We start from the raw sequence: 72,089 nt of genomic DNA on the forward strand, positions 1-72,089 counted from the left end.
AAAAAAAACTTCTATTAACCTATATTGGAGCACCTCATGTATTTTAATTCCTTTCAGATTTTCTGTTTTAATTCATTGTGATGAAATTCTAAGAGATCTTATGTATTTCCTTATTCATTAATTCTCTCTTCAACTCTGTCCAATCTATAATTTGCACCAGTTTTTTATTTTAGTGCTATATTTTTCAGTTTAAAGATATATATTATGGGGGTTTTTTTGTATTTGCAAGTTTCTTGCTCCCTATAGCCTGTTTTTCTTTTGTAGATGCTACTCCACGTTTTATTTTCTTTGGGATTTCAAACATGAATGTTTCAAAGGTTTTATTTTTAGATTACTTTGTTATTTCTGTCTCTCAGGTGTGATTATTCTAATTGGTTGTTTATGATGACTGTATCATAGCTGGTTTTTCTTAAGTTCTTTTTTTAAAGATTTTATTTATTTATTTTTAGAGAGAAGGGAAGGGAAGGAGAAAGAGAAGGAGAGAAACATCTATGTTTCTCTTATTTGTCTTATGCACTCCCTACTGGGGACCTGGCCTGCAACCCAGGCATGTGCCCTAACTGGGAATTGAATCAGCAACCCTTTGGTTTGCAGGTGGGCACTCAATCCACTGAGCCACACCAGCCAGGACTCTTTAAGTTCTTTATTAAGAATTATGAGCTTATGCCCTGGTTGGGTGGCTCATTTGGCTAGGGCCTTTTCCCATACACCAAAAGGTTATGGGTCCAATTCTCAGTTGGGGCATATATGTGAAGCAACTGACCGATGTTGCTCATTTTCTCCTTCTCTATCCCTCTGTCTGTCAAACCAATAAACATATTCTGGTCAAGGATTAAAAGAAAAGAATTTTGAGTTTGTCTTCTATGACATTTAAAAAAACCTTTTTATTGTCATTTAATTACAGTTGTCCCCATTCCCCACCCCCATTGCTCTTCCCTGCCCTGCCCACCCCCATCTCCCACATTCAATCCTCCACCCCCTCCACTGTTGTCCTTATCCATGGGTCCTTTATATACATGTTCCTTGACTTGACCCTTCCCCTTCTTCCCCATGTTATTCTCCTCCCCACTTCCCTCTGGCCACTGTCAGTTTGCTCTTTATTTCCAGGTCTCTGGTTCTATTTTGCTCACTTGTTTGTTTTGTTGATTAAGTTCCATTTATAGGTGCAATCATATGGTATTTGTCTTTCATCACCTGGCTGATTTCACTTAACATAATACTCCCCAGTTCCATCCATGCTGTTGTGAAGGGTAGGAGTTCCTTCTTTCTTTCTGCTGTGTAGTATTCCATTGTGCAAATGTACCACAGTTTGTTTATCCACTCACTTACTGATGGGTATTTAGGCTCTTTCCAGTGCTTGGCTATTGTAAATAATACTGTTATGAACATTGGGGTGCATAGGTTCTTTTGAATTGGTGTTTCAGGATTCTCAGGGTATAATCCCAGCAGTGGAATTTTGCCAGGTCAAAAAGCAGTTCTACTTTTAGTTTTCTGAGGAAATTCCATACTATTTTCCACAGTGGTTTCACACAGTCTGTATTCTCACCAACAGTGTATCAGTGTTTCCTTTCCTCACAACTTTGCCAACATTTCTTTGTTGATTTGTTTATGATGGACATTCTGATTTGTGTGAAGTGGTATCTCATTGTGGTTTTAATTTGCATCTCTCTGATGGCTAGTGATATTGAATATCCTTTCATATGTCTCTGGGCCCTCTGTATGTCTTCCTTGGAGAAATATCTGTTCAGGTCCTTTGACCATTTTTAAATTGGATTGTTTGTCTTCCTGGAGTGGAGTTGTGTGAGTTCTTTATATATTTTGGAGATCAAACCCTTGATCTGAGGTATCATTTGGAAATATATTTTCCCCTATGGTTGGTTCCTTTTTTATTTTGATGATTTTTTTTAGCTGTGTAGAAGCTTTTTAACTTGATGGGGTCCTATTTATTTATTCCTTCCTTTATATCTTTTGCTCTAAGGGACATATTGGTGAAAATATTGCTGTGTGGGATAACTGAAATATTCCTGCCTATGTTCTCCTCTAGGACTTTTATGGTGTCTATGACTTATATTTAAATCTTTTATCCATCTTGAATTTATTTTTGTGTATGTTGTAAGTTGGTGGTTGAGTTTCTTTTTTTTTTTTTTTGCATGTATCTGTCCAGATCTTCCAACACCACTTGTTGAAGGGGCTATTTTTACTTCATTTTATGCTCCTGCCCCCTGTGTCATTTTCAACAGCTTTATTGAGATATAAATCATCTACCACATAATTCACCTGTCAGGATGGGTGGGGTAACACAAAAGGGTGGCTGGACTACAGTCAAAATGGCGGCTGGACTACAATTAATCATGGCAGCTGAACTATAACCCGGAAGAGATGGCTGACCAGGACCGAAGAGAACTACCAATGATATGTTGCCGCTTTGTTCACAAGGGACCAATCCCCAGCTCCCACAGAGAGCCAACCCAAAATAAAACCCTGCGATTTTCCCTGCTCAGCATGGTTTTTTTCCACCCCCTGCTGTGTGGACAGGCGGGGTAGGGGGAGTCACCCAGGCATGTAAACTCCAGATAAAGTTCTATACTGCCCAATTTTATGGCTTATTAGCATTTATTTCCTTGGAGGAGCCTAAGAAAACCTTTCATTTGGTGCCGAAACCCGGGAGGAGTTGCTATCTGCTGAAGACCACTCCTATCCCTACTCCCTGAGGAGGCCTCGCGGCTATCCCACCAGTCCAAGCACTGAACCAGGGTAAGTGCCACTGTCCCTCAACACCTTGGTCCTTGGACTTCGACTCCAGGTCCCCGTCCACCAGAGAGGCTGCTCTCTTACCAAAAATCGTAGCGCTACGTCGGGGGTAGCCCTCCTGGGAGAAACTGTTCTCCCTCCGGGATTCAAGAATGGGTAGAGACGTCCTCCGGCCTTGAACTCCATTTCTGTCCGAATTGGTCGGTGACTTGAGTTTGCAGGACGCCAATTCTCAGTCACCTATCTTCCGTCCTTGGGATGGGCAGGGGTCCAAGCCAGATCCTAAGTCACTTCTAGGGTGCCTTCTGAAAAATTTGCCAGCAATCGACCCTGGCCTCAAGCGAAAACAGCTGATTTTTCTATCCACTATGGCTTGGCCGTTATATCAGCTCAATAATCGTGAAACCTGGCCTCCTGAAGGCACTTTCGATTTCGCTACCCTTACTGACCTAAATAATTTTTGCAGACAGACTGGCAAATGACCTGAGGTCCCTTACATTCAGGGCTTTTGGGCCTTGCGAACCTGCTCCAAGCTGTGTACCCGGTGCCCCACGGCTCAGGTTCTCCTGGCCCGGGGAAACTCTGAGCCCACATGGCCTCCTAAGCCTACTGCCCCAGAACCTTCCTAGTCCTTTTCTGATTCCCCTAAAAATCTTGCTTTCCCCCTCCTTATCAGCTCCTGCCAACAGCTACTCCAGCCCCAGCCCTCCCCTCAACCAGGTTCTCCCCTTCCCTCTAAAAACCTGTCTTGTCAGTTAGCTCACATACTCACTCCTGCCTAAATCTAGAGTCCTTATGTTACAGGGTGCAGCCAAGAGGGGGGCCCCAAATAGGCATTTGGAATGGGGTCCAGAACTTAAGGTGTCCAGGAGATTTTAAGATGTCTCCATCCCCCACCCCAGGGTGTGGGTTGGGGGAAGGGACAAATGGAGCCGGGCCATTGAGAGCTGTTTTGCATAGAAACAGCCGTGCAGCTAACCTCTGGGTTGGTCATTTAACATATCTATAGCCTTTGGCTGGTTGCATAGATATGTTAAGTAGCTGTGATCAGCTCTAAGACAGGGGAACAGAAGTAACTTCCCCACCCAGAAGTAACTTCCCCACCTAGATGTAACTGGGGGGTGGGGCAGGTCCCCTGCGTTACAGCGCCTGTGTGGGAGCTCAGAGAGGATTGGCTCCAGGACATGGGGCCACACCTGCCCAGACTCATGATGGCAGCCCAGTAAAGCTGGAAGGGTACGAGTTCTGGCATGTGAAGCCGAGTGTGGGAGGAGTCGGAAATGGGGCTGCAAAGGAAGATTGGCCTCGGGGATTTAAAACCCATATTTGGCGGCCATTGAGAGGAAGCATGCGGACCTGAGGGAGTGTAGACTCCTGCAGCCCTGAGAGAGGAAGAGAACCATGCGCAGCCCAGAGGAGAAGAGCCATGCGCAGCCCTGGAGAAGAGAACCACGCGGCCTGGCAGAGTGGGGACCCCCACAGCTTTAGAAGGGGGAACCACCACCTGGTTTTAGCAGAGATCCTGGTGACTCAGCCGAGGGTGCCGGAATCCAGGGAGGTCTCCCAGTCGAGATGGAGTACTAACTGGGAATTACCAGAGGACTGCCTAAGCCATGGACTTCTATTTCCTTTCCTGAGATACGGTACTCTGGACTGGGCAAAGGGGGAAGGAAGGAAGGACTGTGTCTGTTTGTGGGTGTTTTTAGGGACTTTGGGATTTTGGTGAAGACATTAGGTCACTACTTTAAGTTGGTATAGCATTAAATAAACGTTTCCTTTCCTTTTCACAAATCTCTGGCATTGAGAGACGTCTTTCCTCTGGCAGCGGACATAATGGACCCAGGGCCTTCTTTCAGTAATAGTATATCATCCCAGGCCCCCCTTGTTGTGTTCTGTAACACTTAGACTCCTGTATTTGCCACCCCACTCCAGGAAGTGGCGGGGGCAAATGGTGTTGTTTGGGTACACATGCCTTTCTCAATAGCTGACCAGCAGCAGTGCAAGGAAAGGCTAGGAAACTTTTCTGAAAATCCCTCGCAATTCATAAGTAACTTCCATATTTTAACCCTTGCCTTTAATATGGCCTGGAGAGACCTTTAAATAGTTCTAACTACATGTTGCTCTCCAGAAGAAAAGCAACTAATTTGGGAAGGGGCCTGCAAACATGTAGATCAATTGCATACTGAAAACCCTGGTAATGCGAGGCCTGCAGCTGAGGCTGTCCCAGATCATGAGCCCAGCTGGGACTATAATACACCAGGAGGAAACAGAAGTAAATTTGCCATGATACAGTGTTTATTGGCTGGAATGAGGCCTGTGTCAAAAAGCCAGTGAATTATGATAAGGTTAAGGAAATAACACAAGGAAGGGAAGAGAACCCTGCACTCTTCCACAACAGACTGTTAGAGGCCTTTTAGAAATACACTAATATAGACCCATCATCTCCAGAGGGACAGGTATTAATAGGGCAACACTTTATAACCCAGTCAGCCCCTGATATTTGTAAAAAAATTCAGAAATTACAAATGGGACCCCAAACCTCTTTGGCACAACTGATGGATGTTGCCTTCTCAGTCTTTATCAATCAAGACTTAGAGGAGAGACAGGCCAAGCTAATTGCATTAGCTCTTAGTGGCAACATTGGCTATAGCCAGCCACCTCAAGGTAACCTGGGAAAGCCACAAAGGCATGGAGGGCACAATGAACAAATGTGCTTTAAGTGCAAATGCCCTGGACACCGGGCAAAGGAATGCATTAAGCTACCCCCCAGGGCCATGTCCCAAGTGCAAAGGAACAAACCTTAATTCCTGGCACTAGAAGGTAGACTGCCCCCATTCTCAGAGTGGAAAGGGGTCATCTCCTATGGCCATGGCAGCACTTGAGAACTGAGGGTGCCCGAGAAAGAGGTTGGCCCCCGCCTATACCAGCATCTTGATCTCCAGTGAAGAACCGCGGGTGACTCTTGACATGGCAGGTAAGAAAGTTAATTTTCTTGTTGATACTGGGGCCACTTACTCTGTCCTTAATTCATATCCTGATTCTCTCTCTTCTAGCTCAAGAAGCATTATGGGGGTCAAAGGAAAATCTAAGACTTGTTTTTACATGCCCCCTATCACTTGTTAGTTTGAAAGCCAAATTTTTAAGCATTCTTTTCTGATTATTCCACAATGCCCTATACAGTTGGTAGGACAAAACCTCTTGGCCAGACTGGGAGCTATTTTAAAGTTTCAGGAGGTCCCAGATAAAGTCCTTATAATTATGCTAGCTTGTGAAGACAAGAAGGAAAATAATATCCCAGAGCAGATTTTACAAGAACTAAATCCCCTAGTTTGGGACTCTGGGGTTCCTGGCACGGCCAGCACTGCCCAACCAGTCCAAATCCACCTAAAGTCTGGGGTAGTTTATCCCCACAAGAAACAATATCCCATCAAGCAGGAGGCTCTAGAGGGTCTGCAGCCCATCATAGAGAAGTTTATTACACATGGGCAGCTAGTACCCTGTCAATCCCCCTGCAATACTCCCATCCTCCATTCTTAAGCCCACAGGGGAGTACTGGTTGGCCCAAGATTTAAGGTTAATTAATGAGGCTGTCGTCCCCTTACACCCCCTTGTGGCCAATGCATATACTATCCTCACCCAGGTACCGGACTATATTCAATGGTATAACAGTATTAGACTTAAAAGATGCAACCCTGGCTGGCGTAGCTCAGTGGATTGAGTGCAGGCTGGGAACCAAAGTGTCCCAGGTTCGACTCCCAGCCAGGGTACATTCCTGGGTTGCAGGCCATAACCCCCAGCAACCGCACATTGATGCCTCTCCCTCCCTCCCTCCCTCCCTTCCCTCTCTAAAAATAAATAAATAAAATCCTTAAAAAAAAAAAACAACTCTAAAAAAAAAAAAAGAGGCATTCTTTTGTATCCCTGTCCACCCAGATTCCTAATACCTGTTTGCATCTGAGTGGACAGACCCCAAAACAATAGCCCATCAAAAGTATACCTGGACAGTGTTACCGCAAGGTTTTAGAGACAGCCCCCCCCATCTATTCGCCAGAGTGTTAGAAAAGTATCTAAAAGATTTACAGCTGTAAGGAGGAGCAGTCTTACAGTATGTAGATGATATCTTAATCTATAGCCCCTTAAAGGAAGCCTCAGATTGCAACACTATCCTAACCCTAAACTTCCTTAGGGGCTGAGGTGAGTCTCTAAGAAAAAGGCCCAAATTTCTAAGCAGAGAGTAAACTATTTAGAATACATCTTAACTCCAGGATCTAAGCAGCTGTCACCAGAAAGAATAAAGGCAATTGCCAAGCTAACACCACCTGCTACCAAATGGCAGCTCCACTCTTTCCTGGGAATGGATGGGTTCTGCAGGATTTGGATTCCAAACTTTGGGCTAATTGCAAAACCTCTATACGAGGCTACTAAGGGTCCAGACATTGAACCCATTACATGGGAAAAGCAACAAGATCGAGCTTTTAAAAAACTCAAGCAGGCTCTAGTCGAGGCCCCAGCCCTAGGCATCCCTGACTTAAGCAAACCTTTTTCCTCATACATAGCAGACAAACAGGGAATAGCATTGGGAGTCTTAGTCCAGCGACTAGGAAATGAACCATGACCTGTTGCATATTTCTCTAAAAAGCTGGACAGTGTTGAAATGGGGTGGCCTCCATGTCTTAGAGCAGTAGCAGCCACAGCCACATTAACTGAGGAGGCTGCAAAGCTGACGCTTGGACAAAAGTTAGAAGTTCTAGCTCCACATCAAGTCCAAGGTGTATTAGAAATGAAAGGGCATCTCTGGTTAACAGGAAGTAGATTGATCAGATATCAGGCCCTTCTCCTAGACAATCCTGAATTAACTATAAAAACTTGTAATACCTTAAATCCAGCCTCCTTAATGCCTATAGGATCATCTCCAGATTTAGTTCATTCCTGCTCAGACATTATTAACCTCACCTATTCTGGCAGGGCTGATTTATTAGACCGGCCCCTAGACAACCCTGATGAAAGCAGTTTTGTACAGAGTGGGAAGCAAAAAGCAGGATATGCAGTGGTTAGTTTACATGACATTGTTAAGGCACAACCTTTTCCACCCTCAACCTCAGCCCAAGAGACAGAGATTATAGCTCTTACCCAAGCTCTCATCCTAGGGCAAGGGAAAAAGATTAATATCTATATGGATTCCAAAATATGCCTTCCTTGTTCTACACATTCATGCTGCCATCTGGAAAGAAAGGGGACTCCTTACTGCAAGGAATTCCCCCATTAAGCACCAGCAAGAAATCCTAAATCTGCTGGAAGCAGTTAGATTCCCTAAACAGGTAGCAGTAATACACTGCAGGGATCACCAGAAGGATATGTCCCCTATTACCAAGGGAAACAGAAGAGCAGATCAAGAAGCTAAAAGGGCAGCTCAGAGGCCAATCACAAAATTGGCATTGTTCCCTTCCATAGACAATGCTGACCTAGAGCCCAATTACACGTCAGAGGAGAAATCACGGGCTATAGAGCAAGGGGCCATTCAGGAAGGGCCCTGGATTTGCATTAACCAGAAACTTCTCCTTCCCCAGGCCTCTCAATGGAAGGTTTTAAAGGCCTTGCATGACTCCTTCCACATAGGAAGAGATGCTACTACAGCATTAGTTAATAAATTATTTACAGGGAAAGGGCTGATGACTACTATAAAGAATATCTGTCAATCCTGTTCACTATGCACCTACAATAACCCTGGGAAAAGGCCATCCCTCCCCCCACTGCTAGAACCTGTTCAGCGGAGGGGAACGTATCCAGGAGAGGACTGGCAGATTGATTTTACCAAGATGCCCCCCTGTAAAGGATACAAGTGTCTACTAGTTTTAATAGACACCTTCACTGGATGGATAGAAGCCTTTCCTACCAGGATGGAGAAGGCCACAGAAGTAGCCAAAACTCTCCTTAGGGAAATAATACCCCGATTTGGTCTCCCATGCTCCCTGCAGAGTGATAACGGGCCTTCCTTCACCTCTAAGATCACTCAATCAGTCTCTGAGGCCCTAGGCATAAAATATTACCTCCATTCTTCTTGGAGACCTCAGTCCTCAGGAAAAGTAGAACGAGTTAACGAAACTTGAAAAAGAACATTAACAAATCTCTGTCAAGAAACTTCTGAGAACTGGGTTAAATTACTGCCTATAGCCCTCATGAGAATAAGGGGCTCCCCTAAGGCTAATACTAGGCTCAGCCCTTTTGAAATGCAATATGGCAGGCCATTCTTAACACTGGATTTAATATTTGGTAGCACAACCCATCAAGCTGTGAAGCATAAATAAACTTGGGACAAGTACAGAAAGCATTGCAGGAATATGGGAATAAAGTCTTGCCTTCTCCTAAAGGTAAGCCCTGGCCATTTTCTCTCTGGGAGACTGGGTACTTTTTAAAACCTGGAAAGAAGGATCCCCTGCAGATCAACTTGACCCCAAATGGAAGAGACCCTACCAGGTTGTCCTGAGTGCCCCCATGGCTATAAAGCTATTAAGGATTGATAGTTGGGTTCATATTTCTAGGATAAAGCCTGCTCCTGTCTATCCAGATCATGCCTCAGACCAGCAAAGAAATCCAGACTCCACATACACCTGTGAGCTGGTAGAAGACCTCAAGTTCCTATTCAGAAAGAAGATAACTCAGACAGCAGGATGACACCACCTGCTCTGGTGCACAGGCAGAGGACCCCAGGCTCCTCTTCCACAGGACTACTCCTAAGTCTGATAAGTAGCTTTCTATTTTACCCCTTAATCCCTTTCGCTTATGCTAACTAACCACCTAATACCGCCTATGAATTAGTTAATCATATAGCCCAATCATTAAAATTAAATTATTCCTGCTGGCCCCTCCTACTGTCCGGTCACTTACCTCTCCACACAGCTGGATCCAACCTTACGGGGGTGGTAGCCATGTCTCCGTGCCCTGGGTAGTGCCGCAGAGTTAGGCAAGAAAGCCCTCAAGCTGATTCTCTGCCAGCCAGTAATGGTTTTCTCACCCCACCCCTTACTGATCTGCTCTCACACCAGGCCCTCTCACTACTGAGCCCTTCACGCCTCCAAGAGCTGCACCTTCTATTTATAGAAAGTACTGCTTTATCCCTTCACCTCTCCCCTTGGCTCAACCCGGTCAACCTCTTACCAGTGCCTACCATCGACCCTGAACCCACTCACTCTTGTCCCGAAGCTCTTGATTTTCTCAGGCAGCCCCTAGACAGGCTGTCTGACATTCCACTCCCCAATGCTGATCTCACTCTGTTCATTGATGGCAGTTCTGTGGTGAGGGCTGATGGAAGGCTGAGGGTGGCCTACATGGTGGTCACCCTTGCTTCCACCCTAGAAGCACAACTGCTGCCTGAAGGTACCACCTCAGAAGAAAACAAACTCATCGCTTTCACCCAAGCTCTCTCTGGCAAAAAAAAAAACAACCAAATAACCATCTACACAGACTCCAAATACACCTTTCTCATTGTTCAGTCACTCTACCCTCTGAAAGGAGCGTGGGTTTCTCACATCTAAAGGCTCTCCCATCATTAATGCATCTCTAATCTCTGAACTCCTCCAAGCTTTAAAATTACCTGCAGAAGTAACTGTTGTCCACCGCAAGGGGCATCAAACCTCATGAAACCCCATCTCCCAGATCAATGCCCGGGATAATGCCACAGCACAAAAACTGACCACTGGAGCTTATCCCTCCCAAATACTCTTCCCTGTATGCCCAGGGTGGCCACATTGGCAGCAGAAGTTAAATCTTCCTCAATGGAAAAATTGCCATTCCCAAAAACAGGCTGTTCCCCTCCTCTCAGAAATCCCCCAGTCACTGCACATTGGCCCCAAGGCTCTGTTCAAGTTCCTAGATCCCCTCTTCTCCTTGCCAAATCTTCTCCAGTCCATCAAGCAGGTGCATGCTAAATGCTTGGTCTGCTCTAAAACATCAACCCAGGGAAACCTTAAACCCCGGTTTCCAACTCACCACGTAAAAGGACATCTCCCTGGCCAGGACTGGCAAATTAACTTCACCACATACCTCCCCACAAAAAATTCCACTACCTTTTATCTTGTTGACATGTTTTCAGGTTGGATTGAGGCCCAAACCTACTTGTCCCTCCCAGATGAACCAAAAATGGCCAACCTCTAGCTCCTCCCCTCTACGCTCCCCTGACAGAAAGAAGTAGCCGGATCAAACACAGTGCCCCTTATCCTATCAAAGAGGTCAGAATGTCAGAATGGGTGGGGTAGGACAAAACGGTGGCTGGACTACAGTCAAAATGGTGGCTGGACTATAATTAATCATGGTGGCTGAACTATAACCCGGAAGAGATGGCTAACAGCAAACCAGGGTGCGAAGAGAACCTCCAATAATATGTTGCCGCTTTGTTCAGAAGGGACCAATCCCCAGCTCCCATGGAGAGCCAACCCAAAATAAAACCCTGCCATTTTCCCTGCTCGGCACAGCTTTCTTTGGGCCCTGCTCACCCTGCCCCCACCCCCATGGTGCGGACTGGGGGTGGGCGGGGGGGTGGACATCGCCCGAGCACGTAAATTCCAAATAAAGCTCTATACTGCCCAACTTTATGGCTGATTAGCATTTATTTCCTAGGAGGAGCCTAAGAAAACCTTTCATCACCCATTTAAAGCATATAATTCAATGGCTTTTAGAACAATCACCTGTATATTCATCATCACAGTCAATGTTTTTCATTGCCCAATTTATGATATTTTGTCCCACATTCACTCCTGGATTATGGTGTCCTCCCTGTGGAGCAGCTTTACAATTTCAGTGCACTACACCGATATAGGTCTTCTTTTTGAGACTTGGCTCAAGACTCATGCTCTGAGAAACTAGAATACTACTGAGCCCTGACCTCATAATAAAGATTTATGCCTGAATATTATGAGTGTGACTTTTCTTTCTCAGTCATTGGTAGGCATCTCCAGGAGACAACGTAAAGTTATTTCAACTTTCTATTTTCAGTATCAGTTTGCTCATAGATTCTGTTTCAGACCCCTTGTCAATAACGGAGCTCCTGCCCCAGCTGTTGTAGCTCAGTGGATTGAGCACAGACCTGTGAACCAAAAGGTCACCATTCAATTCCCAATCAGGGTACATACATGCCTAGGCTGTGAGCTGAGTCCCCCATAGGAGGTGCTCAAAAAGCAACCACACAAGCCCTGGCTGGCGTAGCTCAGTGGATTGAGCACGGGCTGGGAACCAAAGTGTCCCAGGTTCGATTCCCAGCCAGGGTATATTCCTGGGTTGCAGGCCATAACCCCCAGCAACTGCACATTGATGTTTCTCTCTCTCTCTCTCTCTCTCTCCCTCTCCCTCCTTCCCCCTCCCTTCCTTCCCTAAAAATAAATAAAATCTTAAAAAAAAGCAACCACACATTGATGTTTCCCTCTCTTCCTCCCTTCCTTCCCTATCTCTAAAAATAAATAAATAAAATCTTTTTTAAATTATATAAAAAAATAATGGAGCTCCTAGAAAGAGCTCTGGTGGTCTCTGTCCTTGCTTGGGCATTGAAAATGAGGCATTGATGATATTTACATACTTCCTTCAGCTGTGAATCATGAAGCTCTAATCTTTTTCTATGACTGTAGGTATGCTCTGTATACCTACAGGGTAGCAGTTTTATTTCTGGTCCACAAAGACTTCTTTTTCTATTGTTTTATGTATGAACAAAATTGTAAATGTTCTATTTATTACATCTGATGTGTAATGAAAGTGTGAGATTCAGACTGTGTTCAGTCAACCTCATTGACATAAAATTGGTAAATTCCTGTTAAAATAACTTTCTAGCAATTCTCTTAGGTGCTCAGAGTGCTCATCCTGTCCTTGGGCCCCTAGGATGCTACCACTTGGGTACCCCATGCTTTGGATCATCCCTACGGAATAGGTTCTCTGAAAGCAAAATGTGCTTACAGATTTTGATGCAAGACTCCCTATAGAGCTGAAGGACCAACCTTGTCTCTCCAATACACTGGCAGGTCAGAACTATTCCTATCCTTTAACCAATTCCTTAGCATGAGAATATATGAGCAGGGGAGATGGGCAGCATTTCATAGCACTCTGCTATCTATCTTCATCTACAAATACCTCCTCTGATCTGCTAAGGAAGGAAAAAAGAGAGACTCATTAAAGCCAGACTGTAATGTGACAGAGCACCAAACTAGAGAAGACACATGTAGTTGTAAATAGTCTCTTACTAACTAGCTCTCAGGCTAATGAATGTCACTTTTTTTTGCCTTAGCTTCTAAAATGTAACTAGTGATAACAGCAGTTTGTTGGAGTCCACCCTGCCTGGTCTCAGGAAACTGTAACCCCCTGTGACTTAGGCTGAGTGAGAGACCTCTGAACCAGGAGCCACTAACGAGACGAAACTTATTTCCCTGGCATGAACGCTGCCTGTTCTGTGCCTGGCCTCCTATGCTTGATCAGTTAGCCAATGAACGGGTAAGATTTCCCATGGGGGGAATCGCTTAAGACAGGCATGGTCACGAGGAGGCCTCAGGGGAGAGACTCCAGGCTGTGGAAATGAAGGGGTGATGGACATCAACCCTGCCCCCTCGGCCTTGTTGAAGCCTGAGTCCTTGTTTTTAGCTGTGAGAAATCCAAGTCTTCCGGCTGCCTTTGTCTCCTCTGCCCGACTCAGGCCTGTGGAAATAACAGGGGCGGTGCAGTCCAGACCAGAGTCAGCAGACCCCCAGGGTAATCAGGCTGGGACATAGAATATACAAGATCCTGTAAGATCTGCTTGCTGGAGGACACTATTGAATTAGAATTTGAAGGCACAAGCAGGAAACGAGACTAGCCTTTTAGGTCCTGTAGTGATAAAACCCCAAACTTTGCCCAGAATCCCTGCGAGAGTTCTGTCAGCACCTTTGAAAGTTATTTATTCCTTTTGATCTTTGCTGCCAGACTGAATCCACAAACTGAGTCTGTATTCTTAATAAAAAGCCTTCTCAGGCGGGGGCTCGGCATACTCTCCACTAGAGAGAGTGGCCATTTCGTTCCTATTTCCCCACAGGACCCGGTTGTCTCTGAGTATGTTTTTCTCGAGTTTCAACGAGCATCCACAGCAGGGATGGACACTGCTGGCCAGTATCTGCCACAGAAGTTTATTTTGGTAGATTGGTTACCTTTTCATTTGTGCAGCACTTATTTCAGAGATGTCTGGCTGTGGAGAGATCTGCCACTAATTCTAAGTCACTGGGTGAATTTTTGGACAATTCATACAAACTCTAGGAATGAAGGTTTCAACTAAAAGAAAGCTAAAATTTTCTAACAGAGCTATCTGAAGACAACCTGGGCTCTTTTGGGAAATGGCATAATAATAGTTAACATTTACTAAGTAATCACTTAATACTAGGCATTGTTTACTTAATTTACTCTTCATAGAACTCCAATGAGTTAGATATTACTATACCATTTTGCAGATGAGAAACAAGAACTCAAAGAAGTTATGTTAATAGAAAGCTGGGCTCTGAGCCTCAGTCTGTGAAACCAGGAGGAATAAACCCAACCACTCTACTGCTTTGTCAATGGAAGTGCTCAGGAGCAGCTGATGACCACTGGCAGGCAGTGGATAGAAGGTCAATTAGGAGGTTGGGCTGGATGCATGCTCAGCACTGAGAACCCTTGATTCTCAGTTTCTTGAAAAATAATAGTTATATTTGATTGCTAAGATCTCCTTCCCATTCTAAAATCCTTTGAGCCACGTGCTAGGGATGGAGGATGACAGAAAAGAAATGTCAGATATATTCTACAGTGTCCCAGGGTTTAGTTGGGAAGACGGTTACAAGCATGTGAACTCAGTTGCCCATGACCCAGTGCTCTGCTGGGTGGCAAGGGAAAGTCAGCAGAGTGGATAGAAAGTATTGGAAGGTGTGAGCAGAGGGCTTGGAATGGCAGGGTCTAAGTGGATGCCAGGAAAAGGGAGCAGAAAGTGTGTGTTTAAAAAGCCAGAGGTGTTTCTTATGCAAAGCTTAGCTGCCATCTGAGCAGCTCTATTCATGCCCTGACAGCTTCCAACTCCAGCTGTTGGAGGACACCTTTCACTGCTTCAATCCATGTGAAGTGCCCCTGCTGTCCTGAACTCAACACTTCTACACACACCATCTCCACCTAAACCTGACACAGGAGTCCAAGAAAGGCCACAATTACTCTGGCTGCTTCCCACTCCCAGAGAGCCCTTAGGGTTAAGGGTTGCTACAAATATTAAAATAGAGGCCCAATGTATGTGTGCATGTGTGTGTGTGTGTGTACTAGCTTTTTATTTTCCCACACCCAAAACTATTTTAGGGATGGGGAAGAAGAGAGACAAGTTGGTGACAATGAAGTCCTCGATCAACTGGGGAGGAGAGAATAATTTCTTTCTGAACTTTTAAACCATTTCCCACTAAAAATTTGAACAAAACTGGGGAGGAGGACTGTCATGGTTTGTTGGTGGTTGGAGGGGGAATGGGAGAACAGGGATGTCCTGGAGAGCAGGACATAGGAGCATGATAGCAGCAACCAGCCTGGCTATTTCCTAGGTAGAACTGCACTCCTTGGGGGAGGGGAGCTCTTTGCATATATCCTTGTAAAATCATACAGTATTTGTTGGAGTATGGTCACATTCATGCTCATTGGGAGTTTCCATCTGTGCTATTTCACCATGAATAAGCAATATGATGAGGAAAGGAAGGAAATGCCCATTTGGAAATTAGTTTGTAGATAAAGTGAGACAGCAGAAGACAATGTGGAATCCAGGGAAATAAAAGAGAACAACTTCAGTCCAACTTTCTGTTTTCCAGCATTTTCTGCCTGCTCAACATTATTCTAAATGCCATGAGTTCCAGGGTCTTGGAGGTAAAGATCTATCCAGGCAGACAAGACTAACATGAGAAACTGGAATCCCTATAAATGCTGAAGAGAAACTATCAAATATCAGAATTTTTTACTACACTCCTATACTTGTTCCATAGGGAAGTATTGCTATTAACCTTGACATTCCAGGTTTGGTTTGAATGCTATATAATTCTGAGTAGAGTGAGGACAGCTAGATTACAAAATGAATCATTGGTTCAGCCTGTATTCTTCAAAAAGCAGACCTGAGGAAAAGGCTGATGTGCTAATATTTTGTGTGTACTGTTTCAGAGGCAAGAGCGGGGAGTAAGGGGAGAGAGGCAGAGAAGGAGACAGAGCCCATAGGAGGGTGTGTTATCAAGCTCGATACTGCTAAGTGCACCCTGGAGAAGCCCTATCAACCATGTCTTGGAACCACAAGGGTAGTGGGGTAGGGGAGGAGCAAGGGCTTCTGTCCCCCACTGGTCAGATATTTGTCCTAAGTTGCATTGATTACCCCACACTTCTAGGTTGTTCATGTATTGGTATAGGAGCTAAAGAGTGTTCCACCACTGAGTCCATAAGGAAACCCTGAAGGGAGGTCAGATACACCTTGTGTGAAGTTGGTCCACAACCACAGGCAGCTGGAACAAGAGGCAGGTAAGGCTTAGAGTATGTAAAGTGATGCATGAAAGGGATCTAATATGCCTATTACCTCTCTACTGCATAATAATCAATGTCTTACCACAGAATTCTCTGAATTCCCAGGTCCTGGCACTATGCAAGGCAAAGAGCAGGTCCACACAATTTTTTTTTATTAAATAAATGTATGAAATCAATTTTGTTGAATAAATGAATGGTCACAGAGACTTGAAACTTCTTAATTGTCCCTGACTTAATTTTCTTAACACATTCCTTCCCCATACCTAACCAGTCAATCACCAAGTCACAATACATGAAGCCCTGTGTATGTTCCCTCACTTTATCCCTAGTTCAAAATGGAGCCTCATAGCCTCTCAGCCTCCATGGTCTTCCCTCTGCATTGACTGCTGCTGCCTTTAGTCAGCTTCAAGTGTAGCATTGGGCACCCCACTCCCCAGGTGCCTGAAGACACTCAAAAGTTCCTTACCACCTATGGAGGGAAAGGCACACTTCCAAGAATCCTTCAAATGTGTGCTTCCCACCTCTATGCCTCATCTCCCCTTCAGGATTCCCCTCTAGTTTCCTCCCAGCTCCTGAACATACAATGGAGTCCTATTACTAGTGTTTGTTTGTTGGAATCCATGCTATTTCCTCTCATTAGAAAGTCTTCTCTCTACATAATAAAATATAATTCATCTTTCACAGCCAATTTCAGATGGCACCTACTCTACAAAGTTTTTCCTGAGCTTTCCCCATCCCTGGGTCCTTGATCTGAAAACCTTAGCATTGTTTTTCTCTCCCTTACCACACTGAGCTTCTCCCTTGTAATATGGCATTGTTCTCCTCTCCTACCAAATCTGAGCATCTAAGGGCAGGCTTCTTTCTTACTGATATCCTCCCATACCATCTAGTGCCTGGCCCATGGTTCTGACCTGACATGGACTGGATACCCTCCACCCTTACCACTCCGAGGGTGCACAAGAGCTTATGGGTGAGGGTTGTGCCTACCACACTCACTCCAGTGCTCAGTCATTTCCTGGGCACAGCTGGCAGACCATCTGCAGTTATACAGTCAACACCCCAGCGTGGGTGCCTCTTGCTAATCTTATTCCATTTAAGGGTGGCAGTCAAAGCCCAAACAAAGAAAAATTTTCCCAGGCATGAGTACTGTGGAAATGAAGAGAGGCAGCTCCTGGCAGCCACCCCAGAGGAACAACAAATTTAGCCCAAAGGTTGAATATAAATATATTTTTAAATGTTTAATTACAACAAAACATTAAAATAGTTTTAAAAGTAAGGAGAAATAAAGCATTCCCAAAGATCCACAATACTGACACAACTGTTTTTATTTTTATTTGTTCCTTTCAGGTCTCTGTTCTTGTAATACCTATTTTTACACATTGTCATTATGGTGTACATACAATTTTGCATCTTGCCTTTTAAAAGTATATGAAAAGCACCTAAGAGAATCTTGCTATGGACAGTGATATTGTGTTTGAATCCTAGTTCTATCACCTAGTAGTTGTGCAGGTTACTGAATCTTTTGTTTCCTTTTCTATAAATTGGGATGGCATGTCATCATAGGATTACTGAGAGTATGAAATCTCTTTACAAAATAAATAAAATCTCTTAGTAAAACACCTAGAAAACAGCACTTAACAAATGAAAGTGTGTTCCATAATTATTACCAAAACATGAGGGCTCTTAAAATTCACTTTTCCCCAGCCAACAGCACCCTATACAGGTTCTTAAGTTGATTTCCATATGTGTAATTTTACCTCAAGCATTTGTAAGTCTAAACCCCTCCAAGTTATATTTCAACCCATTTAAACAAGGGTCCCAGGAAGACATGAAACACCTTTTTACCGTGCCCTGAATGCCTGTTATTGGTTGAACAGCAGCCTGAGGGGATTTAGTGTTGACCAGGCTGCAGTGCCTAGGGCTACAAGCTCTCCTAACCAGGTTCACGCTGGGCCTTCAGTTTCTCTCTGAGGAAGCCCTTGTTAGAAAGTAAATGTTCCCCATCCAATTGAATCAGAGTAATGGAAAAGTCTGTCAGGTTGAAGGGACAGAGGGGACTTAAGCCTTGTTTCCAAGCCATGACCTCCCAGGGTTACATGTAGGTGAAGGAGGTGTGTGGTAACTGGGGTGATTTCAAAGCAGTATCAGGTTCCACACCAAAAATCATCTTCCTACTCACCACCATGCTTGATGAGGTGCCTGGAAGTCTCCCAATTGGTCATTCCTTTGGTTTAGAGCTTTGATGGCATCTATTAACATCATATACAGAGTCCAGCAGAAGTAATGCCTTTGAGTGTGGTTGGTAGGGTATGCGAATGTCATGCACAAAATGGACAGCAATTTGAACATTTCCTCTAAAATGCCATATGGTGTGCTTGAGTGTGATATTGTTATGTTGCAGAATTATATGCTTATGATTTTGTAATAAAAGATTTTTATGTAATAAAAAGGGGAGTTATTTATGCCTGACCCTGTATATTACTGGCAATAATTCATCAGCACCTCACTATAATTCTGATAATGGGTTCTCCACTTTGCACTCTGTCTAAGACTTCATCCTGGAACGCTGGCTAGTAACCCAGCCCTAGGGCAAAGTTCTGCTTTGTCCATGTCAGACTCCCTCTTCTGAATCTGGAGGTCTTGCTCCAAAAACAGATCAGTGGCTGTGGCCCTATCTCCAGCTGAGAGATATCTTTTACAGTGCCTGCCTACATGTGTCTTGCACAACTTCTGTGGCCCAGCTTCCCTGCTGATGTGCTCCCCTTACCCTTCTTTCTCCTTTCTCTGTGCTCTTGACTTCTTGCTGTTTTGGCCCCTCTGATGCCAAGGGTCTCTTGAACCACACCCTGCTGGCTCTTTCCCAGCTCATTTGGATATAGCCTTCTGCTTATCAGCCTGTTCTCCAGGGAACAGGCCTAGTTTAGAAAGCCCCAGGCATGTTACAAGAGTACATACTAGTGAAAAGAGTAGTTACAACATCAAAGAAGGCTTTTTAGAATCTTAACATATAATGTTAACTAATGTGTACTATTTTAAATTAAGACCTTTTATATGCTCCTTTTGCTTCTTAGAATAAAAATATTTCTCTATCCCTTAAGGCTTTGGCTGAAAGAAGTATGTGTGTTTTGTAACAGTTGGTGACAAGCAGTGTTGTTTTAGGTGCTGCTTGAATTTTGTGTCTTTCAAAAATGTTGGGCCAGACTGAGATCAGGGACAACTGTATTCTGGGGTTTTCTGGAAGGAATTTGAGTTCTCCCACCTGGTTTCTTCTACTCATCAGTGCCTGATTTCTTCTCAGCAATCAGATCTCAGCATCAATGTTACCTCCTCAGGAAGGACTTTCCACCCACCCTACCAGAAGAAGTTTCCTCCCTTGCCTTTGCTGCCCCTTCACCTGTTTCCTTCTCGACACTTACCACAATGTGTAATTATCCTGTTTATTTAATTGGGGTAGTGTGTCTTCCCCACAATACTTAAGCTCCAGAAGTCAGGAACCATATCATTTTATATAGGGAACCTATCCGAGTGGCATGGCGAATGTAGCCCAGCCCCTGACTTGGAAAACCAGTGGGGAGTGAGCCTACACACAGGAACCGAACCCACAGATCAGTTTTCCATCAGGAATCAGGCCTGCATTGTACCTAGGCTGCTATGAAGCTTGCTTTTTGCTAAAACTCCCTCACCCTGAATGGAGGCAGAAAATGTTTACTGCATTATCTTTAAAGTAACTTCCTAAAATCTGTGCTAAACCTCCAAAGTATGGAGTGTAACCAGTTCAACCATTTCCCCCCTTGATTTGCAATATCCTTCTCTTTGAAGTAATTAGCAACATTCTTTCCTTTGTTATCTGTAAAAGGTATCACCTATAGTAAACCTATGCATAGTAAATGAGGACCATCCTCTATGTAATGTACCGAGAAAAGCAATAAAAACCTGTCCAGGCAGTGGTTGGGGCCCTCTCTCTCACTTAGAGAGTGGCCATGCTGTCCCTTTTTCTCCACAGGACTTCTGTAGTCTGTGTAAATTTGTTTGTAGCAGCCATAACACACTGACCCCACAGGCCAGAGTTGTATTCCTAAAGCCTAATATAGTCCCTAGCCTGAAGTAGTGCTCAATAAATGTTTGTCAAATGAAACTTTTTCTCTTTTCCCATTGAAACAATAATAAAAAAAAACTATAGACCATACCCATTTCTGTTGACTGTCAAGTGACCAGCAAAAGTAAAAACTACTGATCTTTTTCTATTTACTTATTATTTATAAATTATGCTATTGTTAGGGACCAATATGTGGACCAACTGTTCAGGCTTCCAGCATCTACTGAAGATTAGGAAGTGGGCAACTTATCTTTAACAGCTCCCTCCAGCCTCGCTGTTTTCTTCATCTCCACATCCATGAAAATAGTCCCCCAAGATACCTGCAAGATGCCTAGTGCCTTTGCTCTTTTGTTTTTTTTTTCTCTGTTATCAAGATTTGCTATTAAAAAGAAATATGAAACTCACTCATATTATGATTCTTTATAGAAGTGTTATTAGTATTTTAACCACTTCAACAGTTTAATCATAGGAATGAAACACCAGCATAGAAATTCTGGTCTTATCTGGCACTGAAGGAAGGAAATTAAGAAAAAGGGTCTGTAGGAGTCTACAACTTAGAGATTGCTCACTATGTTAGTATCCAACTTACTGTCTTTGGTGGTGAACCTATAGAGGGGAAAAGGAAGAGAAAATGAGAGTAGATACATGAGACTGAGCTCTTACTATAAAAGGAGTCTCTTAGCTTCTACAGTCTGGGTGTAACATAAACTGTTAAATGTTGATAGCTGTGTTTATTAAACCATGAGATACACTTCTTTTTTTCCAGGGGAAAAATGGATCCCAGATGCTTTTTCCAGTTGGACTCCTCAGGCACCTCTGGGCTGAGCACCTTACACTTGAACAGATGCCACATGTACCCCTGAGTCTCAACACAGGTGTCGCAGTTGTGTTCTATGATCTCTCCACAAGCTCTCTAAAAAACCTTTCCTGCCCTGATAAACAAGACTGATTGATAGTTCTGACAATACTTCCATTTGTTTTTCCCAGCCTTTATATATTTCTCTAGGAAATGGCTCCCATTTGTTGGTTAAGGGCAGGGTGGTCCCTTGACCTTTTGTTTGGAGCAAGAATCACTTCTCCTCTTTCAGAAAGATGTGATTACAATCAGAGAGACCAGTGAAAAGCTGCCCTACTCAAATCTTAAACCTCAGTTTCCATGTCTATAAAATGGGGATACCAAGACCTATTTCACAGAGTCATCCTTGAGGTCTCTACTTTTCTAAAGCCTTAGCTACTCTTTAAGGCCCAGCTAAGTTCTCTTCTCTTCTATGTACTTTTTTCATATGTATCATTTATGGAGACATATGGTTCTTAGAATTAATAACATTATAAATAAATTTCCATTTAATTCTATCCTAATTATTTTCTCTATGTGAGTTAATTTGATCACCTTAGGTAGATTGTGAGCTCCACAAAGAGAAGTTCTGGAATCATCCCTCAATATACTAGATTTGCAAGTACTATATATTCAACATAATAACAAAAATGTTAAAGATAATAATAGCAACAACAATTACCATTTAATGACAAAGTTATTACCCAGGCACTTCACTGAATTTTTATATCTTTCATTTAACAACCTCATGAGGTAATCTTACTAGGTTTAGTTTACAGATGGGAAAACCAAGGCTCAGAGATTAAAGAACTTGCTGGAATCCAGCTGTAAATCAGCATCTGGAATTTTAACACTTGCATGTCTGATTCTAAAGTTCTTTGCCTTACTGACTGACTGATGAGAAGGTCCATGTGCTTCCCTCCCCAACCAAGTCTTCCATCCTTCTCTTGTAGTCACAGTAGGGAAGACACACAAGGAGAGATAAAGGTACAGCCAGACTTTATTAAGAAAAAACTACACATAATTCTTTTTTCCTTCCTGAAAGCCTCAGTATCAAAACTGAACTCATAGCATTTCTCATTCAAGAACACTCGTTTTATGAAACAGATTTCAGAGATGGAAGACAGTCTCTTTTGTTTTGTTTTAGAGAGTCTTAGTGCTGGTGATAGACAATAGATAAAATGGTGTCCCCTCTGGGATCTGGCATGACCCATCACTCTTCCCTAGATGGCATCCCAGTCAGTTCCTTCCACCTCTCTACACTCATCCTTCTCTCTTCCCATCAGTACCATCCAAATATTAGCAGAGGGACCAGGAGATGGGCAGGTGGGCTAGAGGCTCAGCCTCCTTCTGAGCCTTCACCTTCCTTTGTCCCAACCTCTTATGCCTATCCCTTTAAGTTGATGACACAAAACAGTGAGCTCAGTCCCTCTGTAAAGCATCTGGAGGGGAGGGCAGAAAGACACAAGTTTCTCTAAGGTTTCCTTTCCTTATTTCAGATCACCTTTCCCCTTCACCCACCCTACCAGTGGGCACACACACACATTTTAAAAAGTAATTATTTCCCTATATATCTCAGTATCTAATTCTGAGCATCCTTTACTTTCACCCAAAATTGCAACCCATTATAGATGCACTGACTAGAGAAACAAGGTCAGTCCCTGGGAAAAGCAGGGCTTTTCTGAAGTTTCCATCTGACAGTCTCATTAGGAGCACCAGGGAGACACAGGAACCTCTGTGCTCTTAAATAAGAACCCTGTTGAGAAAGCTGGAGATTCCCCAGTTCTTCTGTGCCCCCACCAAATCTTCCAGGGAGAGAGAGATCTGGGGGCTTCCATAGCTGTTATTATACCTATTGGTTTTCTAAGTTGGCAATTGTAGGAAACAATTCTGCATGGCATGGGTCCAGTTCCCACTCAGAGATGCACAGAACCCATTATGCCCATAGATAGGTTCTCCCATTGGGAATAAGGCCTGCAATGTACCTAGGCTGCTTTGGGTCTTGCTTTTGCTAAAAACTTCCTCACTCTGATTTGCAACAAACATTTACTGCAAAGAAACTTCCTAAAGTCTGTGATAAACCTTCCAAGGACAAGTGTAACCTAACCGGTTCAACTACTTTTCCCTTTTCATTTGCAAATATCCCTCTTCTGTGATGAGATTAGCGGCATTGGCTCTTTTGTTTTCTGTAAAAGGTAACCACCTAAGGTATGCCAACCTGTGCATAGTAAATGAGGAGAAAACAAAATAAAGGACTATCATGTAATGTGTGGAGAAAAAGAAATAAAGGACTATCACGGTGGAGGCCGCAGCTTTTGATCCCCTTGAAAGCGAAGCCACCTGCCCTTTTCCTCCACAGGACTCGGCAGTCTATATGAATGTCTCTTCCCCATCCACAATGTCGCAGACCCCACAAGCCAGGGTCTGCATCAGGCAATCAGCAAGGGAAATAAATAAGAGGTAAAAATCATTTTCCAGTATTTTACCTCCCTTTAATTTTCATCTTCACAGCACAATTATTTTTTCCCAAGGGGCTTCTGAGAAACACAATGTCCTTTTTGTTTTAATAAGGCCTGAGGAAATTCCACTGGCCTCTCTGGCTGGCGATCTGGTCCAGATCTGAGAGAAGACAACAGCTTCTTGGGTATCCTGGTCAATAAGGTCTTTGGGGGAGTACTGGGTAAATAGTCCCCCTTTGGCGGAGTACTGGGTAAAGGTAGGAAGGGAAGGAATGGTTTCTATCTCCAGGTTGAACTATAAAAAGCTACAGGTTGACAGGTCATGGCAGGAATTTCAGTGGAGTCTGTGTACAATGGCTCCCTAGGGGAGCTTGTACCTCCCTAGACTGGTTTGTATACCAGGGCAGAAGGATATGTTGCAGCGTCACCAAGGTGGAACATTTCCCAGACGTACATACCAAGGCACTTGTAAAGTTAAGGCTGCCGGTCAAGTACCAAGGACATGTTTTTAAGTAAGACTGGGTAGAAGGAGAGGCAGCCAAGGGGAGCCCAAGTCAATCTCACCACCTTTTCAAGGTTTGGCCCATGGAGACAACAGATTCAAGAGCACATCTCATGCAAGTTCCTTGATTCATACTCTTTACTGACTAGGAAGCTTGGGGTCTTCCTTGCAGGAAGAAGGGTAATCAGGTCAAGAAAGTCATAGGGACTCAGAGAATCCATATGGTATGTGGTATATAGAGAATTATCCTATCCTTCCCAGGCCAGATATTTCCATGGTTCCCATCTTTTACTCCACCCTGCTCAATGAGTAATCTGAAAGTCTTCACTAAGTATACTGGGTAGAGGATGGAGAAGAGACAGCAGCCTTGGTGGGTAGACAAGTCTCTGACTCACAGAGCCCTGCTTATACCTTGTGTAATAAATGAGCAATGCCAAAAGGAGCAGAACAGTGATGAGAATGAGAGAGGTGGGGTCAGAAGGGACACAGCTTCCCTTTCTGAGCTGTCTTCATTCCCAACTGGTCCTGGTTCCCTCACATTGGAGGGTCACACTGATAGGTCGTCTGACCTGGCCTTGCTGCTGGTCTTGCTGCTGGCCTTGCTGAGTCGACGCTTGTCTCTCTGGTAGCCTTTGGGGAGGTGGTGACCTGGGGAGATTCCATTGGGTACCTCAGGCTTCTGGGCATACTGGATGTGAATGAAACCTTCCCCAGGAATCTGATCCTGGCGTCGTACCTGCTCAGTGGCCAGGTTGTCTGTGTTTTGCTGGGAGGCCATCTTGTTATTGAAAGGATTGAAGAATTTCTCCCCAGGACCATTCTCTAGGCATTGACTGAAGTCAGGGGGAGGTGTACAGCTCTGGACTATGCCAGTAGAAGGACCAGGAAGCTGACATTCAGCAGTGCCCTGCCGTGACTTGGAAAATTGCGGTCTGATCTTCTTCCAGCCCAGGTGGTAGAGTTCAGCCAGACTGAGGAAGAGGGACAGTACGGCTACAGCCAGCATAAAGACAATGAAGACATTCTTCTCTGTGGGCCGGGATACATAACAGTTGACAGGGTGGGGGCATGGACTCCTGCGGCAGACGTGCAGGGTGTCCAGGAAGATCCCGTATAGGAGGTACTGGCCCACGATGAAGGCCACCTCCATTGTGGTACGGATCAGGATGCTGCAAACATATGTGTTGAGCAGAGTGCCCTGGAGGATAATCTTGCCATTCACTTCCTCCCAGCAGGACAACTCTGTCTTCTCCACCACTGGGTACCCATAAGAGCCAGGGCTCTGTACCTCTTTAGCCCCCTTAGCCTCCTGTAACCTCCGCTTCTCCTCCATCCGCACATGGTGCGCGGCATGGCCCATGTACACCAGCGACGGTGTGGAGACGAAGATGATCTGCAGCACCCAATAGCGAATGTGGGATATGGGGAAGGCTTGGTCATAGCAGACATTCTCACAACCAGGCTGAATCGTGTCACACTGGAAGTCAGCCTGCTCATCCCCCCAGGAAGACTCTGCAGCCGCACCCAGCACCAGCATGCGGAAGATGAAGAGTACGGAGAGCCAGACTTTGCCGATCACTGTGGAGTGCTTGTGTACTTCTTCCAGGAACTCTCCCAGGAAACTCCAGTCCCCCATCTTGGCTCGGCAGAAGTCAGGCACCAGGACTCCTGCAAATAGGGAAGTTAGAAAGAGAAGGATGCTTCTGCAAAAGTCTGGAAGATCCAGTCCTGCTCTGGGATTCCACTGATTCATACCAATATGTTAAGAAAATGCAACTAAGTCACCTAAAAGGCAGGCCAAGATAGAGGCATAGATAGAAATGCTTCACTTCCTTACATAACCAAAACAAGGATAACAACAAATTTAAAAACAAAAAGTTCCAGAAAATTTAGCCCTGGCTGGCGTAGCTCAGTGGGTTGAGCGCGGACTGGGAACCAAAGTGTCCCAGGTTCGACTCCCAGCCAGGGTATATTCCTGGGTTGCAGGCCATAACCCCCAGCAACTGCACATTGATGTTTCTTTCTCTCTCTCTTTCTCTCTCTCTCCCTCCCTTCCCTCCCGAAAAATAAATAAATAAAATCTTAAAAAAAAAATTTCCAGAAAATCAAACAGCATGGAAGTCTGACAACCAAGGAGTTAATGAAACATTCACCCAGACTGGTAGTAGGGGCAGAGAGGGGAAGCTAAGGTAGCTAGGATGCTGGCAAGGTGGCAGATGGTGCAGGTGAGACAGAGACTGGTAGGCTGCCAGTCCCACATTTGTCTGCAGATAACTCAGGAGGAACAATTGGGGAGCAAAACAGACCATGAAACCCAGGGTTTGAGCAAGGGAAACTAAGGGCTCAAAACTCCTGGCTGTAAAAACCTGTGGGGGTTGCAGTGGCAGGAGAAACTCCCAGTCTGATCTCTCCCCCACAGACAGTGCCCAACCCAGTAAAGAAGGTTGCCCTGCCCTGGCAAATACCTAAGGCTCCACCCCTTACAACATAACAAGTGCACTACTGAGAGAAAGAAATATGGTCCAAATAAAAGAACACATCAAAACTCTAGAGAAAGAACTAAGCAATGAGGAAATAGACAACCTATCAGATACAGAGTTCAAAACACTTGTAATCAGGTTGCTCACAGAAATGATTGAATTCAGTCACAAAATGAAGGAAGAAATAAAAGCTGAACGAAGTGTAAAAAAGGAAAATATACAGGGACCAAACAGTGAAGGGAAGGAAACCAGGACTCAAATCAATGATTTGGAGCAGAAGGAAGAAATAAATATTCAACCAGAATGGAATGAAAAAACAAGAATTCAAAAAAATGAGCAGAGGATTAGAAACCTCTGGAACAACTTTAACTGTTCCAACATCCGAATCATATAGATGCTAGAAGAAGAGAAAGAGCAAGACATTGAAAACATATTTGAACAAATAATGAAGGAAATTTTCCCAATCTGGTGAAGGAAATAGACTTCCAGGAAGTCCAGGAAGCTCAGAGAGTCCCAAAGAAATTGGATCCAAGAAGAAATATACCACAACATATCATAATTAAGTTACCCAAGATTAAAGATAAGGAGAGAAGCTTAAAAGCAGCAAGAGAAAAGGAGATAGTTACCTACAAAGGAGTTCCCATAAGACTATCAGCTGATTGCTCAAGAGTAACTTCACAGGCAAGAAGGGACTGGAAAGAAGTATTCAAAGTCCTGAAAGGCAGAGACCTACATCCAAGCTTACTCTATCCAGCAAAACGATCATTTAGACTGGAAGGGCAGATAAAGTGCTTCCCAGATAAGGTCAAGTTAAAGGAGTTCATCATCACCAAATCCTTATATGAAATGTTAAAGGGACTTATCTACGAAATAGAAGAAGATGAAAAACTATGAACAGTAAAATGAGAACAAACTCACAACAATCAACTGAATCTAAACCCCCCCCCCCAAAACTAAGCAAACAACTAGAACAAGAACAGTCATAGAAATGTAGATCACATGGAGGGTTATCAATGGGGAAGGGCAGTGGGGAGAATGGGGGGAAAAGGTACAGGGAATAATGAGCATAATTTGTAGGCACAAAATAGTCAGGGTGAGGTTGAGAATAGTATAGGAAATGGAGAAGCCAAGACCTTATACGTACTACCCACGGACATGAGCTAAGGTGGGGGGAATGCAGGAAGGGGGTACAGGTTGGAGGGGTATGAAGGAGAGAAAAATATTGGGACCACTGTAATATCATAATCAATAAAATATACTTTAAAAAATTGTTTTAAATTCACCTAAAAAGCTTTCTTACCCTCTCATCGCCTCTCAGTAAAAATACAAAGAAAGAAGATTGAAAGTGGTTATATTAGCAAGATTAGATCATAATTCTCACACTTTAATGGATCTGGAAGTGAACTGAGATATGTGTTACAATGTGGATTCTATGCTCTTTTTTTTTTTTTTAGAATTAAAAATTAGATACTTTTGTGAATTTGTTGATTTTATTTTATTTTTTTTATTATTTTTTTAAAATATATTTTATTGATTATGCTATTACAGTTGTCCCATTTCCCCCCTTCTCTCCCCTCCACCCTGTATCCCCTCCCACCCACATTTCCCCCTTTAGTTCATGTCCATGTGTCATATTTATGAGTTCTTTAGTTTCTACATTTCCCGTACTATTCTCGCCCTCCCCCTATCTATTTTCAACCTACATTCTATGCTACTTATTCTCTATACCTTTTCCCCCTCTCTCCTCCTCCCACCCCCCTGCTGCTAACCCTCCATGTGCCCTCCATTTCTGTGGTTCTGTTCCTGTTCTAATTGTTTACTTAGTTTCTTTTGGTTTTGCTTTAGGTGTGGTTGTTGATATTTGTGAGTTTGCTGTCCTTTTACTATACATGTCTTTTCTTTATCTTCTTTTTTTAGATAAATCCCTTTAGCATTTCATAAAATAAGGGCTTGGTAATGATGAACTCCTTTAACTTGACCTTATCTGAGAAGCACTGTATCTGCCCTTCCATTCTAAATGAGAGCTTTGCTGGATAGAGCAATCTGGGATGTAGGTCCTTGTCTTTCATGACTTGGAATATTTCTTTCCAGCCCCTTCTTGCTTGTAAGGTCTCTTTGGAGAAATCAGCTGACAGTCTGATGGGAACTCCTTTGTAGGTGACTGTCCCCTTATCTCTTGCTGCTTCTAGGATTCTCTCCTTCGTTTTTACCTTGGCTAATGTAATTATGATGTGCCTTGGTGTGTTTCTTCTTGGGTCCAACTTCTTTGGGGCTCTCTGAGCTTCTTGGATTTCTTGGAAGACTGTTCCCTTTGCCAGACTGGGGAAGTTCTCCTTTATTATTTGTTCAAATACGTGCTCAATCTGTTGCTTTTCCCCTTCCGATTCTGGTACCCCTATAATTCGGATATTGGAACGTTTAAAGGTGTCTTGGATGCTCTTAATCTTTTCCTCAATTTTTTGAATTCTTATTTCATCATGCTTTCCTGCTTGGTTGATTCTATCTTCCTTCTGGTCCACTGTATTGTTTTGAGACTCATATTCCTTCCTTTCACTATTGGCTCTCCTCCGCGTGTCTTCCTGCATCTGTTTTATGGTACTCTGCATTCTTTCATCTAAATATCGTCCAAAATCCACCAGTTCCGTGAGCTTTCTGATCACCAGTGTTTTGAACTGCGCATCTGATAGATTGGCTAATTCTTGGTCGCTCAAAAGGATGAGTCCTGGGGGACTGATTTGCTCTGTTGAAAACATGGTTTTTTGTTTTTGTTTTTTTGTTGTTTTTTTTCCCCCTGTCTCTCCTTTTTTTTTTTCGGTCTGGTTGCTCTTGTTACGGTGGGGGGCGGAGCCTTAGGTGCTCACCGGGGCTGGGCACCCCAGTCGCTAGATTGTGACGTTATAAGTGGGGGCGGGGCGGGAGCGGGAGCGGGAGCGGGGCGGGAGAAAACAATGGCGGTAGTTCCGTTCCCCTGGACTCAGACCCTTGTCTGGGCTTCCGGGCCATGAGTTCTGCCCTGGTCCACAGTCGCTGCCCCTCTGGGTCTGCCAGCTGCAGCTTGCATACTCAGGGATCACCGCTGCCTTCTTGCACGCCGGATGGCTTTTGCGCCGATTTCGCGCCAAACCTTCCCCCGACCTCCGCGCGCCGCCGACCCGACCCAGCCCCGCGCCCGCGGCTCGTCTCCTCCTACCAGTCCGGATGAACGCGTCTACTTCAGCTTCTTGGCTGCCCGACTTCCATTCAGATAAATCCTCTGCCGGATCTGGGTGTTATTCTGATAGTAAGTTATTGTTGTAAATTATTGGTTTTCTCATCTTGGTTGTATGAGGAGGTACGGTGCGACCACCTATTCCTCCATCTTGCCGGAAGTCTCTCGATTCTATGCTCTTAATCCCAGAGGTTCTGCTTCAGTGGGTCTGGGGTACCCTTCCCCCGGGAATCTAGATTTGAAATAAACAACCCAGATGATTCTAACACAGGCTGGCCAAGCACCACAACTGGAGAAACTCCGAAGTTGTGGAAAGAACACAGCGTTGGAGTCTGCAAATCTGCAAATGTGATTCTGGGCAAAAACTCACTGTCTGTTTCCGTGTCTGTAAAACGAGGATGGGAATAGCTGCATCAAAGGATCTCAAGGTTTAAATGAAAGAGTATGTGATGTGTTGAAAATCATACCACAAATATCCTATGCTTTGGGATGGCTGTTAGTGGAAAATAAAAATTTTATGGCTCTAGAGGGCAGAACTAGGTGGAGGAGAAAAGAGTGACAAATTTGACCCCTCAAGAAGCATTCCCTAACTCTCAGAACCATCCCATATATACCAGCTGTATTGGGAGGTAACAAACAAAAGGTCTTCAGTTACATTAGTTAAAGGTATCACAGATGAGTGCTCAGGTTCCCCCGGCTGGTAAGCAGCTGGAAATTTGAATCTCCTGTACCTCAGTGCCATTGTAACTGTACAACTTGGTTTGTCCTTCTGCGTACAAAAAGAGATATCCTGCACAGACCTGTTACCCTCACATCTAGAATAAATGCCCCAACCATTTATGTCCCATACAAAACCTTCCCTCATAAGGCCCTTGCCTGCTTCTTCAGCCTCATTTTCTGCCTGATATCTTTAGTTTCCTTTATCTAGCCATGCCAAGTCTGGAAGATTCCCAGATGTCCTCCTCTCTACTACCTCCTACAAGCCCCTTACCCCTAGCTGAATTCCGTTTACCCTTCAAATTAACCTAGTCATGTCTTCTTCCAGCCCTCTCTGGTCTCCCAAACTGAGCCTCTTCAGCTCTTGTGATGGCCCTGGGCATACTCACTCCTCTCCTTGCACTTGCCGTCTTGTTTTATAATCCTTTGCCTCTCTATGTTCTTTTTCTTACCACCTGGCCCAGAGCCTGACCTAGAGTGGGTGCTTAGTAAATCTTAGTTGAGTGAGTTAAGTAGGGGATGTCAGGCACTGGTGTTTTCTACCTGGTAGTAAACTGGCCTAGATCCCCTTAGCAGGGTGAAAGGCCAAATATCTCTTTTTCAGTCTTCACATTAGTTAATTCAGGTCAGTGAGGAATAGGGGGAGTCTGATGTGGAGGGAGTGCTCTAGGAAATGTTTTTCCATCCCTTAGTACACAGAGGGAGCCTCACTTGAAGTCATCCCCACCCCCACTCCTTCCTGCCTGTAGAAAGGGTTGTGTGAGCCAAGATGTCTCAAGTTTCCCAGAGAATCTTGGAAATGCCAGCTAGTGCCCTGAGGCCTCTGAAACTCTTGAATATCCTACCTCCAAAATTCTTACTTAATGAGCAATAAATGTCCTAATGGATTAAGCCTCTAATCAATTCTAATCAACAGCATAACTAAAAAAAATTAGAAAGGAACTGAACATAAACACTCCCTTCTAGAATCATAAAACCTCAGATTCTGATGGGGCCTTAGGGACTGTCAATTTCAAACTTTGTCCTTCACATTTTTGCTGCCAGTATACCCCTGCTTCCTATCTGAACACTTTTTATACATATGAGAAAGGAGAGGGAGGGAGTACACATTTTACGGTCTAGATTTCTTTGGCTCCTGAGTTGATACCTTGATAGAGATCAACCTCCTGGCCTATGTTCTACCAGATCTCTTTCCACCCTTTTATGTTCCCCAACCATGAGAGTACAGAGTCTTTGGAAATGAAGGAATTTATGAGTGAGTGGAAGGACCTTATCTCTATTCCCCTCCATATCAAGGATCCAACCAGGTCTTAAGGCCTTTCCTATGCTTTTGATCAGACAATGTAGAAAAATGTAAAGCATTTGCTCAGAAGGAAAATGCCTGATAAGAGTTTAAATGGTCTGTCATCTCTTCTGGGCATGTGCACAGTGTTCAGCACTTTCAGGGTCAGCCACAAGTGTGGGGACCAGGATGTGGTGAGTGTCTTAGAGAAAGGGGAAAAGAGAAGTAGATAGGATAAAGAGAGAGAAGAAACAAAAAAAAGGTAAAAAATAAGTGGGTAATTTGGAAAATGCAGAAAAACAGGCTATGTAAACTGTTAAGAGAAGATGGCTTGGGGGTTAGCAAAGTGGAGTTCAAAACCCTGTTATCTGCTAAGCATGGAGAAGTTACTGTATCTCTGTCTCAATTACCTCATCTGCAAAATGGGGATAGTATTATTTAGCTCATAGAGTATTGTGAGATGATGGATAAAAAGGACTTAGCCCAGTGCTCAGCATATAAAAACTGAATGAAAGGCAGCAGCTACTACAAAGACAGTGGTGGGGAAGGACAAGAATTGGAGAAAGAGAAAGAAAGAAAAAAAATAGAATAAGATATGTATATTACAAAGAAGAAGAAAGAAAGATGGAAAAGAAGGAGAGAAAGAAAAAAGAAAACAAATGCAAACAAAAAGTGAATGAAAGAAGGAAAGAAACAAATATCATATTCTTCCAGGATTTGGGGCAACTTTTATAAACTCTCTTTAATCCCTGAAATCTTTTCCTTTGATCTTCTGACTGTCACTTACTCCTTGCAAGTCCCCAAAGAAGTATAAAAATAGATCCAGGCAAAGCATGTGATGCTTTGGTTTGATCTGCCAAGAGGCTTCACTGCTGATTCACATGTGGTCCAAAGAACCCCACCTGAAAGAAGTAACGTACAGATATAGAAAGGAACATCATGGAATATTAGAAATACAGTATTGGAAAGGATGCCTCCTCAGGAGGGAACAGAGAAACTAGCCCAGGAGAAGTGAAGTGGGACAGGCAATGGCAGCAAATAGGGTGAAAGACCTCTCACTTGTGACTTCCTGAATGACTCAGGCAAGGTCAGAGAAACTTGAAACAACTAGCATATACCAGCTGCTCACTTTATAATATGAAAGGTCCCTGCCTGAAGTTAGTTTCCCAGTGAGTCCTTTTGGGCCACCCCCATAACTTTAGCCAAAGAAACCTGTTGAGTTTATTGGGTATTTGGTATTTAAATGCTTTATAGATTGTTATCCATTTCCTGGCAGGAAGTGTGTTTGGAGGTGCAAAGAAAACTGCCAATGCTATGAATGGATTCTATCAAATACAATAGTAATATATCTCACTGTATTATCTTCAGACTTCACTGACTTCCCACAGCTTATAAAGTCCAAACTTTTTAACTTGCACTTGAGACCTTCCACAGCATAGCCTCACCCTCTTTTTCCACTGTTGCTCTTACATACTCACTACTTAAAGCTACACAATTACCTATATACACATACTGTACATGGTCCACAATTTCTCACTTTTTTACCTTGGCTCCTTGTGTTCCCTCTACCTCAATGATCTCAATGTGATTCTTCCTTTTCATTTATTTATTTAGTAAGTTCAATTGTGTGGTTACCAGGTGCCAGGCATCATACAAGACACTAAAGATGCAGCAGTTAAAAAGACAAAAAAAAGACTCCTTCCCTTTTCTGAGCTTACCTGCTTTTATTTCCCTTAATTAAGGGTAGAGATTAAACACATAATTGCAATAAAACATGTTGTGTTAATGTTAGGAAATGCCAGGAACTACAGGACTATATGGCAGAAGGCTAACTCTAGTTTAGGAGGTCAAGAAGGGCTACCTTAGATCAGGGCCCTCCAGTGAGCTCTGAATAATTTAATTGTGCAGCCCTTTGTAACTGATACAATTTCCGAAATCCCGAAGGCAAAAAGAGATGGTCCCTAGAAACTGGACAAGAGCATCCCAACTCTGAAGTTTTTTCAATCTAAAACCTTCAACATACTCTTTCAATCTGTCATATCCTGGGACAATGCAAAAATTTTGGAGAAATCACCAGGGAACTTGTTGGTAACAGGATATGGTATTTGGGTAAGAGGGAAAAGGCCAAAGGAAAAGTTTTGTGTATAGTGAGCATGAATCATTTTTGTAACCTTACTTCATGTATTCTGTGGCTAGGAATAAAATTCTGGTATCTACATCCTAATCCAGGGCTCCTCTGAGGTTGGCACTGTTGCCTCTTACGCAACCCATGTTTCCAAAGAAAATCAATTTAGAGCAATCCAAATTAACATCATCTTAGCCAGGACCTCTTCTTTGGACTCCACAAATCTAGGCAGACAATGGAGAAGTCTTCTCAAATTGACCTCAGCCCTCTTTGATGTCTCCTGAACTCTGAATAAGGATACATTTTCATGCTTAGTTATATGCTGCCTTACACTTGTTCTCCAAAAGTTCTGCAAGTACTTTTTTGACTCTTTACTATGTGCCTTTCACTGTTCTGGAAACTGAAAATAATACCTAAGAAGTACCCAGCCTGACACTATTAGGCACTCAATGACAGCTACTGAATTAATAAAACCAGGCATGATTTCTGCTCTCAAAGATTTAAAGGCTTTTCCCCTCAATTGGGTAGTAGACATCTCAAGGTCCAAAGCTCTGTTCTACTTTGTATATGTATTGCATTAGATTTTATCATTAGGTACAAAATAATTTATTTTTTAATGATTGAAAAAAATGTTTGGTCTAATGGTAAATTTTCAAAGTGATCCTAGAGAAGCTCAAATCTTTCTTCTTATGTCCAGCAATGAAAAATAAAACCTTACCCATTTCTAAATGTACTTCTCCAACATTCTTTTGTTGACTCCAAGACGGTAAGACCATATTTGTTTTGTTAAAAACTGAACATCTTCAGGATATACAGACACTCAATTTTTATTGTTGAATGGTGAATCCTTATAACAACTTCATGGGGTAATGATTGACATTATAGCAAAGAAACAAGGACTAATGGCTACATATACAGGACTTCACTCCAGAGTTTCTCATCAAGTCAGTGCACACCAGAAAGTTTCCCTTCATTATCCCTCTAAGGACAGAGCCCATCAATTCTTCTCTCTCCTGCTTTGGAACTTCAAAACCCATCCTTACCCTGGGGCAGTGAGTAATTTGAGAAAGGACTCTGCCATTTAGTGATAAGGCCTGGGGATCTGTTTTTATGTAATCAAGCAAATATTTATGACACTCCCTTGATGTGACCAGCACTAGGTGGGGTGTTGAGGGGATCAAAGAAAAAAATAATTCAGATCAGTATTACAAAGTGAATTATTTGCTCTACTGGCTGTGTATTATCTCTCCAAATCAACATTGAGTTCCTTGAAGACAAGCCCCCTATTTGTTCTTCATTGCCTCCTCTCCCTGAAATCCTCCTTTCCTTTTATTGCCCTAGTGCTTAACATTGTGCCTTGAAAATGGTAATTGATTCATGTACTTTTTTAAAAAAAAAATAGAACAATGGCTCTGGCTGATGTGGCTCAGTGGATTGAGTGTTGGCCTGCAAACCGAAGGGTTGCCAATTTGATTCCCAGTGAGGGCACATGCCTGGGTTGTGGGTCAAGTCAAGTTCTCAGTAGGGGGTGTGAGAGAGGCACCCACACATTGATGTTTCTCTCACTTTTTCTCCCTCCCTTCCCCTCTGTCTAAAATAAAACAAAAACAAACAACCTCCCCCCAGAACAATGGATGAATTACAGCATTAGTGTCACTCAAAACACCTAGTGATAGCAGTGGGGCCTCCCTGGGAAGATGGCCTAGGGGCACCTGCAAAATGACTATGGTGGCCAGGACATCAAGGAGGCAGAAGCTACTGCCAGTGAGAGAGCCCTCAAGCAGGACTGGTTGTGACTGGAGCAGAGACTCCAACGGTATAGACTCTTCCTTTTTTGCCTCCTCCCCCAGATCACTGGGGAGCTCACCACTGAGGTTTGTCAAAATTAGATTTTAAGACCACTCCATAGAGTCTGTATCTAATTCTGGACAATGACACATGTTCTGGACAATAACAGATCTCTGGTTCTCAATAAAGGTTGTTATTCATAGTCAGAATAACAGTCCCCTGGTCCCACCTTATAGTTCTGCTCACTGTATAGTAGAATGTGTCACAGGTCAGGGTTAACTTGCTTCTTAATTACAAGAATTCTTTTGTAAAAAGACCCAAAAAACTTACTTAAATGATGTCTTATACACAGCACCATGTCAGTGCAGTTCAGTCCAGAAAGTGTTTATTGGGCTGCTAAGCTATGCCAGACATCAAAGAGGCTTTATAAAGCACCAAGTATAACCATCATCTCAGAACTCTTCTGTACTTTAATCATTGATGTACATTTTTTATTTCCCTTCACTTTAGTAGTTTCTCCCTAAAATGGATATGGAAGGAGAATTACATGAGAAAGTGGTATTGGTCCTCAGGTACCTTGGAAATCTTCATTATCTTTGGAGAGTCTCAGCTCTGTTTTCTAGTTCACCCAGAGTTGCACAAAAAGAGAATTTGAATCTAGGTGATAATAGTAATAATATAAGCTAACACTTACTGAGACCTTTTTAAGTACTAGGCACTTATAAGTTTCTTTATATATTTTTTTCTCATTTGATTCTCACAAAAACATGAGGAAGTAGGGGCTAACCATGTCCCCTTTTTAGAGGCTCAGAGAGGGTGACTTTAGCAAGATCACACAGCTATTAAGCCAGGTAGTTGGCTTCAAACTCAGCTCTTGTCTAGTCTGGCAGCAATGCCGCTGCCAGAACAACTGTGCTAGACTATCTAAATCACCTAAAGTTCCTTTTTTGAAAATCTTTACCAGTCAAAGGCTAGCCACTTGTACCTAACATGACTGCCTCAGGGATATTTGTGAGGTCATGGTTAGAATAGGAAGTTAGTTTGTAAGTGGTTGTGGCAATTCTTACATTTATAATTTTCAGTCTTTTACTGATTTAGGTTTAGGGTAGCTACTTCAGCCTCAGGGGAAATGACCAGGTATATGATATAGCTACAGCTATTGAGTTGGGCAGTATGGGCAGCTTTCCCAGAATTTAAAGTACACTTGGGGACCTGCACCCTGAACCTTGATCACTACAGAGGTAAAAGGAGACAGAGATGAGACAGCATGAGAGACAGATGGCTAAGACAAAGTATCACTTTAGTGTCCCTCCTACTCCAGCCAATGGCAGATAATTAACTCCTCTTTCAATTTATTTTATTTTGTCAAGGACAGAGTGGTCTACTCAGAGACACCCTGCTAACAAACAGTTGTTTCAAAGCCAAGGAGGTGGAAAAGATCAGGCAAAATGGAGAAAGAGAATTATGCTAGGGTAAATACTTTTTTTTTCTTGAAATGTTGGAAGAAGAAATACTTATAAGGAGTGATGGGAAGGATGGCAAATGGAGATCTGCAATTACAATAAAATATTGAGAGGTTTTTTTATTGTCCTGGGAGAGGTGATTAGTAGCTATGCAGTTATTAATGAAATTTATATTTTTGAAATGCTTACCTTTCCTTACTATTCCCACCACCTTGTCGTAGATTCATAGTACAGTAGAGTGGAAAGAAATCTAGATATCAATTCTTTATTTTTATACAAGATGAAGACAACAGTCAAAGAAGGTTAAGCAATAGTAACAATAGATAGAACTAAGATAAGTGTTTTTCTCATGTGAAGCACTGTACAACTATACTTTCTAGCCCTTATATTAACTCTACTAGGAAAGAAGTGGTATGTCATTTTACAGATGAAAAAACTGAGGCTCAGAGGTCAAGTAGCTTGTGCAAAGTCTCACAACTAGCAAATACTGTCTAAGGTACTCAAAACTGTTATGCCCTCTTCCAAAGCCTACATTTTCTGTTTATAAAAGGTAAAGAAAATCAAAGAGGCTCTAGGACTGACAACTAGTGACAGATGTGTGAACAAGAACTCAGTCCCTTAACTCCCCAAACAGGGCCTTTCCTACTTTCTGTAAGAGGGCCAATGTGTTTTCTTTAGCTTCTGGCTATCTCTTACATATGCTGTTCCCAGAATTAATGATTACATCAGGCCTACAGTCCACATTGGTCAGGATTCCCAGACTTCAGCAACTGCCACCATTTGGCCAGAATTCACATATAGAAAGTTATTTCCTTTTTTAGCCATTAAGTGCTCTTGGCTGCAGCAGTGTCTACTGCCAGGTTCTCAGCTGGCCAAACAGCAGGCTCTACTGTTCCACTGATGTCAAATGATAACAAGAACAAAGGAAACAGGAATAGTTAGGTAGTGGGGCTCATGGCTCCTAAGGAATAATGAGATTCTAACTCTGCCTCCATTGCTCTCTAGTTGTGTGACCTTAGGCAAGTCACTTAACTTCTTAGTTTCCTCATCATCTGAAAAAAAAAGAATGTTTACTCGTGGCTATTAAACAATCTGTGGATATGTGGAGTTGCTTAGAACAGTACTGGCATATAGTAGCTACTCAATAATGTTAGGGCTTTTTTTTCTGACATTTCCAGAAAAAATTCTCTCAAACATGATCCAACTAGCCAACTTGATGGAGAATTTGATAGTACAGAGGACTGGTTAGAGTGACACAGCAAGGACCCCCATGTGACACCAAGTAGAGAAAGGTGACTATCAGAGAAAGGAAAAACATGGGCAATGGGAAGAATATTAATTAAAATGTAAATTGGTTATTTTACTAGACATGAAGATCCCTGGAAGCAGGGGTAGAGAGGAAGAGAGGTGTGGATCAGGCCTTTCTTGTTTTTGTAATTGGTCCAGTCTGCCCCTCCAATTTTTTTTTAACTCAAGCTGTTGGTCCTGGAGCTGGACTCCATATTATAAAATGTGTGTTTCCTGCAATTCTTTGAATCTCATCACCAATCTGAAGGCACATCCACAATGGTAGGTCTGAAACTGGCTCATTTCTACTTGGACAAGAAATAGGAGGTTTTCTACTCTGTGATCTGAGGAAAAAGGGCATCCAGACCCCAAAGACATCTTACCTGTTCTGAAATTCTGACTCATGAAGATGCCAGTGTTGATGAAGAATCTAAAAGTCCTCTCTGTGAACAAGAGCCTCTTAAGAAAGGCTCTTTCCAGTTTCAGCTATTTCTTTATGACCCTAGATAAGACATTACCCCTCCTTGAGCCTCAGTTCACTGATATGTAAAACCAAGTGGCTGAACTGGATGGTTGCTAAGGCAAATCTAGCTCTAAGTTAGAATATCTGAGAAATTTGTGACTCACCCACTTGTCATAGTATAGCAAATTATTGGCAAAGCCAAGAGGCAAATCCAGATTTTCTGACTCCTGGTTTAAAAGTAAGCAGCAGTAATCCCAGACCAAAAAAAAAAACCTGTGGTCATAAAAACCTGTGAAGTACATGTCATAGCAAGCCTCCATGGTAGAAAGGCCTTTGCATCAAATGAAATGCAATTTGAAGACACCTGGTCCAAGGACATGGGTTCTCCCTGATGTTTAATTGTTCATTGAGCACTTATTAGGTGATAGTCATTTTAAGTTCATTATTTTATTTAATCCTCATAAAACCTCACAAGGAAGGCATTTACTAACCTCTTTGGAAGATGAAGAAACAGAGGATCAAAGACATTAAATATGTCACCAAAGCCACTCAACCAAAATTCTAACCCAAATGTGACTCCAAATGCCAAGGCTCTCCCTTCTGCCTTACCCCTGAATTATATAAACTCCAGGTCTCTATGTGTTATTTCAATACCTCTGATTCTGGGACCTCTTAACTCCCTTTCCTCGTGAAAGTGAGTGGACTGTTGAAGGCTGAATTTTTCTTGCCTATCATTTGCTAATATATCAGAAACAACTGAGTCACAAAATGGCATTAAGCTGTCATTTGCCAGCAGCCAGCAGCTTCTGACCATGGAAGTGAAGTCAACTTCTTTTCTAAGAATCCCAAAGCTTTCCTGGAAAAATGAATGTCTTCCCCCATTGGTCAGCTCAATCCTTAAGTCTAAAAAAGGGCCAGTTCACACAGAGAGCTGCTGGAATTCCTGGTGGGTGAGGTCTTCCCCGGGAAAGAGGGCAGAGCCTAGGCTTGGGGTCTCACTGGTCCTGAGGACAGTAGGTCCTCTCCTGATTGACCCACACAGACAGATTCCCTGTCCTGTTTGAATTGGCTCAGTTCCAAAAGGGAGTCAGCCTATATCCAAGAGGCCAGGCTGTACTGTGGTAGCCTGCTGGCTGCTAGAGCTTAGAACTTCCCACAGTATGAGCCCCACAAGCAGCCAGCACTGATGACAAAGAACAGTTGGACATGTGGGTGTCCCTGCCAAAAAACAGGATTAGAGAGATGCTTAAATGGAAGAAGCAGGGAGGCTTGGGAAGAGACAGAGGCTCAGAAACCACAGCCAAGGACAGAAGTCAGAAGAGCCCTAGTGGGAGTGAGCAGAGCCAAGTGTTCTCCCGAGTGAACTGGCCCTGACTCCCTATGTCATCCCCAACAAGTCACTTCCCTTTTCCAGGCTTTGTTTTCCTTTTTTGTCAAAGAACAGGTTGACAGGCAATCTAAGAAACTTCTAGTTCTAATAGCCCAGGACTAGGAGAGGAGACAGGAGTGAGGCAGCTAGGGGACAAAGGGATGATCAGTTGCAGGAGCCCAGCAAGGACATCTCTGAGGGTTCTGAGGCAGTTGCAAAGCAGGGCAACACAATTATGTTACTGCCATAGCTCTCTGAACACGTGTCTGGGTGAGGTGATGCTCTGGGTGTGCCAAGTTGGAAACCAGGGAACACACCTCAGGGTATTCACTGCCATGCATGCTGTGGTCTCTGGGACTATTCCTTGGCAGTTGCCAAGTGAGAAGAAGACTTAGATGGACAGCCAGGGATCAGGTTCCAATCAGTTCTGCCACCCTAGGGAACCTGGCAAGAAGGTGGAAAGTTCAGATCTGTCCCTGGAGAGCAGTGAATCAGGGTCTGGGCTGGGCTGGGCTGTGACTCAGGGGCAGTGAATGGAGGAGATGGAGACTGCTTGGTCCGCAGATGTAAAAGTCAGGCTGGGATGTCTCTAAGTACAGGCTTGTGTCCCCAGCTTTGAGCCCAAAAGTCTCTTCTCTGTTTAGTTTTGCTGGGTTTCTCTCAGTTCTCCCAACTCCCTGTCTAGTGCTCCTTGCATTGTCCTTCCTTCTCTCAGGCCAGTCGGACCTGGTGTGCCAGAACCTTGTTCAGGAAACAGCCAAGTGAGATCCTGAGGAGTAAGAACCAGGAATCCCTCCATTATGAGATATGGGAAGGCAAAATAAAGGAAAAAACTGAACAAAGGCACAGTAAGGATATAAAAGCCTTGTGTCAAGCTTCCCTCTTTCAGCTGAGTTGTATTTGAGCCTAAGGAATCATAGCCTTGTACTATGTTACTACTGAATAGAACCAGAGGGATCCTTCTACTTCAAACCTCTCATGTCTATAGAAGAGGAAACTGAGGCCCAGAAGGGGAAGTGTCCAGAAGTTCCCAAGGTTATCCAGCAACTTAGTGCCCCAGTCTCTCAGCTGCTGAGTCCAGGTTCTTTTGCCACATGTTTAGAAGAGAGGTCAAGGAACTGACAGAAACCTTTAGCCCAGCTGTCTTCTACCTTGACCTGTACCCAGAAGGAAAGGTAACTTTCAGTGGGCATCTCTCCTGGCTTCTTCTCTGGGTCTCACCAGCCTCTCTTGCTTCTGACAGCAAGTGGCAGGCCAAATTGCTCACAGTGCCCAGCGGGACATGATACTCGGCAAGAAACTAAGCAGGGAATATTTTTAAACCATCCAACATGCCTTAGGAGGAAAAGAATCAACACACCCTCCTAGATGTTCTGAAAAGCATTTCAAAAAAGATTCCAAGCCTAGAGGAAGCATTGTAAAACAGTGATGGCTTTTTAAAGGGCCAATTTTATCTTTTAAAATGTGCTTAGAAATGGATGGTAGACCCCTTGCAAGATGCTCTTGGACCACTGCAACTGCACAGGGAGCAAACTAACTCCTAGGGCCCTCCACTCACCTTTCTACAGCTCCTTGTATACCAAGTTAGTCATTTATCTCATTTAGCTTTGTAAAACAGCCTCTTTAATATATCCAAACCTCACCATCACAGGGAACACTGAGAGATAGGGAAAAAAAACACAGGTACAAAGAGCTTTGTTTTTATCCAGCCTGGAATTCAAGGCTCTGTCTGCTGGCTCCTTCCCATCAACTGGTAGTTTTATTTCTTAAAATTCAAGTCCATCCTTACCTTCTTCTTTTCCTCCTCTCTGGAACTTCTGTTGGCTTCTTAGTCCTCTGGCCACCTCTCCTCTGACTGCTCACTGTTTCTTGTTCTTGAGCCCGTTAGTTGTTCCTCTTCCACCCTCTTTTTAATCCATATCTGTCATCCACCCTCCTCCCACTTCTTCCTACTCTTTCTCTCTCCACCCCTTTTCCCCACCCTGCTGGTCCCTCCCTCCCCTCTCTCTTTTGTGCTCTTAGAAGTTTTGCTCATTTAAAGTTTTCTTCCCTTTACCACCTTGCAGCCTCTCCTCACTGAGTTCTCCCTACTGCTGTTATTGTGGTCACAGTCCTTACATTCACCCTGTCCCTGAGGCTGGTGGTGGTGTACCAAGTCTGTTTTTGCCTGCCCACCCCTCTGCTGAGCCTCCTTAGCCAGGGTAGTAAAACTGATACCACCCAGAGGTTCTTTTCCTCATCCTTTTCCTGTTGCCAGATAGAAGGGTACTCAATCATGAAAAGGTCTTCTGGGGACTTCTACTATGCCCACATCAGTGAGCTGGGCACCAACTAGCATGGGAAACACACTCTCATGAATTACAACTACCCAGAATGGACACGAGGAGTCACCTGACAGCTCTAAAAGACAAGGAGGAGGCATCTCTATCACTCTTCCTCTCCTTCTATGATAAAAGAATACCTTCCAGGTACTAAGCTAGGGGAGAAATAACACATACAAAAGTTGTCCTGAATAAGTTTAGCCATTGTTAATATAATGAGAATGATTTGTGCAACACTGTTGTAACCTGGCAGCCAAGGAGAATGGACAGGAATGTCCATGTGTGAACAATGATGACTTCACTGTATCAGTTATTGGGGGTGGTACAGGCCATTGAGTGAGCATGTGTACTGTGTGGCTGTTGCAGTCAAAATGACTGAGAAGGTAGAGCAACGAATCTACATCAAATTGAACTTTAAGCTTGAACATTCCTCCACAGAAACTATTTGGATGATTCAGAAGGCCACAGTTATGGGTACCTCGTGATTGACAGCTTCGTGACAAAACATGCTAGTTCATACATTGTCTCATGTAGAGTTTTTGGCAAAACATCAAATCACCCAGGTGAGTCAGGGCCCCTACAGCCCAGATTTGGCACCCTGTGATGCCTGGCTTTTCCCAAAACTAAAATCACCTTTGAAAGGGAAGAGATTTCAGACTGTCAATGAGATTCAGGAAAATATGACAGGGCCACTGATGGTGATAGGGAGAACTGTATGAAGTCCCAAGCTGCCTATTTTGAAGGGGACTGAGACATCATTGTCCTATGTACAATGTTTCTTTTATCTTGTGTCTTCTTCCATGAATGTCTATTTTTCATATTACATGGCTGGATACCTTCTAGACAGATGTCATATATTTTATTTTTATTTCAATTAATCATCCAATTTCCAATTCTGCAAGGTAGACAGACTTTGGTACATCATACATCTGAGGAAGCTGAGGTTCAGAGAAATCAAGTAACACAATCATGGTTAATAACATGACCCAGTTAATAGCGATAGAGTCAGGATTAAAAATTTTAGCCAATGCCAGAATTCTCCTCTTTGCTCTTTCCACATAAGCATACAGATTTGGGGAGGGGGAGGCACAAGATGGTGGTGGAATATCTTTCTTGCAACTCCTCCCAGAACCAAACTGGAACTAAAACTAAAGAAGGGAACAGCTGCCTGAAATAACCAACCAAAGACTACCTGGAGAGGAGACTTTCAACCAAGGACAAGCAGAAACCACCTTGAGAATGGTAGGAAGGGTGGAGACACAAAAGGGGGAAAGCAATTACCCAGCCCTGCTCCCAAGAGTACCAGGCTGAGGTTGCTGCACAGCTGTGGGATCTTCCTTCTGAGAGGAATAAAACATGGACCCCGGACTGGGCTCCCAGTTATGGAGCAGCACCAGAACTCAGATTTGCTGCCCAAATAGCATCTAGTGGTGAAAAGCTGTGGGGTTTCTGTGTGTTGGGGAGAGATGGAGCCTCCTGGAAAAAAAGCCACTATTTTTCAAAGGGCCAAAACACCATTTTGTTGTTGTTGTTCAGGGGCACTCACCTTGGATTTTGGTGAGGGAAGGGCAGTGCAGGTAGTAGTTCCCTGATGAGTTTGGAAGGGGAGGCATTGGAGAGGGGTGCAGCAGAGTGGCTGCTGGGATCCCTGTGCCAGGACATCCCCTGATACTACAACAGCCATTTTTCTTGAGAAGAGCAAGCCTTTCCCAGGGGAAAAACAATTACCCCACCATATGGGATACTGCTTGCCCCACCTTCTGGAATGCTACTTGACCCATCTTCTGGCATCCAACTAGCCTCACCCTCTAGATCCATACTCACCTTACCCTGCATCTTTTTCCCTACCCTGCATCTTAACTCCCTGCTGAGGAGATATAAATATAGGCAGACTCAGGGAATGTCAGAGACTGGTTTTAGTGAGCAGCTATTTCATATGCTTTCTAGGAACCAGACGGCTGCTTTCCCCCTCACAGGAAAAATGCCCTCCTGGTTTCCAACAAACCCAAACTCTGGGCTCTGGAGGCCCCATCAGCTTTCCTACTAGGTGTTCCACCCTGCAAAGATCAGGGAAATAATCTGGAACAGATTCAGATGTGTGGCTTGGGGTGGGGAAACATACCCACCATCTTCCCTGAAGTATAAACAGTATCTCTCTGCCACAGAAAATCCAAGGGTTCCATCCTCTCAATTCCACCAGAAGTTCCCTCAGAAAATGTTGGGTCAGCAACTGAGACTGATCAGGCCATCAGACAGATGCAGGTGGAGCTGGATCCTGCAGTGCCTTGGGATGTTTGCTGACCTACCCCTGGGCCCAGTGCTGATAAAAGTCAGCCTTGCAGTGAAATGTGGCCCATCCTATGTGCAGCCAAACCTGGAGGAGACAGCCACAAACTGTGGGTCCCTTGTAGTTTCAAACACACTGCCAAAGGCTAGATGTGGATAGCATCTGACATTGGCTTACACCACCTTCAGACAACATTAGAGGGGCATACAAAGAAAGAAACCAACAGGCAGGCACTACACTTTCTTATAAAAATTTTACTTTGTTCTTTTTCATTTTTATATTATTTTTATGGCTGTTTTATTATTTTTTCTTTTTCTTCTTTTCTCTATTTTTCATATCTTTTATTTTCCTCTTTCCATTTCTTACTCTGTTGTATTTCTTCTTTCCTTTTCTTTTTTTAAATTTTTTTATTTTATTTTAATCATTGTTCAAGTACAGTTTTCTCCCTTTTACTCCCAATCCAGCCCATCCACCCAACCCTCCCCTCTTCCCTCCCATTACCACCCTCCCCCCAGTTTTTGTTCATGTGTCCTTTAAATTTGCCCCTGTAAACCCTTCCCATTCTCCCCTGAAATTCCCCCTTCTCTCCCCTCTGGTCACTGTAAGCCTGTCTTCTATTTCAGTGTCTTTGGTTATATTTTGCTTGTTTCTTTGTTTTGTTGTTTAGATTCCTGTTAAAGGTGAGATCATATGGTATTTGTCTTCCACTGCCTGGCTTGTGTCACTTAGCATAATGCTTTCCAGCTCCATCGAAGCTGCTGCAAAGGGTAGGAGCTCCTTCTTTCTTTCTGCTGCATAGAACTCCATTGTGTAAATGTACCATAGTTTTTTGATCCATTCATTTATTGATGGGCTTCCAGCATCTAGCTACTGTAAATTGTGCTGCTATGAACATTGGGGTGCATAGGTTCTTTTGGATTGGTGTTCTAGTGTTCTTAGGATATAATCCCAGCAGTGGAATTGCTGGGACAAAAGGCAGTTCCATTTTTAGTTTTCTGAGGAAATTCCATACTGCTTTCCATAGTGGTTGTACCAGTCTGCATTCCCACCAACAGTGCACTAGGAACCCCTTTTCTCCAAAACCTCTCCAACACTTGTTGTTTGTTGCTTTGTTTATGATGGCCATTCTGACTGGTGTGAAGTGGTATCTCACTGTGGTTTTAATTTGCATCTCTCTGATAGCTAGCGATATTGAACATCGTTTCATGTGTCTTTGGATTTTCTGTATGTCCTCCTTGGAGAAGTGTCTGTTCAAGTCCTTTGCCCACTTTTTAATTGGGTTGCTTGTCTTCTTAGAGTGTAGTCATGTAAGTTCTTTAAATATTTTGGAGATTAAACCCTTGTCTGAGGTATCATTGGCAAATATGTTTCCCCATAAAGTTGGTTCCCTTTTTATTTTGATACTGTTTTCTTTAGCTGTGCAGAAGCTTTTAATTTTGATGAGGTCCCATTTGTTTACTCTTTCCTTTATGTCCCTTGCTCTAGGAGACATGTCAGTAAAAAAGTTTCTGCTTGAAAAATCTGAGATATTCGTACCTACGTTCTCCTCAACGACTTTAATGGTGCTATGTTTAAATATAAAAAGACTTATATTTAAGTTTTTTATCAACCTTGAATTTATTTTTGTATAAGGTATAAGTTGGTGCTCGAATTTCATTCTTTTCATGTAGCTGTACTGTTCTCCCAACACCATTTGTTGAAGAGGCTATTTTTACTTCATTTTAACTTGCTGCCTCCTTTGTCAAGTATTAATTGACCATAGAGACTTGGGTATATTTCTGGGCTCTCTGTTCTGTTCCATTGGTCTATGTGCCTATTTTTATGCCAGTTCCAGGATGTTTTGATTACAGTGGCTTTGTAGTATAGTTTAGTGTCAGGTATTATGATCCCTCCTACTTTATTCTTCTTTCTCAAAATTGCAGCAGCTATTCGGGGTCGTTTATGATTCCATATAAATTTTTGAAGTGTTTGTTCTATGTCTGTGAAATAAGCCATAGGTACTTTAATAGGAATTGCATTGAATGTGTACATTGCTTTGGGTAGATGGACATTTTGATGATATGAATTCTTCCAATCCATAAACACGGTATATGTTTCCATTTGTTTGTGTCTTCCTTGATTTCTTTCCTGAGTGTTATGTAGTTTTTTAAATACAGGTCTTTTGCCTTTTTGGTTAGGTTTATTCCTAGATATTTTATTTTTTGTTTTGCTATTTCAAATGGGATTTTTTCCTTGATCTCTGCTTCTGCTGTTTCATTGTTGGTGTACAGAAATGCCTTTGATTTCTGGTTATTGACTTTGTATCCTGCTGTTTTGCCAAATTCATTTATTAGGTCAAGCAGTTTTTTAGTGGAGTCGATAGGATTTTCTATGTACACTGTCATGTCATCTGCAAACAGTGACAGTTTTGTTTCCTCCTTTCCAATTTGGATGCCTTTTATTTCTTGGTCTGATCGCTGTGGCTAAAACTTCCAGTCCTGTATTGAATAGAAGTAGTGAAAGTGGACAGCCTTGCCTTGTTCCTGATCTTAGTGGAAAAGATTTTAATTTTTGCCCATTGAGTATGATGTTGGCTGTAGGTCTCTCATATATGGCCTTTATTATGTTGAGGAATGCTCCCTCTATTCCCACTTAGCTGAGTGCTTTTGTCATAAATGGGTGCTGTACCTTATCAAATGCTTTTTCTGCATCTATTGATATGACCATGTGGTTTTTGTCTTTGCTTTTGTGTATGTGATGTATTACATTTACTGATTTGCGAATATTGTACCATCCTTACATCCCTGGAATGAATCCCACTTGGTCATGGTGTATGATCTTTTTAATGTATTGTTGGATGCGGTTTGCCAGTATCTTGTTGAGGATTTTAGCGTCAATGTTCATCAGTGATATTGGCCTGAAGTTTTCTTTGTTGTGTCTTTATCTGGTTTTGGAATTAGGATGATGTTGGCCTCATAAAAAGAGTTTGGGAGTCTCCCATCTTTTCGGATTTTTTGGAATAGTGTGTGAAGGATAGGGGTTAGCTATTCCTTAAATGCTTTGTAGAATTTTCCTGTGAAACCATCTCATCCTGGGCTTTAGAGTGTTGGGAGTTTTTTGATTACTGCTTCAATTTTGTCAGCTCTTATTGGTTTGTTCAGGCTTTCTGTTTCTTTTTCATTGAGTTTTGGAAGATTATATTTTTCTAGAAATTTGTCCATTTCACCTAGGCTTTCAAATTTCTTGGCATACAGTTCTTCCGAGTAATTTCTTACAGCCCTTTGTATTTCTGTGGTATCTGTTGTAATCTCTCCTCTTTCATTTCTGATTGTGTTTATTTGGGTCTTCTCTCTTTTTTTCTTGATGAGTCTGCTTAAAGGCTTGTCGATTTTGTTTATATTTTCAAAGAACCATCTCTTGGATTCATTGATCCTTAGAATTGTGCTTTTAGTCTCTATGTCATTTAGTTCTGCTCTGATCTTGGTTATTTCCTTCCTTCTGCTTGCTCTAGGCTGTCTTTGTTGTTGTTCCTTGAGTTCTTGTAGGCATAGGGCTAGGTTGTTTGTTTGAAATGTTTCTAACTTTTCTAGGTGGGCCTGTATTGCTATGAACTTCCCTCTCAGGACTGCCTTGGCTGTGTCCCATAAGTTTTGGGTTGTTGTGAGTTTGTTTTCATTTGTTTCCAGAAACCTTTTGATTTCTTCCCTAATATCATTCTTGACCCATTCATTGTTTAATAGCATGCTATTTAATCTCCACGATTTTGAGTGTTTTGGGTTTTTTTCCTTCGGGTTGGTTTCTAGCTTCAGTCCCTTGTGATATGAGAAAATGCTTGGTATGATTTGAATTTTCTTGAATTTGTTGAGGCTTGTTTTGTGTCCTATCATGTGGTCAATCTTTGAAAATGTTCCGTGTACATTTGAAAAGAATGTGTATTGAGCTTCTTTGGGATGGAGGGCTCTGTATATATCAGTAAAGTCCATTTCATCTAGGGTATTCTTCAATGCCACACTGTCTTTGTTGAATTTTCGTTGGGAAGATGTGTCCATTTTTGATAGTGGGGTGTTAAAATCGTCCATTATAATTGTGTTGCTGTCCATATCTTTCTTGAAGTCCTCTAAGATTTTCCTTATGTATTTGGGTGCTCCTATGTTGGGTGCATATATAGTTACAGTATTTATGTCTTCTTGGTGGATTCTTCCCTTGAGTATTATGAAGTGACCTTCTGGGCCTCTCTTTATGAACCTTTTTTGGAAGTCTCTTTTGTCTGATATGAGTATTGCTACCCCAGCTTTTTTTTTTCCTGCTCATTTGCTTGGAAGTGTTGTTTCCAGCCCTTCACTTTCAGCCTGTGCATGTCTTTTATCCTGAGGTGGGTCTCTTGTAGGCAGCATATGTGTGGGTCATTTTTTCTTATCCATTCAGCTATTCTCTGTCTTTTGATTGGAGCAGTTAATCCATTTACGTGTAAGGTTATTATTGATAGGTACTTATTCATTGTCTTTTATGTACGTGTGTTCCTCTCTCTCTCTCTCTTTTCCTTCCCTTCCTTAAAGCAGTCCCTTTAGAATCTCTTGCAGAGCTGGTTTGGTGGAGGTGTATTCTTTTAGACTTCTTTTGTCTGAGAAGCTTCTTATTTGGCCTTCTATCTTGACTGAGAGCCTTGCTGTGTAAAGTAGCCTTGGTTGCAGACCTCTGGTTCTCATTACTTGGAATATTTCTTGCCATTCTCTTCTGGCTTGGAGTGTTTCCTTTGAGAAATCAGCTGTTAGCCTTATTGGGGCTCCCTTGTATGTTACTTCCTGTTTCTCCCTTGCTGCCTTTAATATTCTCTCTTTGTCTTGAAATTTTGCCATTTTAATTATGATGTGTCTTGAGGTGGGCCTCTTTGGGTTCCTCTTGATTGGAACTGTCTGAGTTTCCTGGATTTGTGTGACTTTTTCTCTCATCAAATTAGGGAACTTTTCCTTCAGTACTTTTTCAAACAGGTTTTATATCCCTTGCTCTTCTTCTTCTCCTTCTGGTATCCCTAATATACGGATATTATTACCTTTCATATTGCCTTGCATTTCTCTTAATCCCTCTTTATTCTTTCTGAGCCTCTTTTCCTTTTCTTGCTCTCTCTGGGTGTTCTTTTCCACTTTGTCCTCTAGCTCACTAATCCAATCTTCTGCTTCATCAATCCAGCTTTTCATTCCTTCTACTGTGTTCTTTGGTTCAGAAATGGCATTTTTCATTTCCTCTTGGCCTTTGTTGAGAGTTTCTATTTCCTTTTTAATGTTTATATAGTTTGCAATGAGATCATTGTAGCTTCCCTCTAGTTTCTGGTAGCTCATTGTGAGTTCATTGAACTTCCTGATAATCATTGTTTTGAACTCAGTATCTGATAGTTGAGTTTCCTCTATTTCATTTAGCATTTTTTCTGAGGTTTCCTTGTTTCCCTTCATTTGGGATTGTTTCTTTTTTTTCTCATTGTTGGTGGGATTCTTCTTGTTAGCCTCTGTTTCTTAAATTGATCTCTTCTGGTTCCCTGTGATTATGGTGTGAACTTCTGTGGTAGAATACCTGTGAGATTCAGTGGTGCAGTCTCCTTCATGTATCCTGGTGTTCACAACTTCCCCCTACTCTTTTTTGTGATCATTTGGAGGAGTAAGACAAAATTGTTTAAGACAGCAAGACAGTATACTATGATATTTACATTAGCAGCTAGTAGAGAAGAGATGGGATATCATTTGGCTACTTATATTGTTAACCATGATCCTCCACCCCACTATCCATGTTTTAGAAAGGATGGAAAGAAGGTAAGACTCTTATTGGGGATGAAAGGATTGTTAGTTGGATCTAGAAAGCTGTAAGGCTGTGGGAGGTCAGATTCTGAGGTAGGTTGGAATAAAGATTAGTAAATAGGAGTAGTGTGTAAAAGAATAGAGACAACCCCCACAATAATATAGTTCAGGAAATTTGTGATGTGGGCTGAGATCAGGTATGGGTGTTGAGTAGTATTTACAATTATATGAACTAGGTCTTATTTACAGTAATATTAAAGCAACAATCTTGTAGCAGAATCTATGAGATCTAGATAACAAGAATAAGGAGAACAGAAACTTGAGAGGTGTGCTAATGGAACACAGATGAAGGATAGTAAATTATCAACACACTGTGACTGAGATACCATGGGGAACCTATCAAATGACAGTATAACCAGCCAAGCAAAGAAGATTATACAGAAAGAAAAAGAATACCAAAATACTATTAAAATAAAAAGTGTCGCAAAAGTGAGAAAAAGATAATACAAATTTACAGTAACTTGCAAAATAAAAAAAAAAGCAGAATATGGAGTGCAGGAGAGATAAATTTGGAGTGGAAGGAATAATACTAGGATGAATGGAAGAGAAACATAAGGGATTGAGAGATATAAAAATAATAAGAATTGAAAAATAAAAAGTCACTTAAAACACAAGATAAAATCAATCAACCAACAATAGCCAACAAAACAAAACAAAACAAAACAAAACAAAACAAAAAAACCTCTTGTTGGTTTGTAACTGGCCAAACCAATTTTTCTGGTCTTGCTGGCTTCAGCAGGCTGAGGGGCATTTTATATTCTTATTACTTGTCCCAGTCAAATCTCAGTAAGTTGCTCAGGTACTATGGGCCAGCTGGGTGCTCTCTCCAGAGCCAATCTGACTTTCCTCTACAGGACCCTGGGCGCTCCTGAGCATGCTCTCCGGAGCTCACTGCCGCCGTCTCCTGGGCTCCAGGCTCCAGGGCCCTGCAAGCTCATGGGATCACAAGGAGATGTGTCCTTCCCCCAGATTTCACCATGGCGGGCGCTAGGTTCTCGGGAATCACCCGCATCTTTCCTGGATTCACAGTGCAAGCTCTGGGGATCGTAAAGGGGCATGCCCATCCACCAAATTTTTTGAGTTTCAGGCTCTAGGAACACTCTAAGTGCTGAGTCCCTTCCAAGACTCACAGCGCGAGTTCAGGATTCCCGAGGGGACGTGCACTTCCACAGCTCAGCACTGCTAGCTCCAGAAACCTGAGAATACCCAAGTCCTTTCCTTGATCAGGACTTTGAGGTCTGGGTTTTCCACCTATCCACACTCCCACTGGGCTGGGGGTGCAGGGCGCACTTCCAGGCTGCCCCTGGTCGAGCGGGCTGGAAGCACTCACTTCTCCCAGAGCTATGGGTGGGTGCTCACAGAGACGATCCTGCTTGATCGTCTCCCAGTCCAACTCCCCTCTCTGTGCCTTCAAGCCACAAGGTCTCCCCTGGTGTTGCTCAACCCCCATAGTCCGGGGAGGGAGCAGTGACTCAGCTCTCCCAGTGCCCTGAGGCAGACCCAGGAGCACCTGGCCTAGGGACTGCAACCCCCCTGGTCCCCACGCTGATCCCTGGGTCCCTGTTGTCCTGAAGCAGTCTCCTTACCATCTGGTTTTTCAATGTCCACTATAATTTTTAATGTCCTGTTTTCAAAAATGACAAGTTTCCCTCCCCTGCACAGAAGCTGAGAATCACGCTCCCTGGAGCAAAGCTGCCATCTTAAGAGTCCTCCTTTTCTTACTGTTATTCTATCTCTTTCTTCTTCTTCTACTTTTTTTTTTTTTGCCATTTGCTATTTCTATTCCTTTCTGTTTCTCTTTCTTCTCTTCACTCATATTCATTTTTCTTTCTTTGGTTTTCTTGTATTCTTTTATTTCTTTCACTATTCTATATCTCTTTCCTCTTATCTTATTCTTTGCTTTTTTGTCATTGACTTTGCTGTTGTTAGTGTGTGGGTTTTTTGCTTGTTTTTGTTGTGTTTTTGTGTGTGTGTGTGTGTGTGTGTGTGTGTGATCTTTTTTTTCCTGTCAGCATCTATATATCAGTGCACATGACATGGTTGGGGTTGAGCCTCTCAGTCAGCCAGCCAGAGGGGACATCTCACCAACAGGCCAACAACAATCAAGACCCACATACAATAGGAGAGCCCACATAAACCACACAAGGGACTTTCCTAGAGCATCCAGCTCAAGAGATCAAGAAGACTGCATCATAGGGTCCCACAAGATTCCTACCACACAAGACCATTCCATGAAAACAGGAAATTGAAGCAGACCTATCTAATACATAAAAACAAGCAAAAAGAGACAGTTAAAATGGGAAGACAAAGAAACAACTCCCAAACAAAACAAAGGGAGGAATCCCCAGAAAAAGAGCTAAATTAAATCAAAGCAAGCAATTTATCAGACATAGGGTTCAAAGTCATGGTTTTAAAGGTGCACAGAGAACTTAACAATAATACAATGAACTTAGTGGGAACTACATCATCATAAAAAAGAACATAGAAAATATGAATAAGAACTGGTTGAAAATGAAGAATGCAATATCTAAACTGAAGAATACACTGGAAGAAATTTAAAGGAGGCAAGATTAACAAAGAAGATCAAATGAGCAATTTGCAAGACAAGGTAGAAAAAAACAACCATTTAGTCAACAACAATTACAAAATAAAGACTGAAAAAGAATAGGATCATTTAAAGGAACTTTGTGACAACATGAAATGTAACAATATCTGTTTCATAGGAATATTAGGAGAAGAAAGTGAGCAGTGGATAGAATACATTTTTGAAGAAATAATGACAGAAAACTTCCCCAATCCAGTGAAGGAAAAAGTCATACAAGTTCAGGAAGCATAGAGAGTCTCTACTGAGGCGAACCTTAAGAGACCTACACCAAGACCCATCATAATCAAAACATCAGATTTAGAGACAAAGAGAGAATCTCAAAGGCAGCAAGAAAAAAAAATAGTTAGTTACCTACAAGTGAGTTCCCAAAAGACTGTCAGCTGACTTCTCAATAAAAACCCTATAGGCCAGAGGTATTGGATGAAGTTCAACTTAATGAAGATCAAGGAAATGCAAGAGCAAGACTACACTATTCAGAAATGTTATCATTTAAAATTTAAGTAGAAATAAAAGGCTTCCCAGACCCCTTCAAAAAGCAAAAAGAGTTTATTGCCACCCAATCAACATTACAAGAGAATTACAAGAGATGTTTAAAAGACTGCTTTAAGAAGAAGTGTAAATATAGAGAGAGAGTAAGATAGATATAAGGGAAATATGGCAGTGAATAAGTACCTATCAATAATACCCTTAAATGTAAATGGATTAAATGCTACAGTCAAAAGACATAAAGTGACTAATGAATAAGAAAATATGACCCATATATATGCTGTCTAAAAGAGACTCACCTTGTAGTCAAAGGATTTACACAGTTAAAAATGAAGGGATAAAAAAATTCGTGAAGTGAAGATGAAAAGGCTGGGGTAGCAATACTTATATCTGACAAAACAGACTTCAAAACAAAGGCCATAAAAAGAGACAAAGAAGCTCACTACATGATACATAAAAACCAACAAGAGGGTATAACCCTTATAAATCCATATATACCCAACATAGGAGCACCTAAATATATAAGAAAATCTTGGTGAACTTTAAGAAAGAGAATGAGAGTAATACATTACAGTAGGGGACTTTAACACCCACTTTCACAAAAGGATATATCTTCCAGACAAAGATATCAACAAGGAAATAACAACATTAAGTGAAATACTAGATCAAATGGATTTAATCGAGATTTACAGAACATTTCATCCCAGAGCAAAAGCTACACGTTATTCAAAAGTGCCTATGGATCAATCTCAAAGTTAGACCATGTGTTAAGAAACAAAATAAGTCTTAACAAATTCAAGAAAATTGAAATTATATCAAGCATCTTCTAGGATCACAATGTCATGGAACTAGAAATCAACCTCAATAAAAAAATTATAAAACATTCAAACACATGGAAGCCAAATAGCATGTTATTAAATAATGAGTGGGTTATCGATGACATCAAGGAAGAAATCAAAAGCTACATGGAAACAAATGAAAATGAACAAACAACAACCCAAAATCCACAGGACACAGTGAATGCATTCCTGGGAGGCAAGTTTGTAGCATTAAAGGCTTACCAGAAAAAGATAGAAAAAACTCAGATAAACAATCAAACTCCACACCTAAAAGAACTAGAAAAACAATAATAAACAAAGTCCAGAATGAATACAAGGAAGGAAATAATCAAGATCATAGTGAAAGTAAATGACATAGAAACTAAACAATAATTCAAAAGATCAATTAATCCAGAGGCTTTATCTTAAAAAAATAAAAATTGATGAACCTTTAACCAGACTCATGAAAATAATAAGAGAAAGGACACCCAAAAAAATCAGAAATAAAGGAGGAGAAGTAACAACTGATACCACAGAAATACAAAGGATTGTAAGAAAATACTATGAACAACTATATGCTAAAAAATTGGAAAACCTGGGCGATATGAATAGATTTATAGAAACATACAATCTTCTAAAACTGATCAGAAAGGAGCAGAAAACATGGATAGACCAATAACAACAAATAAAATTGAACTGGTGATCAAAAAACTCTCAGCAAAAAAAAATGTCTTGAACTAGATGGCTTCACAAGAAAATTTTACCAATCGTTCTAAGAAGAACTAACACATGTTCTTCTCAAACTATTGCAAAAAAATCAAGAGGAGGGAAGACTTCCAAGCTCTTTTTATGAGGCCACTTTTATCCTAATTACAAAACCAAGAAGGGAATTATGGGAGAAACCATACCACCACAGCAAGACTGATAAGAAGTGCAAAGTCATGAGAGGGATAGCTGGGCTCCCTTGGTGGCAGCTAAGTTCTGGAGGGACATTTCAGTGGCCCAGGGGGTTTTCCACCTGAGAAGTGTGGAGTTTAACATCTAATCTTGGCTCCCCAGTGTAGAGCACCAGAACCAGGAAAGAAACTAAAATAACATCTGACTGTGAAAAGCAGTGGGTTTCTCTTTACCATGGAGATGGCTAGAGGTGTACAGAGTTTCTTAATGGGCCAATGCACAGAATTTTGTTTGCAGCCACTTACCCTTGGCTCCAGCAGAGGGAGAACAGAGAAGACTACAGGCATTTGAGAAGATTCTGAGGTTGGTAGCTCTAAGGAGAGAGCTGAGGGTCAGCCAACAGGATACCTACACGAAGTCATTCCCAATACTGTATAAGCTATCTCTCATGAAAAGCAATCCCATCCAAGCAGCGTCAGCCTGAGGGGAAGCAGTAGCCCTACCCACAGAAATCCCTCTAGCCCTACCCCATCAAACTAAAGCCCTGATGAAAAGCACAGCTGGAGAATATTTCAGAGATCAAGCCTAACAGAAAGACTGCAGGCCAAGACAGATCTCTGGGAGATCTGAGACCTTGGCTGACCCTCCCCACACTCCAGGCTTCATGCTGGTAAAGCTGACTTTAGTGCAAAGCCTGGTTCTTTCTGCACACACTCAAACCCAGTAGAGGAGCCACAAGCTGTGGATCTCTGATAGCTCCAAACAAATTGCCCAGGGCCAGTCACACACAGTATCTGACATAAGACTGCACCAGAGTCTTTGTAGATCTACCTAATACATAGATACAAACACAAAGAGGCAGACAAAATGGGAAGGCATAGAAACAGGCCCCAAATGAAAGAACAAGAGAGTTCTCCAGAGAAGAGCTAAATAAAATGGAGGCAAGCAATTTATCAAATATAGAGTTTAGAGTAAGGATTATAAGTATACTCAATGACATGAAAAAAGACATAGAAAACATTTTTTTAAAAAAAGACTAGTCAAAAAATAAAGAATGCAATATCTCAAATAAATAATACACTGGAAAGAATAAACAGTAGATTATGTAAAGTAGAGGATTAAATCAGTGATTTGGAAGACAAGGTAGAAAAAAAACACCTAAGCAAAGCAGCAAAAAGAAAAAGAAATTAAAAATATGAGGAGAGTTGAAGAAACATTACAACAACATGAAGTGTTACAACATCTTCATCATGGGGACATCAGAAAGAGAAGAGAGAAGGGACTGAGAACCTATTTGAAGAGATAATGACCAAAACCTTTTCTAACCTGGTGAAGGAAAAAGACAAACAAGTCCAGGAAGCACAGTGTCCCATACAAGATGGACACAAAGAGGCCCACTCCACGAGTCATCATAAATAAGATGGCAAGGCTTAAAGAAAAGGAGAGAATCTTAAAAGCTGCAAGATAAAATCAGTCAGTTACCTACAAGGGCACTCCCATTAGACTGTCATATCTTTTCTCACAGAAACACTTCAGGCCAAAAGGGTTTGGCATGAAATATTCAAGGTAGTGAAAAACAACAACCTACAACCAAAGCTAATGTGCCCAACAAAGCTATTATTTAAAATTGAAAAAAAAGAGCTTCCCAGACAAGAAAAAGCTAAAGGAATTTGTTACCACCAAACCAGTATTTCAACCAATGTTAAAGGGCTTGCTTGAAGAAGAAGGAAAAGGAGAAGAGGAGAAAAATAGTTAAAACTAAAATGTCAATAAATATGTATCTATCAATAATCACTTTGTAAATGGCTTAAACACTCTAATCAAAAGACATATGGTAGCTGACTAGATAAGTAAAGAAGACTTGCCATGGCTGGTGTAGCTCAGTGGATTGAGTGCGGGCTGGGAACCAAAGTGTCCCAGGTTCAATTCCCAGCCAGGGTACATGCCTGGGTTGCAGGTCATAACCCCCCAGCAACCGCACATTGATGCTTCTCTCTCTCTCTCTCTCTCTATCTTCCTTTCTTCCCTCTCTAAAAATAAATAAATAAAATCTTTAAAATTTGAACAATGATTAAAATAAAATTTTAAAAAAAAGAAGACTCATATACATGGTATCTTCGAAAGACCCACCTCAAAAACATAGATACACACAGACTGAAAGTAAAAGGATAGAAAAAGATATTTCATGTAAATAGAAAGAGAAAAAAAGCTGGGGTAGCAATACTTTATCTGACAAAAATAGACTTTAAAACCAAAAGCTGGTAAAGACACAACAAAGAAAATTAGAGATGAATATCCCTGATGAACTTAGATGCCAAGAACCTTGACAAAATATTAGCAAACTGGATCCAGCAACATATTAAAAAGATCATACACCAATGTCAAAAAGGATATATCTCAGATATGCAAGGTTGGTACAATATTCACAAATCAATAAATGTTACACAACACATAAACAACACAAAAGACAGAAATCATGTGATTTTATCAATCAATAAAGAAAATGAATTTGATAAAATTCACTACCCATTTATGTCAAAAACTCAGCAAAGTGAGAACAGAGGGATCACACAACATATAAAGGCCATATACAAAAAACCTACAGCCAACATTATACTCAATGGGCAAAAACTAAAACTGTTTCCCTTGAAATCTGGTACAAGATAGAGATGCTCACTTTCACCACTCTTATTCAACATAGTACTGGGAGTTCTAGCCATCATAGACAAGAAGAAACAAAACATCCAAATTGGAAAGGAGAAAGTAAAACTGTCATTATTTGCAGACAACACGACATTGTACATGGAAAACCTATAGGCTCCACAAAAAAACTACTAGACTTAATAAATGAATTGGCAGGATATCTCCCCAAAAAGTAGTGGATACAAAAATCAATACTCAAAAATCGATGGCATTTTTATACACCAATAATGAACTATTGGATAGAGAAACTAAGATAACAATCCCATTTACTATTGCAACAAAAAGAAAAGGTACATAGGAATAAATTTAACCAAGGAGGTAAAAGACTCAGAAAACTACAAGACACTGAAGAAAGAAACAGAGGAAGTTACAAATACATGGAAGCTTATGCCATGTTCATGGATTGGAAATATTAACACCATTAAAATGGCTATACTACCCAAAGCAATCTATAGAGTCAACACAATTCCTATTAAAATACCAATGGCATATTTCACAGAGCTATAAAAATATTCCAAAAACTTATATGGAATCAAAAGGATACCAGATAATCTCAGCAATCTTGAGAAAGAAGAAAAAAGTTGGAGGGATCACAATATCTGGTATAAAAGTGCATTAGAAGGCCACTCTAATCAAAAGAGTCTGATACTGGCATAAAAATAGACACATTGATCAGTGGAACAAAATGGAGAGCCTAGAAATAAACCTTTGCCCTTATGGTCAATTATTTGACAAAGGAGGCAAGAGCAAACAATGGAACAAAGACAGTCTCGTCAATATATAGGGTTGGGAAACTGGACTGGTACATACAAAAAAAGTAAACTAGACTACCAACTTACACCGTATGCCAGAATAAACCCAAAAGGGACAAAAGACTTAAATATAAATCACAATAGCATGAAAATCCTAGAGGAAATCATAGGCAGTAAAATTTCAGATATCTCATATAGCAATGTTTTTGCTGATATATCTCCTAGGGCAACAGAAACAAAGGAAAAAATAAACAAATGAGACTACATCAAATTTAAAAGCTTTTGCACAGCTAAAAGAAACATTAACAAAATGAAAAGGGAGCCTACTCTATGGAGGAACACATTTGTCAGTGATGTATTAGAAAGGTTTAAACTCCAAAATATGTAAAGAACTTATACTACTAAACACCAGGAAGACAAACAATCCAATTAAAATGGGCAAAGGAACTAAATAGACACTTCTCCAAGGAGGATATACAGATAACCCATAGACATGAAAAATGTTCAACTTCACAAGCTATCAGAGAGGTGTAAATTAAAATCACAATGAGTTATCACCTCATGACTGCCAAAATGGCTATCATTATACTAAATCAACAAATAACAAGTGCTGGCAAAGATGCAGAGAAAAGGGAACCCTTGTGTACTGTTGGTGAGAATTCAGACTGATGCAGCCACTGTAGAACACAGTATGGAATTTTCCAAAAAAAAATTACAAATGGAACTGCCTTTTGACCCTGTGATTCCACTGCTGGAAATATATCTTAAGAATCCTGAAACACCAATTCAAAAGATTATATGTAGTGGTGTTATTTATAATAACTAAGATTTGGAAACAGTCTAAGTGCCCATCAGCAGATGAGTAGATAAAAAAGCCATGGTACATTTACACAATAGAATATTATGCAGCGTTAAAAAGGAGGAATTCTTATCCTTTGTGGCAGCATGGATGGAACTGGAGACTATTATGCCAAGTGCAATAAGCCAGTCACTAAAAGACAAATACCATATGATCTCACTCATAAGTGGAATCTAATGAACAAAATGAACTAATGTGCAAAAGAAATTCAGTCACAGAAACATGAAACAGACCGACAAGTATAAGAGGGAATGGTTGAAAGAAGGGGAAGGTATTAGTCAAAGAACTTATATGGATGACCCATAGACTTGGACAATGATGTGGGTATTGCCTGGGGGAATGGAGGGTGGCTAGGTGGAGCAGGGAAAAGGGAGAAAAATTGGGACAGCTGTAATAACATAAATAAAAAACATTAAAAAAACAGATGTCTCAACTGGAATTCAGCCAATTGAAGTAAGGTTGTCTGTCTCCTGTTAGATCACTGTCACTGGTAGGCAAATCTGAAAATTTTGAGGCAACCCTCCTTATTGTCAACTCCTTTCCTCAACTTCTCAACTGAAGCACATGGCTATGGATGCACTAGAGTCAGATAAATATCAATGACAGAGATTACTGTGAGTGGACAGAAACCAGGAAACCAATGACCAAGAGCCCACTGATTGTGAGAACTAGAAGAAAACCCCAGAGTTCATCTGAAATAGCCAGGGAAACTGAGGCCCAGAAAGTCAAATCCACTTGTCAATGTTATGCACAGTAAAGTGAGTGGCAAAGGCAAGATCAGGATCCAGATCCATCCCTTTGCTCCACATTATCACCTTCACATATAGCACCATTCACAAATATTCCAATGTTCTGCAAAACTGTTTCCTCAGTGGGCAATATTTTTCATATGTGAATAAGCTTAGGATCCTCAGAGGGTAAAGAACATGAGGTCAAATTCCCTGTGTCCAGGTACGCAAAATCCCTGTTGAAAACAAACCCGTTACCACATATGTAAGAAAGAAATCATGAGCAGATGCCTGATGCCCCCAAAATGAAGAGTAGGGCAAGGGCCAAGGGTAGAAACTGAGGATCTCTCCTGATCTTCCCTTATCCTCATGTTCAGGTTAATAAAGGGTCTTTAAAAAAGGTGCTAAGATCTGTGTTCCACACATTTAAAAATGTGCAGAACTTGGAGAAGATTCATAGAGGAAACCAAATCTGGTCAAAGAACTGGCAAAAAAAAAACACCTGTAAGGAAAGGCTGTAGAAGTAGGATAGCAAAATATACTTCATTCAACATGTGTGCCAGGCTTTGATCAAGGCACACTTTACATTCTTTTACTTGGAGATGAAAAAAACAGGAAGATGGCTTTCTGAAGACCACAGGAACCATCTGTTAGGGTCTCCGGAACACGGATTCATTGGCCACTCTTCTGGGCCCAGCCTATCCTAAGAGGGAGACAAAGGCCATCCCTTGTCCACAAGAAGTTGACATTTTAGTTGTAGAAAAAAGGCTAATTACACAAAACAATTAGTATAAATGGCAATATTCTATACATATTTGTCCTCAATGCATAATGATGATAATATTAGATTATGTGAGGAAAAAGGTCATTTGGGAAATAGGTTCATGGAGTATCCAACCCATGGTACATGGGCTGCATGCGGCCCAGGATGGCTATGAATGTGGCCCAACACAAAATTGTAAATATACTTAAAACCTTTTTTTTGTTCATCAGTTTTAGTTAGTGTCTGTGTTTTTAACATGTGGCTCAAGACAACTTTTCTTCTTCCAGTGTGGCCTAGAGATGCCAGAAGTTTGGATACCCCTGATAGAGTAATCTCTTTGTTGTGTTATAATGAAGAAGATGGAGAAAGGCATATTTATTGAAGGAGTTTTATGTACCAGGCATTTATATCTCACAACACTGCAAGACAGATACTATGGTAGTATTTCCATTTTATAGAAAAAAGTTCAGACTCAGAGAAGTTTAATAACTTGCACAAGATTAATAAGTGAAAAAAACGTCTGCCTGAGGTCAGGTGCTTTCTCCCCCTGGCTGTAGAAGACATTGTCATGAAACACAGGGCCTCCAGGTGGGTGCACATAGACCTTCAGATGGTGAGCGCGCACGCGCGTGCACGCGCACAAACACACACACACACACACACACACACACACAGACTCCAATCCCAGCAAGAGATTGTGTTTAGCCAAGTCTTCCAGGAAGAGACACAATCACCTTTTATACAAGTCTTTTAAAGGTGGCATTTTGAACATTGCTTCTTTTGCTTCTCCTTAAAGGCAAGAGAGCAAATGAGGAAACCTTTTAATGTTTCCTGTACCAGATGAATCTCTAACTCTATGAGTACCCTTCCCAAGACACTGTGGTCCACATATTTAAAGAACCTTTTCCCTTACAGCCTACAATGATAACACATGCAAATAAGTTCTGTCAGCATCTAATTGCAAGAGCAATGAGTCCCTTGTGCCTCATTGGAGGACATAAATGGGTAATTGGAGCCATGGTTAGTGGGCTGAGATTACACTTTTCTGCTGGTGGAGGTGCAGACATAAATAAACTGTCCCCTTTAAGACTTTTACTATCCAGAGAGTGACTGAGGTGGACAAGAACACCCCGTTCCAAAAAGCAGGAAGCAAGAGAAACACAGACTTCCTAGTTCCTGGTTCTTTGGCCTATGAATCTACTCCCAATACATATCAAGATCTCAAGTTTTAATCCCAAAGAAAAGGTTAAAGTCACATCCATACCTCTGTTTGGGTGTAAGGCAGATATGATCTTTTGGGATCCCAAACTTAACTTTTTGTGGTGAGCTTGGGTCAAAGGCCACTATGGATATAAGAAGAGGAGGAGAAGGAATCTGGTATTGACCTGATTCTCTCCTAGTGAAGTCAGGACATGAAGGTCACATATGTATGCAGCCTCATTGGAGTTCTGCCAGTCCCAAGTCCAGGGACTGCATCATGAGGCAAAAGCTGGGACCTTTCCCTGGAGATGTTGGTATAGCCCTCTAGCTCTGAGGCAGGAGATAGTCAGGAAAGAGGAAACTCCAGAGGTGCCCCAGGACTAAGATAAAGGACAACAATATATGACAGAGACCCCATTCTAAGACCAGTTGTTTCTGCTTTCTGGAAAAGTGCTGCATCATGGTGAATCATGAATGCACCTGTGCAGATGCTACATGACCCCTGCTTCATTATAATAGCATTATGATGAATAAACATTGTGTGACCCCCTTCTCTGGTGGCTAATCAAGGAAAATCATGGGAGACCATATGCCCAGTAGCTTTAAAGTAATATAACTACTTGTACATGTGCAATAAAAGCCCACCAACACTAACCAGGAAATATCCACCCTGTAAGAAGAGATTCCCTCTAGCCCCTAAGGCCAATCTCTGCTCAGAGTTGGCCCACTCCCACATTCTGTGGAGTGTACTATCACTTAATAAATCTGCTCTCTCCCTTTCTGTTATAAACTTTCTGTGTGTTCAGTTCAATTTTTTGTCTGTGATCACCAAGAACCTGGTTACCTGTGCCCACCTGTAACAGATCTGAAGAGGAGTGCTTGAAAGCAAGAACACTGAGTGTCTTATGACATTTTAGTTTAATTATAAGCTTGCTTATCTTTTATTTTGAATGATGTTTTCAATCAAGTCCAAGGTATAATTCCATGGGCAAAAACCATATAATACAATGTCAAGAAACTTTCTGCCAAATGTGCTACTAACTGAGGTGTCTTCAGACAAATAGAGTCAATACCCTATGCCTGTCTTGATAATTTAACCAATAACAGTCAAAACCTAATTCAAGAACAAGGTTTTACATCTCCTCCCAAACTGGTATCTAGATTCAAATTTAGGTCCTAAAGTCAAGTTATTACAGAGTATTAGAAGCATTTAGGAGATTAAGACTACTCCCTGTTTTTTCAAGATTAGTCTCACATTCAGTCAGCTAAATCAACAAGGTAGAATGAAGTAGGGGCAAATAACCATGTGATTAAGAGTGAGATGTGGACTTCACCATGCAGCAGCTGTGAAGCCCTCTTTTGCCATATGAGGACCCATTTGGACACCCAGAATTGGTATGAAGATTTTCAGGTTGAAGATATTTGAGGGCCATCAGATATAGAAAGAAGCTTTTTGGTTCTTCCCTTATCTGAGTGAAAGCAGCAACTTTTGGGAAATAAGACTGCCATAAATCCCCTCTCTGAGGGAGTTGCAATGGCCATGAAGATGGGAAGGCCACTAAGCCTTCATGAATAAACATTAATTCTTTTATCTCTCACTAATTCTCCTAAATCTCATTTGTCTTTCCTTAAAAAAACTTACTTATTCCTCCCATAGAATCCATTTTTCCTCTTTTTCCCCTACTACCAGTAAATTAAATATATAAGCCTCTAACTTTAACCATTTAGTAAACCAGCGGCTTCTGTTAGCTCTCTTTGCAGATGAGTAAACCTTTTTCTCTCCTGTTAATTATCTTTTGTTGGTTTAATTTGCATGTCCCTAAGTAATGAACCTACAGGGAAGAGGATTTTTTTTTCTCCCTTACAATTGCATCTGGCACACTTATAAATTAGGATAATGACAGCAACTGTAAAATTTATAGATTGGTTATGAAATTGAATTTATATATATATATATATATATATATATATATTTGGTATGTAGTGAGTGTTAAATAAAATATTCAATAAAAGGACTTATATACATACAGTACACATATAAAACATGCATGCCTAGATAAATAGATGATAGATAGACATGGAAAAATACATAGCTACAGCATAAAATGAATCATACATCTGTTCTGAAGATCAAAATTACATTACAGATGACAGAGTACTTTGGAAAGAGTTAAAAGTTTTACCATGGAAACTTGGTGCTACTATTATTATAGCTGTAACCATTATGCCCATATTCACCGTCTCCTTTGAGCAACGCTACCAGATACAGCTATGCAGGTTGTACACTGCATACATCCAAAGGTAACATTTACATATAACTGTCCTTTTGTACCTAAGAGCATGACAACTACTTTTCCAGGTAACCTACACTTCCCTCACAGTATTCTCTTCCCAGAGTCTAAGGAACAACACCTGCTCTGTAAAGTTATTCACTCACTAATCATTAATTCAAAGACAGTATACTAAGGATATACCATGTGCAAATGCTGAGTACACAAGGTAAATGAGCATACAAGGCAGGGAGAGAGCTCTATGCACCAATACATAGAATGCAATATAATGAGTGCTAAAATAGGCACATATACAAAGTGGTACAAAAGATCAGAGGGTTACCATCTTTACTTCTAAGGGTAGAGGACAGAGTAGTGATAAACAATAGCAAAAAGTAAGAAAGTCCACTTTCCTTTAAAAATAAGTCCCATGAGCACCATAAAAAGGAGTCAAGGTGTCTTTGTAACGGGGTTCAGAGTTCCAGAGAAAGCCAGTGGGAATCATTTGTTATGGTCCATAGTGACCAGTCACTCAGCTGAGAGCCTCCATTGTGCCTCTCTGGCAGGAGGAAAGTTAGGAAATAGCTTCCCCAACACCATATTCAATCTAACCCCAGCTTTGGAATATGTGAATATTGGGAGAGGAGAAGAAGGGACAGAGATCTGTCACTTAAACCCCACACCCAGTGAATTTCAAATGTAGATTCTCATCTAACATGAAGATGCATTTTTCACATGATAGACCAGACTCTGCCAGCTCTGGACAAATGTCTTCCCTTTGCATCTGCATGACCTTTTAAAAAGTTGTCATTAAAAGGTTATAACTCAGAGTCAGAAGACTGGAGACAGAATCTCAACCCTGTCCTTTACTTGTGTGATCTCAGGCAAGCGACTGAGTCTCAACATCCTTGTCTGAAAAATGGTCATAATAACACCCTCTTCACAAGTTTGTTCTTTGGAAACTATACACCTTCATTATCATTACATTTTGGGGGGTGGAGGTGAGATCTCAGGACAGAAGCAGAGGCACAGAGATCCCTTCCATTCCTGAAGGGGTCTTCTGTCTTCAGAGCTGCCTGCCCTCCACCCCCACAAAGCCTCCTAACTTGTTACAGAAAGGGGATCTTGCCCTGGAGCATTGTGCTACTAACTTGGTGAGTTCAGCCCTTCCTTGGCTCCAGTGCTTTAATTTTTGTAAAGAAGGAATTCTGAGGCTAATCTGAAAGGAAGTCTAATTGTTTTTGGAAAACAATAGCAAAGTAACTACAAGTCATTAGCTTCCTCCCTGGGGTCTGAGTAACTAAAAGGGCTGGTAGCACTGCTTACTTAAAGACCTCTGGACAGGACTCATAACTTAAATTCCTGTGCAAGACTTGCTGGGATGAGAGGAGGTGAGTCATGGAGGTGGGAGAATGCCCAAGACTGGTGAAGAGATTTCTGTTTCTTCAGGGGATAACTAAATCCCTGATGCAGGCCTGCCTTTTCTGGTTCTCTGGGCAAGGATTTCATTTATATACATATATGTGCCCAGTTGGACATCTGCCTTCTAAGATGGCTCTTAATGAGCTTCTTCCCAGAGCAGAGCAGAAAACCCAAAAGACCTATGTTGCCTTTCCTCCCTTTAAAGACCTCTAGGAACCAAATGTTTCTCAGGCAGATTGCTCTACAAAATTTCTCTCTGGACAGAAATTTTCTCAGTGAGATCAGCAGACCAAAGTTAGAATCCAGAATCATGACTTCTTAGAAGGTTGTCTCAGTGCTACACAGGTATCAAGGACTCACAGATAACAAGATACTGGAACTTGAAAAGAACTTAAAGAGTGACTGGACCAGATGAGGATACTGAGGCCAAGGTCAGGAACAGAAGACAGATTTCTCAAAGAAGGGAGGAAACTTGGGGACTTCCCTTAGGGCTTAACAGGCCAATTAAATGATAACAGATCCTCTGACCTCTCCTGGGATACTTAACTGAAAGTCCATGAAAATTAACTTAAAAATTAGAGAAAAGGCACGATCTCTTGACCTCTCTATTTCCTGAAACAACGTGTTTCCAAGATATTGAGAGGACCTTACATCTTAAAGGTTTTTGAGAGAAGATGCAAAAGTTTTGCTCTTGAGCTGTTTTTAAACATGTTTGGCCAAATCATGAACTTGGTAATTTGAAGTTTAGCCAAATGATCTTAATGTTACATGGATGCACCCCTACAAGATTTACAGTGGCCTCAAAAACCCTGCATTTTTGCACAAAGACCATATATAGTCTTGATGTGATTCACAAAGCACTCTTGACCCAGAAGAGGTCAAAGATCAAAGATCTACAAGGTCAAAAATGATTATTTTTCCACCAACTTCCTAAGTAATTATAGCAACATATGAATCTAACAGAAGTCAACAACACCTTCCCTGACCTAGAAGCCTCTTATTAAATAGGTTGAAATCTGCCCACAGACATGAGGTGAATGGAAAAATCCTCTGAGATTGACTTGTCCATTCCTTGGTTTTGTAAATTCTCTAAACTCATACAGCTAGCCAAGACCAGCACCCAGGTTTCATCACACCTAGTCTAGTACTCTTTCCACTGCCTCAGAAGTTTTCCAAGTATTTATTAGATGCCTTCTAGATAGTCATGAAACTGCCCAAGTGCTATGGGAACTTCAGGAGAACAGGACCTAGCCCTGAACTCACTAAATTTGTAGAACTCACTGAACTCACTGAATGTTTTGGGCAAATGTGTACCTAGCCTTAAAATAGGGATTTCTTAAAGCTTCTCCCAACAATTTGGGAAAGGTAAGTGAGTGTATTAGTCAGGACTCTCCAGAGAAACAGACCAATAGGTGATTGATACATAGAAGATGATGATAAATAGACAGATAGATAGACAGATAGATAGATAGACATATAGATAGATATTATGAGAATTGGTTTACATAATTATAGAATCTGAGATATATCATGATATTCCATGTGCAAGCTGGAGAAGAAGGAAAGCCAGTGGTATAGTTCAGTCTGGGTCTGGAGGCCTGAAGAACAATGGAGCTGATGATATAATTCCCAGTCTAAGGCCAAAGATTGAGAATTGGTAGTGTGGAGCAAAGTGTGAGGTGGTACTGATATAAGACCCAGAATCTGAAGATCAAAAACCAGGAGCTCCAATGTCTGAAGGCAGGAGATGATGAACATCCCAGGAGAGGGAGATAAAGGTGGGGGTGGGGGGGGGAGAGAAAGAGAGAGAGAGAGAGAGAGAGAGAGAGAGAGAGAGAGAGAGAGAGAATTCAACCTTCCTTTGTCTTTTCATTCTATTCAGGCCCTCAACAGATTAGATGATGCTAACCCAAACTGGTGAGGGAAGATATCTTCACTCAGTCTACTTAATCAAATGCAATTTCTTCTGGAAACACCCTAGCAGACACAACTATAAATAATGTTTCACCAGTTATCTGGGAATCTTCAGCAGAGTCAAGTAGACACAAAAAATTAATTATCACAGTAAGAATAAAAGGAGTGCTGGAAAGATGTAAATTACTAGCATAACCACTTGATCTCTGGGCAACTGTAGCAGTTGAATTAATGAGAGGTAATACTCATTCAAATTATTGGTGCCACTCTCTAAGATTCTTCCAGTTTTGAAAACTCTTTGACTGTGCTGGACTAACAATTGAAGCATAAGTCGAAGGACTTGTCCACAAGTCTTCAACCTATTACAAACTAATAGGAAATTTTTGACATAATTAGTGAATAAAGGGGAAAAGGGTAGAAAAGTCTCCAAACTGAAAATGGTTTCATCTTGACAGCTCCAATGTGAATTGGCGGTGTGGATTTTGGAGAGTACTTTCTCATAGACATAATGTCATAAAGGGTAGTTAGCTTCCCAGGCTAGCCCCTAAAAGTTTATTTAAGGCATGATACTATTTGACAACAATGGTGAGGATATTGCGGACTCTTAACAACCTAGTTAAGATGGTCTCTGGTTGGGAAGTAATGATGCCAAGTTCTGACTAGGCACTCCAAGAATATTTCTCAATCTCCAGAGTTCCAGATCCAAGAGCCTCTACCCACACTGAAAATGATATCTTTCTGCCTTCTTTCCTTCATAGGAGAGAAAACTATCATTCATTGATTACCTAACTTTCCTAATGCAAGAACTGACCTGCTTAGCATTATCCCTTTAGTAAACCAATCTCTGAGCCAGCTGAAAAAAGAAGCTTTATTTTTTCAAAGCCTTATAGTATTTTCTTAATTACAAATAGTAATAGTGTAATATTGTAAAAAGTTAATAATACAGGAAAAGTGTAAACAGGAGTTAAAATCACCTATAACCACCATTAAATTATCGACATTTTTGAATTTTTTTATTTTAATCATTGTTCAAGTACAGTTTTCTCTCTTTTACTCCCAATCCAGCCCCCCCTCCCACCCCTCCCCACTTCCCTCCCATTACCACCCCCCCCCCCCTAGTTTTTGTTCATGTATCCTTTAAATTTGTTCCTGTAAACCCTTCCCATTGTCCCCTGAAATTCCCTCTTCTCTCCCCTCTGGTCACTGTCAGCCTGTCCTCTATTTCAGTGTCTCTGGTTCTCTGGTTATATTTTGCTTGTTTCTTTCTTTTGTTGTTTAGGTTCCTGTTAAAGGTGAGATCATATGGTATTTGTCTTTCATTGCCTGGCTTGTTTCACTTAGCATAATGCTTTCCAGCTCCATCGAAGCCGCTGCAAAGGGTAGGAGCTCCTTCTTTCTTTCTGCTGCATAGAACTCCATTGTGTAAATGTACCATGGTTTTTTGATCCATTCATTTACTGATGGGCTTCCAGCATCTAGCTATTGTAAATTGTGCTGCTATGAACATTGGGGTGCATAGGTTCTTTTGGATTGGTGTTCTAGTGTTCTTAGGATATAATCCCAGCAGTGGAATTGCTGGGACAAAAGGCAGTTCCATTTTTAGTTTTCTGAGGAAGTTTCATACTGCTTTCCATAGTGGTTGTACCAGTCTGCAGTCCCACCAACAGTGCACTAGGGACCCCTTTTCTCCAAAACCTCTCCAACACTTGTTGTTTGTTGCTTTGTTTATGATGGCCATTCTGACTGGTGTGAAGTGGTATCTCACTGTGGTTTTAATTTGCATCTCTCTGATAGCTAGCGATATTGAACATCATTTCATGTGTCTTTGGATTTTCTGCATGTCCTCCTTGGAGAACAAGTGTCTGTTCAAGTCCTTTGAACAAGTGTCCGTTCAAGTCCTTTGCCCACTTTTTAATTGGGTTGCTTGTCTTAGAGTGTAGTCGTGTAAGTTCTTTAAATATTTTGGAGATTAAACCCTTGTCTGAGGTATCATTGGCAAATATGTTTCCCCATAAAGTTGGTTCCCTTTTATTTTGATACTGTTTTCTTTAGCTGTGCAGAAGCTTTTAATTTTGATGAGGTCCCATTTGTTTACTCTTTCCTTTATGTCCCTTGCTCTAGGGGACATATCAGTAAAAGAACTTTCTGCGTGAAATATCTGATATTTTCCTACCGATGTTCTCCTCTAGGACTTTAATGATGTTACATTTTATATTTAAGTCTTTTATCCACCTTGAATTTATTTTTGTATATGGTGTAAGTTGGTGCTCGAATTTCATTTTTTTGCACGTGGCTGTCCAGTTCTCCCAACACCATTTGTTGAAGAGGCTATTTTTACTTCATTTTAACTTGCTGCCTCCTTTGTCAAGTATTAATTGACCATAGAGACTTGGGTTTATTTCTGGGCTCTCTGTTCTGTTCCATTGGTCCATGTGCCTGTTTTTATGCCAGTACCTGGCTGTTTTGATTACAGTGGCTTTGTAGTATAGTTTAGTGTCAGGTATTGTGATCCTTCCTACTTTACTCTTCTTTCTCAAAATTGCAGCAGCTATTCGGGGTCATTTATGATTCCATATAAATTTTTGAAGTGTTTGTTCTATGTCTGTGAAATAAGCCATAGGTACTTTAATAGGAATTGCATTGAATGTGTACATTGCTTTGGGTAGATGGACATTCTGAGGATATGAATTCTTCCAATCCATAAACACGGTATATGTTTCCATTTGTTTGTGTCTTCCTTGATTTCTTTCCTGAGTGTTATGTAGTTTTCTAAATACAGATCTTTTACCTTTTTGGTTAGGTTTATTCCTAGATATTTTATTTTTTGTTTTGCTATTTCAAATGGGATTTTTTCCTTGATCTCTGCTTCTGCTGTTTCATTGTTGGTGTACAGAAATGCCTTTGATTTCTGGTTATTGACTTTGTATCCTGCTGTTTTGCCAAATTCATTTATTAGGTCAAGCAGTTTTTTAGTGGAGTCGATAGGATTTTCTATGTACACTGTCATGTCATCTGCAAACAGTGACAGTTTTGTTTCCTCCTTTCCAATTTGGATGCCTTTTATTTCTTGGTCTGATCGCTGTGGCTAACACTTCCAGTCCTGTATTGAATAGAAGTAGTGAAAGTGGACAGCCTTGCCTTGTTCCTGATCTTAGTGGAAAAGATTTTAATTTTTGCCCATTGAGTATGATGTTGGCTGTAGGTCTCTCATATATGGCCTTTATTACGTTGAGGAATGTTCCCTCTATTCCCACTTAGCTGAGTGCTTTTATCATAAATGGGTGCTGTACCTTATCAAATGCTTTTTCTGCATCTATTGATATGACCATGTGATTTTTGTCTTTGCTTTTGTGTATGTGATGTATTACATTTACTGATTTGCGAATATTGTACCATCCTTACATCCCTGGAATGAATCCCACTTGGTCATGGTGTATGATCTTTCTAATGTATTGTTGGATGCGGTTTGCCAGTATTTTGTTGAGGATTTTAGCATCAATTTTCATCAGTGATATTGGCCTGTAGTTTTCTTTCTTTGTTGTGTCTTTATCTGGTTTTGGAATTATGATGATTTTGGCCTCATAAAAAGAGTTTGGGAGTCTCCCATCTTTTTGGATTTTTTGGAACAGTCTGTGAAGGATAGGGGTTAGCTCTTCCTTAAATGCTTTGTAGAATTCTCCTGTGAAACCATCTCATCCTGGGCTTTAGAGTGTTGGGAGTTTTTTGATTACTGCTTCAATTTTGTCAGCTCTTATTGGTTTGTTCAGGCTTTCTGTTTCTTTTTCATTGAGTTTTGGAAGATTATATTTTTCTAGAAATTTGTCCATTTCACCTAGGCTTTCAAATTTCTTGGCATACAGTTCTTCCGAGTAATTTCTTACAGCCCTTTGTATTTCTGTGGTATCTGTTGT

General features: G+C 41.6%; 1 protein-coding gene across 2 annotated transcripts; it reads right to left on the reverse strand.

The window, feature by feature from the left end:
- Positions 1 to 23,655: 23,655 nt before the first annotated feature.
- Positions 23,656 to 42,252, reverse strand: GJA5 (gap junction protein alpha 5). 2 transcript variants are annotated; one of them, XM_028503054.2, is made up of 2 exons: positions 42,118 to 42,252; positions 23,656 to 25,811 (listed from the first exon to the last, which is right to left on the reverse strand). In XM_028503054.2, exon 2 carries the CDS (start codon positions 25,780 to 25,782, stop codon positions 24,694 to 24,696), a length of 1,089 nt encoding a protein of 362 aa, XP_028358855.1. In that variant the 5' UTR covers positions 25,783 to 25,811; positions 42,118 to 42,252; the 3' UTR covers positions 23,656 to 24,693. The 2 variants fall into 2 exon arrangements, with proteins under 2 accessions (XP_028358855.1, XP_035871146.1); XM_036015253.1 differs by having other exon boundaries at positions 23,656 to 25,814.
- Positions 42,253 to 72,089: the final 29,837 nt, after the last annotated feature.

The sequence above is a fragment of the Phyllostomus discolor genome, chromosome 14 (genome assembly GCF_004126475.2).
Source record: "Phyllostomus discolor isolate MPI-MPIP mPhyDis1 chromosome 14, mPhyDis1.pri.v3, whole genome shotgun sequence".
Lineage (NCBI taxonomy): Eukaryota > Metazoa > Chordata > Mammalia > Chiroptera > Phyllostomidae > Phyllostomus > Phyllostomus discolor.

Bases quoted from the DNA above. Each gene is read 5' to 3' on its own strand.
- GJA5 (XM_028503054.2), bottom strand. From the start codon at position 25,782: ATGGGGGACTGGAGTTTCCTGGGAGAGTTCCTGGAAGAAGTACACAAG.